The sequence below is a fragment of the Leucopleurus acutus genome, assembly GCF_964270905.1.
Source record: "Leucopleurus acutus genome assembly, chromosome: 16".
NCBI lineage: Eukaryota > Metazoa > Chordata > Mammalia > Artiodactyla > Delphinidae > Leucopleurus > Leucopleurus acutus.
In genome coordinates this window covers 59,701,420-59,772,172 of record NC_139158.1, presented here as the reverse complement: position 1 = coordinate 59,772,172, position 70,753 = coordinate 59,701,420, and the positions used below count along the sequence as shown (strand labels likewise).

Sequence of the window (70,753 nt, the reverse complement as noted above, 5' to 3'; positions counted from 1 at the left end):
CTTGTGCACAATATCTGTAATTAGCTCCATTTTACAGATGAGGAGACTGAGGCTTAGAGAAGTAAAGTGGTATTCCCACTGTCATAAATATAGTGGGTAGTGCAGTTTGGAATTCAAATCCTGGCATATTTGAGCCCAAAGCCATGGTTTCTTTTTGTTAAATTAGCCTCCCAGCAAAGGGGAAAAACTCATTCTGAGACAAAGGGATTTTAATATAGACGTAGATTTTTACAGAGTCTCCCTTTGAAAACATTTTAAAATGCTCATTTTAGCTAAATTAAGGGGTGGAGCAGCTTCTCCAGAGTAGGAGGTCTTTTGGGGAGAGAGGTTTATAATTACCCACCCTCTTTCAGCAAGTGTGAGCCGTGTTGGGCGCTGTCAAAGGCCCCAGATCTTAGTGAAGGCAAAATAATTCAGCTTGTTGGGGGAAGTGCCACTGGAAGTCAATTGGACAGGAATCAGCTGCTGAGGACGGCAGGGAAGCTGGCAGCTGGAGAAAGAAAGGGGGTCTGGGAGGAGAGGTGAAGGATGCTGATTTGGGATCAGCATGGCTCCTGGGCTAAACAGGAACAGTTGGGTGAGCTGGGCCTGTGTCTCCATACAAAGCCCCCAGGAGCCTCAAGAAGATAGGTGAGACCTGGCTTCCAACAGGAGCAGCATGCCCACAGTGGCTGGTGGGATTGGAATCAGCTGGCCCACCTTCAGTCTCATGTCCCCTGTTCCTACAGCTCACATTGTGGCCTTTGGCAAGTCATCAGTTTCTGCTTAGAAAATGTGGCAGTTGGACTAGATTGTCATGAAATGCCAGGAGCGAGAGCGAGAGAGAATGCAAGAGACAGCATGAGTTTATGTGGTTCCCTGCTTTGTATTCCCAGGAAGATAGAGCTCTCTGATCTCAGATTGGGTGGGGGCTATCTCCATGGAAAGGAGCTGTGGTCCCAGGCAGATCAGATGACATCTGAACATCCCTTTAGCCCTTTGGTCCTTGTGTTCCATGGGTCCTTCAATCTCATGTCAGCAGAGCACAGCACATACAGGGTAACTTGGCTGAGCTCTGAGGCCACCATCTTTCCTTTATCTTGGGATCCTCCTTGCAGATTCACAATAGGCAGTCCTCTATCCCTACAGCAAATCACATGCAATAATGTTTCTTTTAGCATTCATTTTAGGGAGAGCTTTATGTCTCCTAAAGAACTAGTCTGCTTCCTGCTCTCCCCTAACTATAAGAACAAGAAGACTGGGCATAATTTCTCTTTTTGCTTTGATGGCCAGGAAGCTCAGAGTGGAAACTGAACCTCGTTATTGCTGCCACGTTTGCATGTGTGGTCAGCCTGTGGTATTCCCTTCTTCTCCAGGCCTCGGTTTCAATGTATATTTTACTGTGTCATTTGTGAGCTGCCTTAAAATTGGTGAGGCTTCTGTTTTACCCTTGGCTTTCCTTCCATGACTTCTTTACTCAAAAAGCCGCCTTCTGTTCTTATTTTATCAGAGACTCCTGCCTGGATTCGAACAGGGGTGTGGGGTGGGGCTGCAGTGCAGAAGCTTTGTCACTAGAGTCAGGAGGTGAGCTCCCAGCCCAGGCTTTGTGCTGCACTTGCTGAGCAACTTTAGACATATGGCGTGCTCCCTCTGGCTTTCAGTTTCTGTCTGTAAAACGGTGGGCTGTGACAAAGTCTACCCAACATTCTTTCCATTCTAGAGCTCTGTGAGTGTGTTCTAGCTCCTGTAGGTACTTGGGGTAAATGCAGGGGAGGGGTGGACACTGACTCAAGGATCCTAAGAACTGCAGCAGAGATCTGAAGAAAAGAGAGTCCATAGGGTCATGATTTAAAGCTGGAACCTCAGGAGGAGGCGGTGGCAGGAGAGGAGCCAGGCTGCGGCTTGACAGCTGTATCAGCCGGGAAGCCCAGGGAAGCACATGCTGTGGCCAAGGTCGTTGAAGGACCTCCACCTGCCAGGAGCCACTTGCCAAGCAGCTCCCAAGCTGGGGCTAGCACCAGGGCCCCTCTGTCCCCCACACCTACCCATGGTTGTCTGCAGAGGGGCAGCCCTGGCACAGCTGTGGAGGGATGGAAACCAGTGTCGCCCCTGCTGCCCCTCCCCATGTAGGAGGCTTGCCAGGCATTGGCCTGGAGAGCCACCCCAGGGCAGTCGGCTCGGCAGAGGGTGCCGGTAATTTCAGAGTCACCACCTGGGCTTGCTCTGACTTGCACTAAAGCAAGGAATAATACTTCTGAAAAAGGAGAAAATATCCCCTATAAGAGGCAGTGGTAGCAGTAGTAATGGCAAGAAATGTTCTGTCCTCTGTTTGTCTGGAATTCCCCCATTGCTCCATTCATTGCCTTGGTTGGATAAGGCAGGGTCAGGAGGGTGGTTCCCACTGAATGCACGAGGCAGCTGAGACTCAGATCAAGGGTGCAAGGTCACCGACAGGGACCATGTGCTGTGGCTTGAGGAGCTGACGGTCTCAGTGCTGGGCTCGCACAGCACCTGGACTAGTGAGCAGGATGCAGCAGCTGTTGGAAGAGTTGAACACAGTGGTCCTCACGGTGAGGGCTTCTCCTTTGCCCACATGGCTGATTCTTTGAGGGGCATGGAGAGACTTACGCTGTTTAGGGAGAAGACACATGAAGAATTTCTTTTTGAACAATCTTCCTTGCTCTGCTAACCTCCTGTTTCTGTGAGGTCCACTTGCATTTTTTCAGGAATATTTTATTTTATTTATTGTCTTTTTATTGAAGTATAGTTGATTTACAATATTGGGTTAGTTTCAGGTGTACAGCTTAGTGATTCAGTATTTTTTTCAGATTATATTCCTTTAGGTTATTACAAGATAATGGGTATAATTCCCTGTGCTTTATAGTATATCCTTGTTGCTTATCAATTTTATATATAGTAGTTCGTAGCTGTTAATCGCATACCTCTAATTTGTCCCTCCCCCTTCCCTCTCCCCTTTGGTAACCACGTTTGTTTTCTATATCTGTGAGTCTATTTCTGTTTTGTATATAGATTCATTTATATTAGTTTTTAGATTACACATATCAGTGATATCATATATTTGTCCTTCTCTGTCTGACTTATTTCACTAAGCATAATATTCTCTAGGTCCATCCACATTGTTGCAAATGGCAATATTTCATTCTTTTTTATGGCTGAATAATATTCATTGTGTGTGTGTGTGTGTGTGTGTGTGTGTGTGTGTGTGTGTGTGTGTATGTATATATACCATTCCTTCTTAATCCAATCGTCTGTTTATGGGACTTGGGTTGTTTCCATGTCTTGGCTATTGTAAATAGTGCTTCTGTTGAATGTTGGGGTGCATGTACTTTTTCAAGTTAGTGTTTTTTCTGGATATATACCTAGGAGTGAAATTGCTAGATCATATGGTAGTTCTACACACTGTTTTCTCCACACTGTTTTCCTCAGAGGCTGCACCATTTTGCATTCCCGTCAACAGTATACAAGGGTTCCCTTTTCTCCACATGCGATGTTCTGCTTTTATGGAAGCGTGAGGAGCCCAGGATGCGGGGATGTAACCCCTGCATCTGCATCCTGGTATTTTAGAATCTCCCGGGAGAGTAGATTTTTGCTTTTTCATGCAGCATAGCGGTGTGTGTCCCAGTTCTCTTGTACTATGAGACAGTCATGATGCAGTAGAAATGCAGGCACTCATGACCTAGACGTCCAGGTGTGACCTTGAGTGATCTCGAAAGCTCCGCAGCTTCAGGTTTCCCATGTGTCCTACGCATCAGTCTCCACCTGGCCTCCCTCCACAGGGAATTTGTGAGGATCAGATGAGGTTGGGGATATGCCAGACCTTCAAAGGGTCAGTCTTAGTGGCCTGTCTCCTCCAGGCTGACCCAGAGTCAGGAGGACCAGGGCAGTACCTGCCCTGGGCCCAGCTGCCTGAAGTCAGGTAGAGGCAGGAGGGCTGCTTCTAGTTCCTGTCCTGTCACTACTTGCTGAGCCATCCTGGGCCATTCCCTTCCCCTTCCTGGACATGCCTGTCCTTTTACAATGGTTCATTTTAAATATATATTATGTAGATTATTTTTGTTTTTTATTGATATATAGCCACATACTATAAAATCCACCCTTTTAAAACGTACAATACAAAGGGTTTTAGTATATTCACAGAGTTGTGTATCTGTCACCACTATCTAACTCTAAAACACTTTCATCAATCCCATTAACAGTCATCCCCTATTCCTCCTTGGCCCAGCCCTTGGCAACCACTAATCTGCTTTCTGTCTGTGGATTTGTCTATTCTGGCCACTTCATATAAATGGAATCACGACATGTGGCCTTTTGTGTCTGGCTTCTTTCATTTAGCATAATATTGTCAAGGTTCATCCATGTTGTAGCGTGTATTGGTACTTTATTCCTTTTTACGTCTAAATGATATTCCATCGTATGTATAGGCCACATTTTGTTTGTCCATTCATCCGTTGATGGACATTTGGGTCATTTCCTCCTTTGGGCTGTTGTGAATAGTGCTGCTATGGACATCCCTGTACAAGTTTTTGTTTGAACACCTATTTTCTATTCTTTGGGGGTGTATACCCACTAGTGGAATTGCTAGATCATTTGGTAATTCAATGTTTTACTTTTTGAGGAACTGCCAGACTGTTTTCCACAGTGGCTGTACCATTTTACATTCCCATCAGCAATACACAAGGGTTTCAATTTCTCTGCATCCTCGCCTGTACTTGTTATTGTCTGTCTTTTTGATTATAGCCATCCTAGTGGATGTGAAATAGTATCTCGTTGTGGAAAATATATATTACATAGATTTTTAACCTACAAAACCCTTTTAAAAATGTAGTCTTACTTCAGACCTTCCATATGTAGAACAGGTACAAGAGGAGTCTCTCGAGGTGAAATGGGGAAGGAGGCCTGAGCCCACCCCCTCATAGTCCCAGAGGCAAGTTCTCCAGGTGGTTTGAAGACCACTGGCTCTTGGTGCCCTCCAGGCTCTGGAATCTGAGTCGAACCACCAGAGACTACCTGCATAGCAGACGCCTCAGCCCTTACGCCCATCCTGGTTGCTTTGGGAGCCCTCGCAACATTTGGCCAAGCTGTGGGTCTGCCCTGCGCTGTACTGGGGTTGCCACAGTGAGAAGGAGTCCAGTGGCCCCATCTATGGTTCCAGCTCTGAGGACAGCTTGTGTAGGAAACAGGAAGCAAACTGGAGAAATGCCACCACTGCCCCCCTTCCTGAGTCTAGGAAGAAAGGTCCTGGTTTTGCTGATAGTGCAGAGAAGCATAGTGGCTGATGAGGTCGTGAAGCCAATGGAAGGTTTACCAAACTCCTCAGCCATGAGTAGCCCTCATAGCACTAATCCTCTGAGGTCCAGAGAGGTCGGCTGGAACACTCCCAGGCCCATCTTCCATCTCCTGCTTCCCTCTGCATTAGCATTCTAGGAGCACCAGGTGTTCTGCTGTTTGAGGGTGGAATGTTCTGCATTCTAGCGTTGCCTTGGCAGAGACAAGATTCCTCCCAAGTTCTGTTCTATTGGTTGCATTGCTCTGCTTTCCACAATTGTGAGAGGCTTGAGTCATCAGACACAGATTGTTCTGTTCCTTTGGATTTTAGGATAGCTTTCTTCTCTTATTGATGGTTAATTCTTTGGGGAAAAAAAGATAATTTATAGTGCATACAGGGACTTTCACTTAGCTAGAATATTAGATTAACCTAGTGCCTGGTTTCTCCCCCATGACTTGCTGATTGAGCAAAATGCCATAGTGTCTCTTTGAAGAATGCAGCTTCCTAGTTTTACAGATGTAGAAACTGAAATCCAGGAGTCCTAGTAACTGAAAGGGAAGAAAGCATCAATTAGAACTCTATTTCATTTACAGCCCTAGAATCAGAGAATGGTGGATCCAGAGGTGTCTTTGAGACCATCTAATCCAACCCCTTGGTCTATCAAATGTGCCTGTTTAACTCATTGCGTTTCTAACGGTTGTGTGTTGATTGTGTTTATTTTTATGAAATTCCCCAGAGGGGGGTGTTCCCTGAGTTTCAACCTAAGGCATGACACGCTAAGTGGTCAAGAGAGTAAGTGACGGGTGAAGACCCAAGAGGAAAGTCCTGTAGGGCAGAGCCTTACGGAAAGTGTGACGTGTGCATGAGGGCAGGGCAGGGCAGGGCAGGGCAGGTGCTGTTGGCTGGGCAAACAGCCTTTGCAAAGATGTGGGAGCAACGAACAGGGCTTTCCTCTGGGGTCAGCAAGCAGCTGAGAGCAGGTTGGAAAGGGTATAGACAAGAGGGCCTTGAATGCCAGGATCAAGAGTTTTGCCCTAATTTTTACTTAATCAGGGGCCTCTGATGAATTTTGAGAAGGCTCCAGGCCCCTTTCTCCATTGCTCCTGCTGCCGCCCTGACCCAGGCCCTTCTAATTTCTTGATAACCTCCTAACTGGTCTCCCTGCCTCTATTCTTGTCCCTTTCCAGCTATAGTCCACAAAGGCCCCCTACGCAGGGGCTTTCTAAAACGCAAGTCTGATTGTGTCCGTCCCCTTTTTAAGGCCCTTCCATGGCTCCCTGTTGCTCACAGGACAAGATCCTGGCTTTTGTGGCTCGGTGTGGCCTGGCCCCACCTTCCTCTACAGCCTCAGGCCCACTGTGCCTCTGCCTCCACCAGGCCCCCTAGTTTCCTGAGCAGCCATGCTATTGCATTACTCACGGCTTTTGCGCACGCTTCTCCATCCCTCCCGTTCACTTTCTCTGCCTGGTGACCTCTTATTCACCCTTTAAGACTTAGTGTCAATTTCCTTTTGGAGACGCTTTCCCTGACCCTCCTGAAGCCACTATTATGCCTTGAGTCTTTCTGTTTTGAAGCTCACATTGCATTGCAATTATCTAGTGCCAAAATCCTGGGAGTTCCCATTTTCGAGTGTTTATTGTGTGGTGGGCACTGGGCTAAGCCCTGTGCATGCATGATCCTGTGTTATTCTCACAGTAACCACATGAGGTGCATTCTGTTACAGCCCCACTTACAGATGAGGAAGCTAAGGCTCAGAGAAGTGGTGTGACTCGCCCACTGCCTGCAGCTGGAGGGTGACAGAGCTGGGATTTGAGCCCAGATATCTTTGACTATTTCTGACTCCTTCCATCTCCTGTTCCCTGGATCCTGCTGTATCTCCTGAACCCCCACTGTTCGGTGTGTGAGGCACTAATCAAAGGGGTAGATGCGGCAGGGTTGCCATGGTGTGGGCAGGATGGGGAAATGGGGCTGGGCTTAACCTGGGGTGGAGGTGATAAGCAACTGTCAGCCCAGCTCCCCACGGCTAGGGGTTTCCTTTCCACCTTCCATTCCAAGCGGCTACCTGGGGACAGGCCTGCGGGACTCCAGGCCGAACAGGTGGCATGGAGACAAACGCCATGGCAATCTGCCTCCTCTCTGGGGCCCAGAGGGGAGGGAGGACCTGAGAGAGCCCAGGGTGCTCACTGACACTTCTGGGCTAGATCCTGGGGAGACAACTCCCTTTGGGCCTGGGTGTCTTCTGCCCTCCCAGAGGGACCCCAGCCTGCAAGGTCCTGTCCCAGCAGGGGAAATGCCACTTCCACCTCTGTCCCAGATGAATGGCTGGCTTTGGCCTCCCAGGAGACTGTCTGCTCCAACCAGGTACAAATGCCATCCCCTTCCCACCCCCACCCCCCTGGCCAGAGAGGAAGGAAGAGGGAGCGAGAGAGGAGGGAGGCGTGAGGTTGCCAAGCAAGGTAGCAGCAGGGACAGCGACAACAAAGCCCTCATTGTACCAAGGCCACACACAGCTCCAAGGCAAAGCAGGCATCATTCCCGCCTCCCAGGACCTGGGCCCAGAGCTCCACCCGGACTTTCTGAGCTCCTTAGCAATGCTCACCAGAGCTGGCTTGGAAGAGCGAGGCCCTGCCTCAGCTCTGAGTCCTGCCTCTGCAGAGAAGTCCTCCTGAAATCACAGCATCCTTCCAAAAGCCAGAAGTGGTGATGGGAGGATGGCCAGTGAAGCCAGCCTGGCTGGGGCTAGAAGCCAGGGTCTGTTGGACGTGCAGCTGTGTGACCTTGGACCCAAATGTGATAAAAAATCCTGCCTTGAAGGATTTTTATTTGAAGTAATGGACCAAGGCACATAAAAGCACTCAGCACGGTCACCTGGCCGCAGAAGTGTTCAATCAGTGACAGATGATCCTTGAAGCCCTCGTGCATCCACGAGCAAGGACTATCAGCCCCTCCCAAGCTGCTCCTAGTCGAGGCCCTCCTGGGCCCAGGAGGTGGTGAGCCATTGGTGGCCTTCCTGGCAAGTGTGGAGTAGCACTGTTGTCCCCTCAGCCCGTCTCACTGTTCCTCCTCCGGAAGCCGGCCCTGCAGTTCCAGGAGGCCCCGCCTGGGCAGTTGGGGCATAGTGGGTGGGATGCATCCCCAAGCTGGGGCGAGCAGCTCAGGTGACAGGTGGGGTGTTGGCGGCTCCTGTGCCTGGCACCTGACACCTCTAGGCAGACAATGCTGGCAATGTCCGAGCCCTCCAGGGAACACGCCACGTCTGTGTCACAGCCAGGAAACAGGCCACCTGAGTAGCGCCGTTGTCCACTCAGGACGCAGCCCCGCCGCTGGCCGGGATGACCGGGATCCCCAGAGGCCCTGACGTGGGAAGGGGTGGTGCCCTGGGCAGGGGCTCTGGGGTTTGAGACCCAGCCCCTCAGCATCTGGTGTTGGCCTGGTTCAGTGTTGGCCCTGCCACACTGGGGCTGGGACTTGGGCAGTCCGTTCCCTCTCGGGTTCCTCATCTGTAAAGGGACTAATCACAGCACTTCCTCATAGGGTTGTTGGGAGGAGTCGATGGCGTAATGTACGTAATGTGGTTGGCACGGGGTCTGGTGTGGAGCAGGGCTTGGTCACTGCTTCTCTCCCCGCATGGGGGAAGGTCCAGCACACTGTGTCCTTGGCTGAATCTCCTGTAACCCAGGCTACTGTCCTTAGTTCTTGCTCTGAGCGTGGAAGGAGGGGACTAGGGTCTCTGGAGCTGGCACAGCACTAGCACATTGGCTGCGAAGAGCCCAGGCCTCTCCACCTCGGACTCCAGGAGCTCTGGGCTAATGCCCTGTGCAGGCCTCCTTCCACAGCAGCCAACACCAGCCCAGGATGGGGCCTCTCCCCTCCTTAAACTTCTGTAGGGCTGGCTGCCCTTGGAGCCCAAACCTCTACCCAGGAAAGGGGCCTTGGGATTCCTGGGCAGGAGGCCAGGTCTGAGTCTCTCTACTGATTTGTCAAGAGGGCCAAGGATGGATCTCTGCAGGCATGGTCACTTCCTACTGGGTCCAGCCTACAGAGACACCCCCTGGGAGCAGGGAGGAGTCCTCATCTCCCATCTGTCTCCTTCCTCATTTGCTTTGAGCCTGTGCCCTGAGTTCCTGGTGCACCCCACAATGAGCATGAGCATTTGCACGGATGGATGCGGGCATGCCTGTGTGCAGCATGTGGGCAGTGGGGGGCGGGGCAGGCGGGGGCTGCATGTCCTGCGTTGTGGGCAGGCCCCCTGAGCACGTTCACTGAGCCACGTGTGGCATGCCTTGGAATGGAGGGGACGTGGTACCTTTTCATATTCGCGTGTATCCATATGTCTTTCTACACGTGTGTGGTGTGTTGGTCTGTCTTGTCTCCCCTGTAGACGGGAAGCCCCGAGCCACGCACCAGCAGGCACTGTGAGAAGGTGACATCGAGACTAGCGCAGCCTAATCTGGGGTTCCTGGTCCTGCTCCAGGAGGCCTCCAGTCTGCAGCCCCCGCCGAGGGAGGATTGACCAGCGTGGGGGTGGGGGTCCGAGAGTCAGGGGTCTGGGGGCCTGGCTTATAGCGTAGAGGACTCAGTGCTGGGCCGAACCAATTAGGAGGCCCTGCCCCAGTGTCAGTGACCTTGGGCGAGGCCTTTGTTCTCTCTGGGGCACATTCACTCATGTGGAGGACACGGGGCTGGACTGATGATTTCTGCCCGCCCTGAGGCTCTGATGATCGTGATTTTAAGTCGGGTGGTGGGGTGAGAGCCTGCTAAATTTGTTGGTGGAGGCAGCTGTGGCCTGAGCCTGGCCTGCCAGCCCCCAGCTCGGTCCTGGGTGTCCTGCTGAAGGGTGAGAGGAGAAGCCATGCCGGGCAGCGGCCCCAGCGAGAGGATGACGTGGCCGGGCCCGGCCACCCCCGCGGCCCCCCCAACCCACCCTCTCTCCTCAGCCCCGGGGACACCGCCCATCCCGCCCCTCACCCGGACCCACAGCCTCATGGCCATGTCCCTGCCAGGCAGTAGACGGGCCTCTGCTGGATCCCGCAGGTGAGTTTCCCCAATGCCCGGAGCCTTGGCCTCTGAAGGTGGGGGCAGGGAGGGTCTCTGTCTCCAGTCCAACACCGGCTTGTTTTTGAGCAAGTTGTTGCCCCAGTTTTCCCATCTTTAAAATGGGCTTGCTGACACTGGCCTCAGGAACTACTTATGGGCTCAAATGACACAGTGGGTATAAAAGTTCTCTGAAGACTTAAACCATTGGATCCCTGCCGTCACCAGTATTGTTGTTCGATCTTCACAGTTACTGCAGGGACGGCATGCAGCCTTCCACCCAGGCTCCCCTGGCCTCCCTGTGCGCCCCTCCTCCTGTCCCTCCTCCTGCCTGCCCCATTCCTCTCCACCTCTGTTTCAGTCCGTGCAGGGACCTTTCCCTCTGGGCTTGGGGGACCCTGGAAGTTGAGGACCCTTGGTAGGGGTAGCTGGGACCCCACCCTTGGCCCGCAGCCCTGCTCAGCCTTCTGGGGAGTCCCGAGGACCGGCCTCCTTCTGGTTTTCCACCTTGATTTGCACTGTCTGTTCTGTCACCCCTGTCTGTGCATCCCCCGCCACGCTTCTCTCCCCGGCGGTGACCCTGAAGTGGGGGCCCTCTGGGCCGCAGCGGCCTGGCGGTGTTCGTCCAGTGTCCGCAGCTGCCCACCAGCCAGAACGAGCACCTGCCTCTTCTTCCTGCCTCCAGGCGCACCTCTCCCCCCGTGAGCGTGCGGGATGCCCACGGCACCTCTTCCCTCAGCAGCAGCAGTAACTCGGGCTCCTGCAAGGGAAGTGACAGCAGCCCCACGCCCAGGTAACCAGCCACTCCCTCGCACCCGGCCTGGCCAAGCTGGCTGGAACCCTGAGTGCCCTGGGGGTCGGGGGAGGTGGACGTTCTAACCATCCCCAACTCTAGCACACTTCCCCGCTGTGTGACCTTGAGCAGGTCACTTCTCTCTGAGCCTCAGTTCCCATCTGTAAGATGGGTATGATCATACCCAGCTGCATGTAACCAAAGTCAGTAGCTGAGACAAACTGGGGGTGATGCTTTCAAAACAAGGGGCCAGAGGCGGGCAGCTCCCCGAAGTGTCAGGGACCCCATCTCCACCATCCTTGGTGTACAGCTGGCTCCTACACCTCCAGGCATCAGGTCAGCATCCAGGAAGGAAGAAGGTAGAAAGGCCAAAGCCCCTGAACCCCCAGAGACTCGTGTTTTTGAGACAGGACACATTGCCCAGGAAATTCTGTCTATACTGTGCTGGCTGGTGCCAGGTATGACCGGCTACAGGGAGAGTTAGTGGTTCCCAGTGTAGGGCCACCCAAGCAAACTGGGAGTTCTGTTGGAGAAAAGGCAAGAATGGATGTTGGGAGGCAGCTCATGGCGTCCGCCAGCCTGCTCTTCTGGGTGGTACACTGTGAGGGTGGCAGAGTGGAGTTGTTCTAGAAAGTGAAGTGTGTTACAAGTGCAGCGTGTGCTTTGGGCTCTCAGCAAAGAGGAAAGGCAGGATCGGGCTGGGGAGACAGGTAAGGAGAGCAGTGGGTCCTCAGAGACCAGGACGTGCAGGCTGTGATAGCGGCGCCCATCCTGCTTCCCAGGAGCGTGAGGGGGGAGCACGGGCTTAGGATGTGAATCAGTCTGAGTCTCCACTCCCTCATCTGTAAAGTGGAGCTTAGAACCCGGAGGCTTCAGGGAGCTGATATCTGCACCCACCACACACTGCTGCTGGCCCGTAACGCGTAACCGCTCTCATTAGGACTTTGGTTCAACTTGAGAATCGTAGGCAAGAGAAGGCCAGGAGACTCTGGCCTGCAGCTCCCATGGCCAGAGCTCCTCCTGGGAAGGCTTGTATTGAGTGAGTGTCATTTGTGTGACCAGATCACACTGAGGCGGCAGTTCTGAGTTTTCCACCATGACACGCATGATGGATGACACACATATGCTGGACCCATGCCCCAGCATCCTGTCTGTAACTGCCCCCAGAATGGGGGTGGGGGGTGGTGGTAGTGTGTGAGTGAGATTGATGATGCATTAATTTACCTTTTGAAAAGTGTATAATTGGCAACTTTAATACTTTTTTATTGGTAGCAGATTTTTGCCACACATGTCATAACTGAAACCCATGGGGGCAGTCCCAGCCCTGAAGCTGAGAGCTGCTTCCATGCAAGGGTCTCCTTGCCACCACCAGAGTTGCTGGTGAGCAGTGCCTCGGCTCTAGCCTCACTATAAGTAGCCAGGTGTTCCAAGGTGAGACTAGCTGAGGGATATGAATTGTAGTATACTTCTCTTCTCAGGTACGTATAGTATATATGTAAATATATACTATATTAAAAAATATTTTTTCCCACAAAGAGCTAGTGACTAAAAATATATCAGTGTTAAATGTTATATTGAGAAGGAAAACTAGTGAAAGCATATGGAAAAAAGTTAAAATAGTTACTTCCTTTATAATCCTCAGCTCTTACTAGTTTAAGTAATCCTGGTTCCTCTACCCCGGCACAGGGAAAAGGCCTCTTTTTCTCACCACAGCTCTGGGTCCCTCTCACCATAGCCTTTGCAGGGCACCAGGATGTCTACTGGCCTAACACATGGGGCTCAGGGCCCTTGCTGGCTTCCTCTCTTTTGGAAGGAGATTTCTTAGAGCCCATCAGAGGGGACCCCAAGGTCCCACCCGACACCGCGCCTCTTCCCCTTGCCACACAGAAAACAAGCCAGTGTGTGACCTGACTTGAGTTAAACTTAGAGGCCAGGAGCTGAGTGAGTAGAAGAGAATAGTTTCTCTTTCCCTCCACTTCTGTCCACACTTTCTCTTCAACAGTTTACAATTTACAAATACTTTTTCCTCAGTAAATGTTAGACAGCTTCCCCAAAACTTTTAAAACTGCCTCCAACTTGGCTCCTTCAGCAAATGGGCCCCACCAGGGCCTGTCTTTTCTACATCCATAAAATGTGATTGCCTCTTGCTAGACCTGGGACACCCCGTCCCCTAAAGGAACAGAGCTGGATGGCGGCAAGGCCTCTGCCAAATTGTGTGAGAACACGCCCAGGTGTTTAAGCCAAAATCCAAGGAGGTTTCTTCCCAAACAGAACAGCCGACAGGAAGCTGTGAGTTGAGGTGGCCTGGCCGTGGTCTGCTGGTGGCATGGGGTGCTCCCCTTCCCTGGGTGAAAGCCTCGGCCCTCCCTCATCCACTGGGTGGGAATTCCTCCTCCTCGGCCCTGATGGGACCGGGGCGTGCTCACCACACACACACACACACACACACACACACACACACACACACACACGCGCACGTCTGCGCCACCCTGTGCTAGGGTGTTTGTGGCTGCAGGGTACAGCTGTGAACAGGGCAATGCCCAGAGACAGCCAGTGTTCCCGTGTGTGCTCACGTGTGCGCTCACGTGTGCCCCCAGAGCGTGCACATGCAGATGGAAAGGGTCTGCCTGCGTTTGTGTGAATGTGTTCATGGGCTGGTGTCCTAGAGCAGTTGACCCTGGACCAACAAGGGGGTTGGGGTACTGATCCCTCGTGCAGTTGAAAATCCGCGTGTAACTTTTTACTCCCGCAAAACATAACTGCTAATATCCTACTGTTGGCCAGAAGCCTTCCTGATTACGTAATTAGTTGATTGACATGTATTTGGTGTGTTATATGTATTATAAACTATATAGTAAGCCCCCTACATACAAACGAGTTCTGTTCCAAGAGCACATTCATTAAGTCCAATTTGTTCATAAGTCCCACAAAATTAGCCTAGGTACCCAACTAACACAATTGGCTATATAGTACTGTACTGTAATAGGTTTATAACACTTTTCACACAAATAATACACGAAAAACAAACAAACACAAAAAATAAAGAAAACATTTTTAATCTTACAGTACAGTACCTGGAAAAGTACACCAGCCATGTGAACTAACTTATGTGATTGGACATGGGAACACACGTTCATCTTTGAAAGTTTGCAACTTGAAGGTTCATATATAGGGGACTTACTGTATTCTTACAATAAAGTAAACTAGAGAAAAGAAAATGTTAAGAAAATTATAAGGAAGAGAAAATACATTTACAGCAATATACTGTATTTATTGATACTGTAAGTTTACATTGTTTTTAAAATGAATCATCTGTCAGTACATCAGTATTGTCTTACATGATACAAAACACTGTAGCTGTTACATGTATTACTAAGACTAGACATCAAAAATGAAAAGATCATGTGAAAAAGAAATTCGTATTTATTTACAGGTATAGTGTGCATGCGTTGATAACGGAGAAGCTAGCAATGGTGCCTAGCTTATCTAATGAATGAATCATTATAAAGTTTTTATGGCATACAGTATTACAGTCATATTCAAAATATGGTATTAGAAACATTGTTACATTTTTCTAAAAACCTCTTACCTGTGATGATAGGCTGATAGGCATTTTCTCCAATTGGGAGAGAAAGGCATACTGTAGGGTAATGGGATTCTTTGAAAGCAAAGTTGTAGAACACTAAGAAAACGAACGCATTATTAATATTATATCAACTATCACCCACCTTATGCCAGTGTAAGGACAGGCTGCCACCTTAGTACCAGTCTTGCACACAGTGTTCTACACGCTGGATGCTGAGGCGGTAGTGATGATGACAACACAGAGACGGCTCAAACGGTGGCTGCCATAGTTACTAGATTTTCACACGAAATCACTCATACACATACACAGCAGATAAATCCTGGCCCACCATGCAGGCCCCAGGATAATATACACATACACAGCAGATAGATAAATCCTGGCCCACCACACAGGCCCCAGGATAATATACACATACACAGCAGATAGATAAATCCTGGCCCACCATGCAGGCCCCAGGATAATATACACATACACAGCAGATAGATAAATCCTGGCCTACCATGCAGGCCCCAGGATAATATACACATACACAGCAGATAGATCCTGGCCCACCGTGCAGGCCCCAGGATAATATACACATACACAGCAGATAGATCCTGGCCCACCGTGCAGGCCCCAGGATAATATACACATACACAGCAGATAGATCCTGGCCCACCATGCAGGCCCCAGGATAATATACACATACACAGCAGATAAATCCTGGCCCACCATGCAGGCCCCAGGATAATTACACGGAGGGGGAGACCTCTCCCACCCTCAGCCTTGGTCTCTGGGTTGGGAGAGTGGACACCTGAGCTCTGGGCTGCAGCGCCGGGACTGGGCTGGCGGAGGGGGCGCCACCCCGGGCGGCGCCAGGCTGGTTGACGCGCTCTGTGACGTGTCTTCCCAGCCCAAGCTAGGGGAGCCCTGAGCTCCCCACCCTGACGCTGTGCTCGAAAGAGCCTTAATGAAACCCACCTCCCAAAGGGGCTGCGTGTTCTCGTGCCCACAGGGGCCCCGTGGGGGAGGCCTGGCCTGCAGCGCTCCAGTGGCCAGGGGACCAGAATGGGTAGGCGGGGCCCCTAGCTCCTGGAGGCACAGCGCCTCGCCAGGCCCCTTCCTCCCTCCCTGCTGACAAGCGTCCCCGGCAGGCGCGCCATGAAGTACACGCTGTGCAGTGACAACCATGGCATCAAGCCTCCCACCCCGGAGCAGTACCTGACCCCCCTGCAGCAGAAGGAGGTGTGCATCCGGCATCTGAAGGCCCGGCTGAAGGACACACAGGACCGGCTCCAGGACCGGTAAGCGGGTGGCCAGGGCCCTGCAGTATCTCTGGGAGGAAGGCGTGGCTGGGGGCTCCTCAGCTGCTCCTTGAAGCATCAGGTAGCTGCTTGGGGCCAGGCCGGGAGCAGTTTCCCCTGCGAGGGTCTATCGGGCCTCCCACCCACGGCAGTGCTCTCCCAGTTGTAGCCTGGCAACCCCATTTGGCCACTTCTCGTGCCCTGGCTCCTTTCTACCTGGAGAGGAGCGGCACAGGGCACTCTTCCTGGCTGACCTGTCTCTGTTGGGGAGAAACAACGCCTTAGCCCTCCTTTGCTTCCTCCCAGGGGGTCACCAGGGGCTCGTGACCCACCAGTTCAGGCCCCAGAAGCCTTCCTCCTCATCCACGTATAGATGATGTAAGATCGTGAGAAACCTTCCTCTGAGCTCCCACCCAGCCCAGGGGTCTCCCAGGAGCCCCCGTGGGCCCATCTGAGCTCATTCTCCAGACCTGATCCTCCCGGCCTCCCCGTTTCCAGGCTGGCGGCTTCATCTTTATAATCGAAGCTTCAGGGCTGCCCTCTGATCTCTTCATCACCTACCCGTCTTCTCCAGACTGTGTCAATTCGGATACGCAGCCGACTGTGAGCTGGACAGGGTGCCGTGCAGGGCGCTGGAGGGCAGGCGGGGAGGCCACCACTATCACGCCTTCCTTCATCTTTTCTTTCTTTCTTTCTTTGTAATATAACTGCTTTATTGAGATGTAATTCACATACCATCCAGTTCACCTATCTAAGGTAAACAATTCAGTGATTTTCAGTATATTCACAGAACGGTGCAACCATCAACAGTATCTAATTCTAGAACAGTTCCATCACTCCAGAAAGAAACCCTGTTCCCAGTAACAATCACGCTCCATCTCTCCCCAGCCACGCCGTCCCTGGCAACCACTAATCTTTCTGCCTCTGTGGATTTGTCTATTATATTCCATGTAAATTGGAGCACACAGTGAGCGTGACCGTGTCTCTCTTGACCAGAGCTCTGCCAGGTAGCTGATCCAGTTTGTATCTGTTGTGCTTTTGAACTTGGGGAGGGTGGAGGTGGCATTCTGTGGACCTCCTTGTCTGTAGAGCTAGGATTTCTGTTTATATTTCCCACTGTCTTCTCACTGATGCCCTGCGTCTGCTTGGCCATTTACACTGATGTCCTCAGGAAGCAGACAGCCCATCTCCCTGCTTCCTTTCTAGGGCTGCCCTGTGGCTCAGAGCAGACAGTCTGCCCTGTGTGGTTTGGGCAGGACGCCCTGTAGTGGACACGCCTGCACCTCAGCTCCCCGGCCTCTGCACCTGATACTCTTGTAGTACCTGTGGCCATTCTGTACTTGCTGTATCGTCAGCCTCCTCACAGGCTCTGAGCATTCAGTCTGATCCTCTCATTCCCGCTGTAGCCTACTTCCTCCTCAGAGAAGGAGCTCTGCTTCTACACGCTGCGCTTTCATATATTGTGTCCCCACTTCTAAGATACCCTTTCTTTCATCTTGCTCCCTTGGAAAACTCATCCTATAAGACCCAGTTCAAAGGTAACATCCTGCAGCCCCCTGAGACCTAGACAGGGCTGGGAAGCCATAGCTCTGGGGTCCTGCTGGCTCCCAGGAGGAGTGGGGCCCAGCTGAGCTGAGCATGCCCAGTCCCTCCTTTCAAACTCACTCTTTCTGCCAGGGCTCAGAGTCAGTGAGGAGGGTTATCCTAGAGTGAGCCCCCCACCTGAGGCAGGAGGAATGAACGTTATCCCCACACCTGTGGGGATGTCTGTTATCGTAGCTCTTGAGCAGCTCCAGGTCCCTGCTGCCATCCCACGTCCATCGCCAAGCTGTATCCTGTTGGGCAGCCCTTCCCCTCCTTCCCCTTCCAGTTGATGCCATTGCTGACCTTGTGGCCACTGCAGCCCCGCAGGCCCAGTCCCTTCAGTGTTCTGTGGAGTGAGATTCCTGGGCCCATTTCCTGAATTTCTAATTTGACTTTGAAAAGTGCATGGTGCTTGAGCTGGGTTGGTCACTCTGTTGGACTTATAAAATCCAAAGTGATGGTCGTGCCTTTTGGATTTTATTTGTGTGAATGTAGGGTTTGGGCCGAGTGGCTGCGTGTGGGCCGGATCACTAAGACGTTTGCCGAAGGAGGAGCACCCAGGGTGGGAGTTCAGTCCCATGAAGGAGTCTCCTCCTTTCTCACTGCTTTTGGTCCATCCTGTCCAGTCTCACCCTGGCTTTACCTCTGGACTTGATGGCATCATTTTCTACTTCACCTCCTTCCCCTGCACCCCCTGGATTCATCTATGCCTCAGGGATTTTAAAAGCCTGCGAGTTTCTGGACAAGAGTCCTCTGACCGTCTCGTTTGCCTGCTCTTGCCTCTTCTTTCGGGAATAGCTCTGTGCCTTTTCCGGCAATCTTCTGGGTCTTCCCTCTCTACAGTAGATACAGAGAGGAAACATCTAGCATGGATAAAAGACAGCCACTCTGTTCTCATCATTCTCCTCTGATTCATCCACCACTTCTCATCCCTCCACTTGAGGGAAGATGTAAAATTATCAGCTACATTCAAGGCAGTAATTTCTCTCATAAAAACAAAGTGGATCATCACTCTCTCCCCGGGGTCTCTGGCCAAATCGCCTCCATTGAAAATTTCCACCACCGGCTTTTGCAGGAGGCCACATCCATTTCTGCAGAGTAGAGATTTTAGGTTTAGTTTTTGTTGTTTTATGTTAAGATTTTTAAATGGATGTATTAAGTTTTTATAGCGGTAGCATCTTTAAACTGAGAATCTTTATCGTCTGCTGTCTTCTCTGGGTAGTGGATATAAATGTGGACAGTTGTCTGCATTTTGGCTCTAGGGGGTGGGAAGGAGATGGTGGCTCATTCTCGTCCCTGAAGAGGAGGTCTCTCGTGTCCTGAGCCCTGGCCCCTCTCCCGTCCCCACTGCTTCCCCAATGGAATAAAGAGGGTGAGGAAGGAACTCTGAGTCGTTCCTTTGTTTTCAGCTCTGAGGGGCAGCAGCACAGGCCCTGTGTCCTTGGGGACAGCCCCCTCCTTGTCTGTCCTTGGTGATGGTGACAGGCCAGGCGGTGAGCATGTGTGTCTCATCTGCTCACAGGGACACGGAGATCGATGACCTGAAGATGCAGCTGTCGCGCATGCAGGAGGACTGGATCGAGGAGGAGTGCCACCGCGTGGAGGCCCAGCTGGCCCTGAAGGAGGCCCGCAAGGAGATCAAGCAGCTCAAGCAGGTCATCGACACCGTCAAGAACAACCTGATTGACAAGGACAAGGGGCTGCAGAAGTACTTCGTGGACATCAACATCCAGAACAAGAAGCTGGAGACGCTGCTGCACAGCATGGAGGTGGCCCAGAACGGCTTCGCCAAGGAGGACGGCGCCGCCGAGTCGGCCGGCGGGTCCCCCGCCCGCTCCCTTACCCGTAGCTCCACCTACACAAAGCTGAGCGACCCCGCTGTCTGCGGCGACCGCCTGCCGGGTGACCACCCAGGCGCCTCTGTGGAGGACGGGGCTGACAGTGGCTTCGCGGCGACCGACGACACTCTGAGCCGGACGGATGCACTGGAGGCCAGCAGCCTGCTATCTTCGGGGGTGGACTGCGGCCCCGAGGAGGGCTCCTCGCTGCACGGCTCCTTCAGCCTGGGCCCCCGCTTCCCCGCCAGCAACACCTACGAGAAGCTGCTGTGCGGCACGGAGGCCGGCGTGCAGGCCAGCTGCATGCAGGAGCGCGCCATCCAGACGGACTTCGTGCAGTACCAGCCGGACCTGGACACCATCCTGGAGAAAGTGACCAAGGCCCAGGTCTCCGGGACAGTCCCCAAGTCAGGGGACAGGTGCCCGGAGTTGGATCCCCACCCCCTGGGGCCCAGAGACCCCAACTCTGCAGTGGTGGTGACGGTGGGTGACGAGCTCGAGGCCCCGGAGCCCATCACGCGGGGGCCCACCCCACACCACCCTGGTGCCAACCCCAACCCCAGCCCGTCGGTGGGCGTGGTGTGCCCCGTGGAAGAGGAGGAGGAGGCGGCCGCAGCCGAGAAGGAGCCCAGGAGCTACTGGAGCCGCCACTATATCGTGGATCTGCTGGCGGTGGTGGTGCCAGCCGTGCCCACGGTGGCCTGGCTCTGCCGCTCCCAGCGGCGCCAGGGCCAGCCCATTTACAACATCAGCTCCCTGCTGCGGGGCTGCTGCACCGTGGCCTTGCACTCCATCCGCAGGATCAGCTGCCGCTCGCTGAGCCAGCAGGGCCCAAGCGCCAGCACTGCTGCAGGCGGCAGCTCGCAGCTCTGAGGCCCCATCCCGGCCCGGGCTCCGGAGGCCTGACTACCGATTGTAGGGGTGCCGTCCTCCCTCTCGCACCTTCCCGTGGGGCATCATCTTATTTATTTAGTTTTGGGTTTGGAGGTGGTGTTTTCAGAATGGTAACAGTGTCAGGGGCTGGGAGCGGGGGGTGGGGGAAGGTGTCCCAAAACTGCAACAGGAGAGAAGGGAAGAGAGAGAGACCAAGGGCAGGGAGGCACAGGGACGGGACACACTGCAGAGAAAGAAGGTGGTGAGGCCCCCAACCTGGCCCCCCTGCCCACCTGGCCTCTCACACAGGGCAGCCCCTGCTCAGGAAGTCTCTGGTGTGCTGATCTGGGGAGGCCGGGCTTAACTTGTGTGCCAAGCTTCCCCGTCCCCCACCCCCATGTCCTGTCCAGTTCCCTGCCCACCCCAAGCCTTCTCTCCCAAGCCACCCCTTGCCCTCAGCCCAGGCTTCTGGGCCGGTATTACCTCCTCAGACGGAGGCAGCTGCGACCCAAAGTACAGGCAACTGGCCGGGACTCCGAGCGGGTCTGGAACCACTTGGCCTGGGCTGAGCTCCATCCCCTTCCGGCTGCTCCCCGCTTTGGGAGTACGGTCAAGGCCAAGGGCTGGAGGAAAGATGGTGATGGGCAGAGGGCGGTGTGGGTTCTGTGTCTGTCTGTTCGTCCCAGAGCTTCCCCACATCTGTTTTCCTCCTGGCGCTTCTGAGTGTGTCAGATAATTTTGTGAGAGCCAGACAGGCGAGTGCCGGGGTGTGAACGCTAGCCTGAGCCCAGCTCCTGTCTGGAGACGCTGCCAGCAGGAAAGGAGGAGGCGGGGGCTGGCAGCTTAAGGGGGCACCTCCAGCCTTCTGAGACAGGGCCCTGCAGCCTGGGAGGCAGGGCTGGACTCGGCAAGCGCCAGCTGACTGCTCCAGGTCTGACTGCCCTGGAGCGCGCCCTAGTTTATCCGGGGACCTTAGGACCAACTTCTGCTTTGCACTGTGTTCACTTTGGGGCTTGCTTCTCACGCATCCCAGGGTCTCCTGTGAGGTGGCTGCTTGCTTTCTAGGATGAGGATTCCTAAATCTTACACCTTTCTGCCTCTGAGGGGAATTCCAGCGGGATGAATGGCAAGATGAGGTTCTGAAGCCATGATGTCCGTCCAGGCCTAAGCAGGGTGTCCTGGGATGTTTCCCAGGTAGGGGGTGGAGTGGGGCTCCCAGCCCAAGCCCAGTCAGCCTGGGAAGGCCCCCCTCCTTCCCCGGGACCACATCTAGGTCCCTCTGCAAAGCTGCTGACATGTTATTTGCATTATTATTTTACAGAGTAAACCCATTCCTCTTCCTCTGCAGGGCTTATACCTATCTCGTCATCCCACCCACTCTTCAGAGTTAGGCCCTACATTGCGGCGGGGGGAGGGTGTTGCTGGGACCCTGTATCTCACTCACCCCTCCGGCCTAGGGGCCACTCTGGTTCTGCCAAGGTTGCTTGCCCACCCCCGCTGCTCCGACAGCTGTTGCCTGACGCATGGGCTCTGCCCTTCCTCTCTGTGCCGCCTACTTGAGGGGGGATGCCTGCATGCACTGGGGGTGGGCAGCCGGCCCAGCCATCGTGGGGAGAGCCCCTCTGCCACGCGCTTTGTGCCTCCAAAGCTCCCCTTCCTCGCTCTGGGCCTCAGACCTGCCATCCTTTGTGGAGCACCCCTCCACCCCAGTCGAACCAAACCCAAACTCTGGGGGCCGGGCTGGGCTGCCCCACGGGACCTGGGGGTCGTGACGTGGAGCGGCAGTGGACAAACCCAAAGCCAAGCCAGGACTGGCCGCGGACCCCGCCTCCCGTGCCGTGTCCTCACGGAGCTGCGTGGTGTCTCCTTAGAAATAGTCAACAGCTTTGCCGAGAAAATAAATGTATGACTATTATATTTGACAACATAAAATCTATATATTTTTCACCACTGGAATCTAGTCGAGCTGCGTAGCCGCTCTGCTCCGGTCTGCGTCTTGCTGTCTGTGGCCTTCCTACTGTGTCTTGTGTTTTGATGGACGTGGTCAGGGCCGGGGCTGTGGTCCGTTCTGTCCCTGATGCTGGAGGAGCCGCTCGTGAAGCGTGTGGACCGAGGACTGCGGACAAGGTGAGCGGAGCCGGCCCCGCCCTCTGCTCCTGCTGTGGCTCAAGACCTGCCTGTCTGGTCAGAGGGCCTCCAGCCCACAGTGTTGGGGGTGCCTCTCTTTTGGGGGGTCTGGTGGGACCTTGACGGGCTTTGCCTCTTGTCGATGGAGGAGGCAGCTCTCTGGCCCAGGCCTGGGACAGACGCTGGGACCGTGTCGGCCAGGCCCCGGCTTGTGCGTGTGTGCGTGTGTGTGCTCAGTATCCTGCATCTATGCAAAAGGGGCAGCGCTGCCTGGGCAGCTCCCAGGGGCGGAGGCGGAGGCGCAGCGGCCCACGGGCTCAGGCTCCAAGCCCTGACTGCGGGACACAGGATGTGGGACCAGGAAGCGAGGCCAGGGCCCGGGGGCCTCCCGCTAAGTGCTCATCCTCCAAGGCTCCCCTTTTCCTTCCTGCTTAATACCACCTCCTGCTGGGCTGTGACCTTTCCCTCCCGTCCTCCGCTTCTGCAGCAGAGATCTTTGGGGTCTCCCCTGTCCCCAGCCCCTGGCCAGAGCTGATTAGATCCTAAGGGACCATGTTCTCAGGAACCACCTTCTGGAACTGCTGGTCCCTTGGGGTCCCACCTCCAGAAGTGGCTTCTCCTAAGCTATAGGGTCCAGGCCAGAGCTGCTTTGCTGCTCCTCTCGTCCAGGCTCAAAGCAGAAATCAGTCTGGGGCCGGGACTCTGCTCAGAGAGCTGGCCTCAAATGGAGTTTAGCCCAAATATCTCCCAAGGGGATAACTTAGCTTTTCACTGAACACCCTTCCCAGTCGCCACTAGCACAGGGGTATCTGGCAGCACCTTGGGGGGTGGGGTGGGGGCAGATGACAAGGTTCTGGGGTAAAGGCCTACAGAGGGGCCTCTGCCCAGGGAAATCATTACCCCACTGACCTAGGAATCAGTGCACACAAGTCACAGTGCGCTGCTACATTCAGCCATGCCCTTGACAGAGAGTTCAGGGGATACAGGAAGGGGGGAGGTGGGGAGGGGGCTTCACTTTTGTCTTCTTTGTCCTTTTGGTCAGACAGAGTTGTACCTACAGCAGACAGCTCTGAATTAAAGCATGAAAACACAACAAGATCCTTGGCCTGTTTTCTTTATATTGTGTCTTTTGGGGGTGGGGGCGAGGGGGATGAAGGGGGCTCACACTTGTCCCCACCTGCGTGGGAGTCATAACACGCATCCTGGGAAAAGCTGAGCAGACAGATCTTTCCTGAGGTTGAGGGAGCCAGAGAGCTGCGTGCTTCTGACTCCCCTCCAGGGGGTCACTTGGCGCACCCCACGCCCCCCGTCAGACCCGTGGGGCCCTGTAAGTGCACGTGTTCCATCCTCTCCAGCACCTTTGAAGTGGTCCTCACGCCCGTTCTGCAGATGCGGAAGCCAGCTACAGTCGCTGAGCAGGGGGTGCGCAAAAGCCAGGGCCCCCTTCCAGGGCCCCACACTGTCCCCCTCTAGTCATCCATGCCCCGGACCGGCGGCATGTGACGGTGGCAAAGCCCAGTCACTGCTCTCAGAGGCAATATGTAGCAAAGGCCTTGGTCTCACCACTGCTTAAAAGAAAACCAGCTCTGGCATGGCACGAGACAGAAGATTCTGGAATTTCAGTTACTTTTGAGGAAGGGATTTTATGTAAAATCAAATCTTCATTCAAAGACAGTGACGGGTTATAACTAAATACAGTTTGTGACAAAGAACAACTAAAGGAAAAAGAAACAATTCGCCCAAAAAGATGTATTTGTTCTCAAACCGTGGAAACGCCTTACTGGTAGAGGCAAAGCTTGAAAGGGACCCAGCTGCAACTTTAGGGAGTGTTTAGTCGGCCTGCCTACGTGCCCAGCATTTAAATCGGCTCCGAGAATCACTGCCTGTGGGCCCTGCCCCTGCCTTAGCCCAGTTAAGAGGCTGAGGCTGCAAGGAGGCCAGTGTGTATAAAGGACAGGCCCATGTGATCCAATGTTGCCCCACCCAGAACACGCCCGCTGGAGACAGCCCCGCCCCCAGGCAGAGGCCTCCACCGTCTGTCCCCTGAGGACTCTCCCTTTCCTGCTGGAGGGTGAGAGGGCTGAGCTGCTCTCCCGTGGCTTCAGATGTCAGGGATGGAGTGGTCCATGGTGTGGTGGAGCAGGGCTGGGGACAACCTAGATACAGCAACAAGGACAGTCGCCAACACTGGCAGCACCTTCCCCCATCCCCGCAAAGCCTGTGCGTGCCTTGTGGACCCTCACTACCTAGTCTAAGACCTTCAAATCACCAGAAGCCACTGGCTAGCGTGAAGGGAGGCAAGGGCAGGAGAGCAGAGGGCAGGCTGGTCTGGGCTCTGCAGGAGCCTTGAGGAAGCCTGGGTGGACGGGAGGTGGGGAGCTGAGGGGGGAGGGGCAGGAGGGGACCAGCCTTACTTTCTGACCATGTGCGCATAGATCACAGTGGGCATGATGGCCAGGTTGATGACGTTCCCGGCTGTGGCCAGAATCTCCGTGACTTCTTTGTCCTGGAGAAGGGGTGAGTGAGCGGTCACCCCGGGGGCCAGGGGAAACTCTGAAGGCACCTCTGTGGAGAGGTCAGCACGGCCCCCGCTGAAGGATGCCACTGACATTCTGACATCAGGGACAGGGCTGCCCCTCAGGTGAACGAGAACGTGGGCCTCCCACCTGAGGCCCTGTCAGTAGAATGAGCGTGCCCCTCCCACCCTCAGTTCGAGGGCCTGTGTGGGCCTGGCACCTAACAGGGCCTCACAAACGTGACTTTCCCCAAAGAGCCCTGGGAATCTCACCAAGCACACATGTATGCCGTTGCCCAGGACCCCGTCACACTCGGGTTCTGGACCCAAAGCACAAAGAGAATAACCGTGCAGTGGGGGCACAGCAGGGGCTCCCCCACCCTCTCCCCTGGGCTCCTGTCAGCCGGAGCCAAGCCCGTGTGGTACTTCTTCCTCTTACATCTTGTCAACTAGTGAAAAGAGAGGCCCGCAGAAGCCATTCAGATCATGGGGAGAACAAGAAACAAAAGGCATCTACACAAAGTGTGCCAAACAGTCCAAAGACAAACGCTATGGCCATTAGAAGAGCCTCTCGCCCTTACTCAGACACCATGACCTTTACTTTACACAGGTGTCTAACCCAGGTATGTGTTTTCTTAGCTGTTCCAGGATAAATGGGAGAAGATGTGCTAGGTGGGACTAGTGATGGCCACAGAGTAGAAATAGACAGACCTCTGAGAAGATAAATGATCTCAAGACGCATAGCTATCTGGGGCCATTCAGCAAAGGGACAGGCCCAGTCCTTAGAGCCTCACGCCATTGTTTGGTAGGATAACTGATAAGTTCATAGGGAAGCCTTGAACCATCAGTGAGGACGAGAGAATCTGCAGCACATTTTAGAAGGACTGCTCTCCAGAACAGATAAGAACAAAGAGCTGTCATGCTTTGAAAGGAGTGGGTTCACTAACACCCAGCAGAGCCAGCCCCTCAGAGCTGGTATTACTGTACTCAGCTTTTTAACTACAATGGATTCCCTTTGGATTGTCATGCCTGATCCCCAAGGAAGGGGAGAGAGGCAGCAGGAGGGATGTCAGACAGACATTAGGAAGGACTTGCTGAGCACTACGCTCATGAGCCAGCAGGACAAGCCTCCAGGGAAGGTGCGGAGACTGTCAAGCACAGGGAGGAAGATGTGCCACAGGAATGGTGATGGTGATGGCCCTTGTGAAGGGGAGGAGAACTGGCTTAAAAGACTCTGCCACCTGTGGAGTGAGATGCCACCGCCCAAGCCACCTCTACCCGGGGAGCCCTACCTGTGAGCCCCAAAGCCCTGGCTGCAGCAGGGCAGGGACCCTCACTCTAAACCACAGCTGGGATTAAGAAGCACTCTCGGTCCTGGTGGTATCAAGTCGGGATAGACCACTCTCACTTATCCAGGGGCCAGAAGCGGCGTGACTCATCCTCCTCCAGGGTCCATTCCCCAAAGGCACCCACCCCCGAGTCCAGGTCACAGCACTGGGCCTAGACCACTTGCTCCTTCTGTATTTAAAGATAGAACTTGCCATGCAAACCCCCTTGGGAGGGCAAAAAAAAGAGGTCAGAAATGGACTTCTGAAGAGCAATTTTCTAAAATATTCCTATTACTGAACAAGATCCAGGATACAAACAGAAGTGCCGCACAGAGTAGGGAGGTGTCCATGCAGCCAGGAGCCACCTGGGCACCTACGTCCTTACACAGGTCATCAACCACCCCACCCCCACCCCCCGGCTCCCTGTCTCACCTCTGGCCTCCACGTGTAAGTAACAATAGCTTATATTTACTGAGCAATTACTTTGTGCATGCACTGTGCTCGAAGCTCTGTGTACCTTGTCACATTGAATCCCTGTAGCAGCCTTAGGATGAGGAACTGAGGCTGGGGTGGGGGCAGCAGCCCACCCGCAGACACGAACCTGCCCACCACCTGGCGTGTCCCAGCCCCTGACGTCCCGGGACAGAGCCGCTGCTCTGCCTAGCTTACCTTCAGCCCAATGACGTTCTGCCCGTTCACCTCGCACACGTAGTGGTTGATGAGGAGCCCGTTGCGGGCCGCAGAACTCCCTTTGACCAAAGAGATGATCTTCCCCTTCTTGATGACGAAGCCGATGTGGCCTGTGCTGTCCTTGTGCATGGTGACGGTCCGCTGGAATGGCCTGGCAGGGACGGACAGTGAGCTGGGCCTGGGGCGTGGCTGGGGGTGGACAGAGAGGCTCCTGGGACCCAGCTACTCACCTGTCCCGGACAACCATGACAATCTTCTCAGCCGACGCCTTCTTCACCACCCGGTGGGCTTTGTCTGTGCTCCACCCAACACAGTTGCGCCCATCAATCTGCAGGATCTGGTCCCCAAAGCGCAGCCCCACCAGGGACGCGGGGGTGTTGGCCTGGACCAGCTGCACAAAGAGCCCCTGGGGGAGGCGGTCCCCACAGTCAGCTCTCCCGGCCCACCATGAGCCTAGCTCCCTCCTCCAAGCTGCTGTTTGCCTCCCGATCCTCCCAAGGCCTGCAGGGCACTGGGACTGCAGCTCTGCGCAGCAGACAAGGGCAACCCCATTTTCCTGGCGAGGAAACACTCCGGGCCACACAGCTAGGAAGCAACAGAGTCAGGAATTCAACCCCAACTGGAGGCTGCACCCCCAACCACTGGGCTACAAGGCCTCTCACACTGGCATCCAGGGCCCCGGCTTCCACTGTCTGCAGACAGCCGCCCAGAAGCCAGATCCCTTTGACTGGGGGGCAAGGAGGCAAGGAGCCCACGGAGGGGCAGGTAGAGGATCCCTGGCGCAGCCCAGAGCCAGCCCTCGGGCCTTGTAGGAGGGGCTTGAGAGGAAGAGCCTGGCCTAGGGGTCAGGTGGGCCTCGGCTCCCAGCCCGCGCAGCCCCTTCCTTACTGTGGATGGGGCTCCCCGCTCTGCCTCCTCTCCCGCTGGTGGACGAGGCGGCCAGAATCCCGGAGGCGCGCGGAGGGCGGTTACCTCGGGCGGCGGGCAGGCGCTGTCCAGCACGCGGGCTCGCCCTCCGCCCTCCGCGGGGCCCTTCCTCTCCCGCCCGATCCCCAGTCCCACCTTGTCGATGGCCCGCAGCCGCAGCCCCGTCTTGCCGCGCTCGTCCTTGCACAGGTGGATCTCGCGCACCCCGGGCTTGACCTCCCCAGGCAGCACGCCCAAGCTGTTCCCGGACACCGGCGCCACCACCTGGTCCGGTGAGGGGCCCGAGACCGCTGCCTGCAGACATCAGAAGAGCAGGCGGTCAGCCAGCCCCTGGGGCCTCGTGCCAAAAGAGTCCCCGGGGTGGGAGCAGGGATGGGGTAAGGAGAATGGAGTGGACCCTGGGTCGTAGTCCACCCCAGCTCACACACTTTCCCGCGTGCGGGCGAGAGGGAACATGGCTCAATGACGCCACTAGGGGGCGTCAAAGTCCACACCCCTGAAAAACAGCCGGGAAAGTAGGAAGAGAAGAGAGGACAGGTAAATAGGAAAGGGGTCCTCGTTTTCCAAGGCAAACTGGGGTCAGGAGAAGAGCCCTTTAAAATCCACTTAAAAATAAAAGTTCCACAGAAAATAGTGAACGATGGGGGGAAATGGGCTCAAGTTGATCTCTGCCTTGAAAAAGATTAAGGTAAAAGTACCAAAATGAGTGAGTGCTTTCCCCCTAAGATCTGGAACAAGGTCAGGATGTCCACTCTCACCACTACTATTAAATACAGTAATGGAAAAACTAGCCAGAGCAATAAGGCAAGAAAAGGGGAAAAAAAGGCATATAGATTGGAAAAGAAGACATAAAATGGTCTCTATTTGCAGGCGAGATGATACTTCACTAGAAAATTCCAAGGAATCTACACGTAAACTCCTAGAACTCATAAGTGAGTTCAACAAGGTCACAGGATACAAGACCAACATATACAAAAAAATCAATTGTACTTCTAAATACTAACAATTAACATGTGGAAGCTAAAATTAAAAATACAATACCACTTACAATCACTCAAAAAAAAAAGAAATACTTAGGTGTAAATCTAATAAAACATATGCAGGAATTGTATGCTGGAAATGAAAAAAACACTGATAAAAGATATCAAAGAAGATCTAAATAAATAGAGAGATATTCTGTATTCATGGATTGGGAAAACATAGTAAAGCTGTCAACTGTCCCCAGATTGATGTACAGATTTAATGCAATTCTTATCACAATCTCTACAAGATGTTTTGTAGATACATGCAAGGTTAGTCTAAACTTTATATGAAAAGACAAAGGAACTAGAATAGCTAAAACTATTCTGATAAAAAGAATAAAACAGGATTAATCACTCTACCAAATTTCCAGATTTATTATATCGCTACAGTAATTAAGACAGTGTTGTATTGGGGAGAGACAGACACATTCATGGAGCAGAAGAGAGAATCCAGAAATAGCCTCACACAAGGAGGGGCAACTGCTTCTTAACAGAGGTGCAAGAGCAATTCACTGGAGAAAGAAGAGTCTTTTCAACAAATGGTGAGGGAGCAACTGAACATCCGTGGGCAAAATGTGAGCACGGACCCCACAGGTTATACAAAAATTAACTCAAATTGAACCATAAATTTAAACATAAAACTATAGCAGTTTTAGAAGTAAAAGGGAAAATCTTTAGGACCTAGGGCTCAGTGAAATTTCTTAGGACACTAAAGCATAATCCACAAAAGAAAAAAATCAATAAATTGGACCTCATCATAATTAAAGACTTTTTGCTCTGCAAGAAACCCTTTTAATACGATGAAAGGAGAAGCTACACAGTGGGAGAAAATATTTACAAATCAAATATCTGACAAAGGACTCTAGAATAAAGTCTCAAAAGTTGACTTAAAAAACACAATCCATTTAGAAAATGAGCAAAAGATATGAAGAAACATTTTACTGAAAAGAATATACAGCTGGTAACTGAGCACATGAAAAGATGTTCAGCATCACTAGCGTTAGGGAAATGCAAATTAAGACAATGATAAGTCAATGCTACACACCTACCATAATGATTAAAATTTAAAACAATGATAATACCAAATGCTGGCAAGGATGTGAAGAAACTGAAAACACTCATGCATTGCTGGCAGGAAAATAAAATAGCACAGCCATTCTGGAAATAGTTTGGCACTTTCTTTTTTAAAGAATTAACCATACAGTTATAACACTACCTAGGAATTGCACTCCTGGGCGTTTATCCCAGAGAAACAAAAACTTATATCCGTACAAAAATCTGTACACATCCATAATAGCTTAGTTTATAATAGACAAAAACTGGAAACAACTAAAATGTCCCTCAAGAGGTTAAACAAACTGGGGGTACAGACACACCATGGAACACAACCCAGCGATAAAAAGGAATGAACTGTTGATACAGGCAACAGCCTCGAAGGATCTCCAGGGCATGATGCTGAGTGGAAAGAGTCCATCTGAAAAAGTCACACACCACGTGATTCCACTTACATAACCTTCTGAAATGGCAAAATTATAGGGACAAAAACACGCTAGTGGTTGCCAAGGGGCTGCGGATGGTGAGAGGGAGGCTGGGAATGATTATGAAGGGGCAACCCTAGAGATACCTTTGTGGTGATAACATAGTTCTCTATCTTGATCGCGCTGGTGGTTACAGGTGATAAAATGACATTGAACAACAGACACACATTGTACCAATGTGAAATGCCTGGTTTTGACGTTATAGTGTAGTTACATAAAACGGAACCACTGGGAAAACTGAGTGAAGAGCACAAAGGACTTCTCTATCTTCTCAACTTCCTATATGAATTTATGATTACTTAAAAATAAAAAGTTAAAATGAAATAAAATAACGAAAAATTTTTAATTATAAAAATGCATTATCTGTCTTTTTTTTTTTTGCGGTACGCGGGCCTCTCACTGCTGTGGCCTCTCCTGTTGCGGAGCACAGGCTCCGGACGCGCAGGCCCAGCGGCCATGGCTCACGGGCCCAGCCGCTCCACGGCATGTGGGATCTTCCCGGACCGGGGCACGAACCCGTGTCCCCTGCATCGGCAGGCGGACTCTCAACCACTGCGCCACCAGGGAAGCCCTATCTGTCATTTTTTATCAAAATTTAGGTTGTCCTAATTATTGGGCCAAAGAGGGATTAAATCGATGGATTAAAATTGGACTATCTGCAACATGACCTACTTTGCTTCACGTGTGTACTTCCCTACATGACTGTCAAGAGGGTCATTTTGGAGAAACACCCCAGGGTGTCACCAGTTTTTCTCAGGGTCCCACATGTCCTCATCCTTTCTGATTTTTCCTATGAAATCCTCATTTGTCAGTGTGGCAGTTCTCATCCTCATTTCCATCAATTTCATGAAATCCTGCGGCCTTAGTAAGATTTGCATTTGCACTGTGCAATCGATTTGCACCGGACCAGGGAGGGGCTGGCAGACAAGGACAGCTGACAGATGGTTCGCAGGGAGGCTGGAGCTGATTGGGAGAGGGTTTGGGACTGATTCTATAGGTGAATACATTTTCAGGAGTGAATATTTCAATGTTATGATTTCCTTTGCTCCCTGAAGCCATGCGGAGCAGGAATCAAGCATTATTGTTTAATTTGGGGAGTGGGGCTGGATGACAAGCCCCTTCCCACCGGGCTCTGCCTAACCATGCAGCTGCTGTCAAGTCACAGGCAGCCCTTCAGTAGAAGCACCCAGGCTCAGGCCAGGTTTAATGTCCTCCCTTCTCCTCCAGCAGGCTCAGGCCAGCAGGTCAGAGGTCAAAGGGCAGGCAGTGGCCCTTCAGCCCCAAGGCCCGCAGGAAACCACGAAACCCCACAGCACTTTTAATGAAGGCTGAAAATACGAACTGCCATCAAAAAACAGAGGCGCAGGGGCTTCCCTGGTGGCGCAGTGGTTGAGAGTCCGCCTGACGATGCAGGGGACGCGGGTTCGTGCCCCAGTCCTCGAGGATCCCACATGCCGCAGAGTGGCTGGGCCCGTGAGCCATGGCCGCTGAGCCTGCACGTCCTGAGCCTGTGCTCCGCAACGGGAGAGGCCACAGCAGTGAGAGGCCCGCGTACCGCAAAAAAAACACAAAACAAACAAACAAAAAAAAAACAGAGGCGCAGCAACGCTGGGGAAAGAGGAGATTCAAGTCTGTTTAAATGGTAAGACCAAGAAGGAAGGCCCACATCAGGCAAGAGACAAATACCTACCCTGGCACCTTCTGGAATCTGAGGCAGGTTTTGCTGGACTTCGTGGCTGGAGAACGAAAGACCAATATAACTTTCCAATTCCGCCAGGTTTGGGTACAAAACTGATGGGAAGGGAAGGAAGGAAGAAGAAAGGTGTTACTCCGGGCCTGAGATTAGCCACACCTGCCTGGCTCCCAGGTGGTCACTCATTTTTATTAAGAAACAGGGCCTGTTTACTCCCAAGAATGCAGTATACCCCTGAGTTGGCTCTGCACTCCCAGGAATGCTCGCTGGCACTGTGGGTCCTCCCCTCAGACGGTCTGCTTTCTCCAGGAGCAGCCTGGGACGCTGAGTACCTCATGTATCACTTTGGTGTTCAATTTAACTGATTTTATTTGGCACCGGCCAGACCCGAGGGCAGCTCTGGGGAACTGCATGGTGAGGAGGGGAAGAGCTGGGCCTGAGTTCAAGTTTGCTACCACGGGGCCTGAATCAAGACGGCCACGAGCAGCTCCAGGGCCACCACACACGTCCTGGTCTCCACGTGCAGCCTTTCTTGGTGGCCCCAAGTCAGGGCAGTCAGTGCCCTCACAAAGCTGCAGGTTTCTCACTGTCCCCCTCAAAGGGTTCTAGGGAGGGTCCACCTGCATAGTGCCCACGGCTCAGCAGCAGGAAGGACGCAGGCTCTCGGAAATGTCCAGCAGAGGTCACTCTGAGGCAGGAGAACCCCAGCCCACTCACTCACCTGAAGGCTGGGAGTCTGTTCCCTGCCCCGGCAGGGCGGGCATCCTGGGTACGGCTCTGGCCTCGGCCTGGGGATGGATGGGGAGTGCCAGTCAGCTGTGGCCATGAGCCCCAGAGCCCTTGAGGCCTGGGGCTCCCTGAGGCTGGGGGTCAGGGCATTAGGTATGCTGGCGGCCTGAGGGGGGGTGTCCATGACCCTTGGAGTAAATATGGCGTCTGCAGATGTCCACACTTCTGGAAGGAGGTTCTCCCAGGGGCCCGCGACCCACCAAATGTCACAACTCGTTTACTACCTGAGGCAGCCAAGGCAGATTTTCAGTCGAAAAGCCCCCAGTTCTCAAAACGCACTAGGACCTCATGTGGGACGGAAGGAGAAAAGGGCTTCTGGGGGCTGAGTAGGCCAAGCGCCACGACCACGGGGTTTACTCTGGAAGCTTTCCTAGAGCATGGGTGCTACACGAACCCGGATGCAGGAAGCACTGGGATAGAGCAGGCACCAGACGGCCGGTCTGCAGCTGCTTGGTCTTCTCCACCTGCTGTAATTCCATTGCCTTGGCCTCTGGACACCTGCTCTGCCCAGCAGGCCCTGCAGTGGGGACCTGCATGCCCTGGGGCCAGTCAGGAACTCCCAGGGGTCCCCAGCACTTGACCCGAGACAAGCCTCCCTTAGCTACCCTGGCGCAATCCAGAAGGCCCCGTCAGGGGACCCCAGGCTGGTAGCCTGGCACTTTACCTGCATGGCTTGGTCCACCTTCAGGTCCTCCAGAGATGGGTACAGGGTGGACATGGCTGCTCTTTGGAACACCCTGCAGGGCACAGAGGGTGAGGAGGGCTGAGGGCTGAGAGGAGGCACGGACGTGTGCCACTCAGCACTCTCAGGACGAGAAAGATGTCACAAAGGTATTATTATCCCCATTTTAGAGATGGGGGAGCTGGGATTTGACCCAAAGTCTGTTTGGTTCCCAAGCCTGTGCTCTCAACCCCGCAAAAATCCCATCCCACCATGTTCAGCTGACTCTGGGCTTTAGAACCTGAGACCCGGGGTCACCTAGCACATGCTGACCAGGCAAAGCAGGATTGGGGGCCACGTCCTTCCCTGTCCTGTTTCAAAGGTCAGACAGGCTTATGAGGTCTGATCACTCAAGACCTAGATCCAGTCCAGCTGGTGGGTAGTGAGTACCTGCTGTATACCCGGCCACCGTCAGGGGTTTGCACAGCATCATCCCACAGCTACACAGGGTTCAGTCCAGTGTCAAGTGGGCGGGGACTTAATATTACAACAGAAAGGCAGCAGGCGCTTTGGAAGTCCTCCCCAGCCCCCACACGCCTCTCCATCTCTGGGCATTTGAGCTCCTGCTGCATACCAGCCACTTCCGGTCTCACTGGTGACTCTTGATCTTGACCACAGTGAGGTAAGACCAAAGGCAACTCTTAAAAACATGCACACAGACTGTAGCAGAATTTATACACTCAGTAGAGTATTGCTCCAGAGGGAGAAGGAAATGGGGGGAAGCACGATAAACATTTACTGAACGCCTTCTACCTGTCCAGAGGAGAACCAGGGACCTCGGAGCAAGGTACCAAAAGAAATTCAGAGAAATTACCTCACAGAAATGCTTTATTTCCTTCCTAGTTGAAATGTGAGGAAGGAGCAGTTTGTCTTTCTGGATTCTTTTCCGTTTACCCACTAACACATTGTCTCTGTCACATCTCCGGGCCTTTGTTGGGCCAGTCGTCACTAGCTAGATGTCTCTGCCCCGCCCTCCCACCCTGGCTTCTCAGACAATGAGGTCACTGCTGCTCCCAAGGGCCCTGCCCTCAGAAGAGACTCTGGGCCAGCCTCCGGCCCTGGACTCTTCAATCGTCCTCAGTCTGTCTTCCCACCTGAACTGCAGTTCCTTGGGGTCAAGGGGTGTCCTATTCACCCCACTGGGCCCACATTCTCTGGACCAGGTCCAGATCCTCTGGGCATCTCCCCTGAGTGACCCACAGGGGCTAAGGTCATCTTCATCCATCACTGTTCCTCGTCCTTCCTCTGTACCTGCTGCCTTGACCCTTGTATCAACCTTAACACTCCCCAACAACCTCCCCCATCCCTCCTAATCTGCCGTCAAATCCCATCTCTCCCACATCCCATCCCTAATCCCCATGCTGTCTGCAGACCTCCACCATCTCCCCGCCCTTCTGCAGGTACCACAACATCTCCAATGAGTCCTAGCTCCTCTATTGTTGTTCTCCAGCCGCCAGGCCCTTTCTGCATGAGCCTGGAATGTCACGCGCTGCTGAAAACCCCCAGTGGCTCCACACTCTCAGAATCAAGCCCACATTCCCTTTACGATTCCTCCAAAGATTGGAACTGGTGGCTCAAAGGCCAGATGCAAACATTGTAAAGCAATTATACTCCAATAAAGATGTTTAAAAAAAAATCTGTTGCCAAGTGCTTTATACATTCAAACTAGCCCCCTAAATGCATAACTCAAGACGCTGCTTTTTTTAAAAATTAATTAATTTTATTTTTGGCTGTGTTGGGTCTTCATTGCTGCATGCGGGCTTTCTCTAGTTGCGGTGAGTGGGGCCTACTTTTCATTGTGGTGCGCGGGCTTCTCATTGCGGTGGCTTCTCTTGTTGCAGAGCACGGGCTCTAGGCACGCGGGCTCCGTAGTTGTGGCTCAGGGGCTCTAGAGCGCAGGCTCAGTAGTTGTGGTACACGGGCTTAGTTGCTCTGAGGCCTGTGGGATCTTCCTGGACCAGGGCTCGAACCCATGTCCCCTGCATTGGCAGGCAGATTCTCAACCACTGTGCCACCCAGGAAGTCCAAGACGTTGCTTTTAATAATCTAACTTCACATTGCTCCTGAAAAACACGACATTCTGGCTACAGCTGAGTCGCAGCTGACTCCCGGGCGTCCCAGACCCCACCAGCCTCTGCTGTCTCTTACATCAAGACCGCTTTACTCACTGGCACTGAGACCCTATAGACATTTGCTTGCACCCCCCTGCCTAATTCTCCTGCTTTCTTTTTTGGTTTTTTTTTAAAGAAGATGTTGGGGGTCGGAGTTTAATTTATTAATTTTTGCTGTGTTGGGTCTTCGTTTCTGTGCGAGGGCTTTCTCTAGTTGTGGGAAGCGGGGGCCACTCTTCTTCGCGGTGCGCGGGCCTCTCACTATCGCGGCCTCTTGTTGCGGAGCACAGGCTCCAGACGCGCAGGCTCAGTAGTTGTGGCTCACGGGCCTAGTTGCTCCGCGGCATGTGGGATCCTCCCAGACCAGGGCTCAGAACCCGTGTCCCCTGCATTAGCAGGCAGATTCTCAACCACTGAGCCACCCGGGAAGCCCTCTCCTGCTTTCTTTCTTTCCACACGTCCTTCTCCCAACCCCCACCCTCAGCTTCAGCCATAATGAGCTGCTTTCAGATCCTCGAATTAATCGAATTTTCTCATGTCCCCAGGCCTTTGCATGTATTATTATTCCCTCTATTTGGAATACGTTTCTACCCCCTCCACTCCCTACCTAGCTACCTCCCAGTTATTTTCAAGTCCCAGACCAGAGGCTCTTCGCTTCGGAAGCTTGCCTTGATTGTGCTCCCCCCGCCCCCAAAGCCCCCTCCTCACCCAACTCATGTTCCTACTCTGTTGATCACTCACTACTCCTGTAGTTGCCTCTTTGTCTACCTATTGGGAGTTCCAGAAGGGCAGGAACTGGACCTTCTAATTTGCTATGGAACTCCTAGCCCCTAGCACGGACACCAACGCAATAATATTTCCAGAAGCAATGCATTCTGCCTGGGCTTCCACTTTTCTCCTTGTGAAGTAAAGCTCTGATGTCCTATGGACATGCACCTTCCTAGGATGGAAACAAGGATGAGAGGTCCCAAACAGGTTTTGTTCGCCTCTCGCAGACTTGTTTTTTTGTTTTCATTTGAATTAGTGCCAACATTTTAAAATCTGGAGATATAAAATTCTTCACTTCTAACTTGTACAGAAAAGAAAAATCACACTATTTGGCAATGCAAGAGCAGGAATCATACACGGCAACAGTCAGCCAGGCCCAAGTCGCAGCCTGCCATAACATGGGGCTGCACGCACCTCCTTGCTTCCCGAAGTGCCCATCCAGCTGACTTACGCTGCCTGCTTGGCTCCTGCAGGCAGGCAGCTGCAGATCTTTGCCTTAGCCTTTGGGGCAGGAATGATCATCTCAAGAGGACAGGGATTGTCCTAGGGGGTGAGAGAGACTGGCCCTGACCTCCTTTAAATCAGCTGGGGGAAGAGACCACTTCGTCTGTGGTCTTCTCCACTGTGCACACACTCTGGGAAACTTTTATCTCGGGACAGTCCTCAGGAGGTACCATCTGCCAAAAACATGCCCTGCTACCAGGATCACACATGAATGACAGGTGTGAAAATGAGGCACCCCTGCCCTGCTTTTTCAAACACTAAAGCAGCAGAGCCGGTTATATTTTTAGCAGCTGCCCTCTGGGAGAGCAGAATCAGAGATCTACTTCTTGGAAATCACTCCCAGGCTAAGACCACACAACCCTTCCTCTGTGTCTGGGACCCTTTCACCATTGCCACCTACTCTGGGTCTCAACTAAGGTTTGGGCTCTGGGTGGAATCAAGAGGCAGGTTTAGCGGTTCATGATGTAGTGGGGAATGGCTCCCTGCCAGCAAATATGCGTGTCTCATTCAGTCATCCATCTACTCATTCACAACACTGGAGTGTCCACTGCGTGCTAGCAACACTGGATCTGTTTCAGTCATGCTGATCCCTCTGCTTGGCACACCACCCTTCTCTGCATGGTGCTCTTGCAAGGCTCAGCTCAAATGTTTCTTCTCTGGTTGGCTTTTTCAGACCATGGGACCCCCTGCTAGTTGGCCGGGTCTTCATGTGTTCCCAAACTGACTTGTACCGCCCCTACTGTCAAGTTATTTATCATACTGTATGATTACTATCTGGGTATTTCCTCATACCGGGCCCCAACTCGGAAGGGTGGGGACTGTGTCCTGTTCACCACCCTATGCCTCCCCACCAAAACGGCACCCAGCACATGGACGCCGGCAAAAATTGCTACTCGACTGAATAAATCAGTGGTTTTCCAAGGAACAGATTGGAAATTTGTGGGGGCATTTTTGGGTGTCACATGACTGAGGAGACACTACTAGCATTTAGGAAGCAGGGAGTAGAGACCCAGACCTCCTGTAATGCGCAGAACAGCTCACCCCAACAAATCTGTCCTGCACAACTTTCCAATACCCTGCCAAACCTTCATGGAGGCAAAAAACCTGTTTATAACCTGTTTTATATACAAATACAATGAAACTTTCCCTGGTTTTAATATACAATATATTATCCAGAAATGTATACACCAGCTTAACCGAGGAAGTTATTGTTTTGTTCACCATTGTGGAAAATCACTGTCAATCCTTTTGAGCACAGGTGAGTCACCAGAACGCACCCATGTGTGTCTGCGTTTGTAGCTGTCACAGTGATGGCACGCCTGTATACAAATACATTTAACCTTCGACTCAATATGCCACATAGAGAGACTTCCCTGGTGGTCCAGTGGTAAAGAATCCGCCTTCCAACCCAGGGAAAGAAGGTTCCATCCCTGGTCGGGGAACTAATACCCCACAGCCAAACAAACAAAAGATGATGAATGTAAACTTTGGCAAAATTTAGTTGAATACTATCTATTAAATCCAAACTTTCTCACTTTAAGTTAGGTACAGACGTGACCAGGTGTCATCCAGTCTGAGCTCTTACATAGTGAAGGGCATATTCGTTTATTATAAATTACTTTCATTGCTCTCATTTCTCCTTTATAGTACAGAGAGGGCATCACGTTTATTTTTTTTTAACCCGGGGTGGGGGGACACTGAACCACCACTCAAGACGAACCCGCCCCCTCCCTCAGCCTCAATTTCCCGCTTTTTGAATGCAGCCAGGCACAAAACTCCGAGCACTCGGGCACTGGAGAAAGCCCCAACGGTTCCTAGGGCCTGTTCTTCACCCCAGGCCTCAGTTTCCCAATCTGGCCAACGATCTTGGATCAAAGCTCTTCAAACGACTCCCCACCCGGACGCTCCGGTAGCTCCAAACTCCGGCTGAGGCGACCTCCCCTGGTTGCTATGGGTTACAGCGCCTGCGCAGAAACCCCGCCAAGCCACTGGAACGCGCTGGAATCGCTAGGGCGCGTGCGTGTCACCCACACGGGGCTGCGCGTGGCTACGGGCGCTTCCCAGGGTATCCTGCGATTGCGGGGTGGCAAATGGCGGTCTCCTTGCCCCGTGGGTTGCTGGCCGGCTAAACTCACCCGGCTTCTTGCTTTTTCCAGGCGCTCGTGGCTGGCGCCCACACGCACACACACACACACACAAAAACAGGTAAAGCAGCAGAGTAAGAGATGGGAAGTCTCGGTCAGGGTCTGCGTCCGCTCTTTACGCGCCTGGAGTCTACGCGGATCAAATCGCGCTTTAAAGGAGCGAGTGTCCCTTCGCCTCCCCACGCCCCCGACCCCTGGTCCATTAACGGCTTCCCGAAGGGGCGAGGGTGCGGTTGAGGCGCCCCCTGCTGGCTGATAAGATTCCGTTCTAAGGCAGCTGTGGGAGGGAGGAGGGCAAAGTTGACACGCCTGCGCTCCGGGCTGCCTGTTGCTCAGAATGAAGAGGAAGCTCCCTCGCTCCCTAGGATTTCGGAAGCTCCTCGGATCCCCGAGTATGCCCTACCGTTGTGACTTCACCGTCCTTCCCACCATCCCAGGTTTCTTGCCCGGCCCTGACTTCCAGTCCTAGTGCTGAGCTGCACGTGCCCCGCCCCACTCACTCCACGAAGATTTACTCTGGGATCCCACCCAAGAATGACTGAGTGCCTGCCCCCCAGGGTAGAGGTCTTGGGCTCGGCCAGGCAGATCACTTTCCACAGCAACCATGGACCCACGGCACATTTTTAGAGATTGAGGCAGTTGGGTTTGCGGGGTGCAGGATAAAAGTCTAGGGCAACGGGGAAGGCCTGGAGGAAGGTAGGAGACGCCTTTTCAGACGCTCCTCTGAAAAGAAAGGAACCCATCTAACCTATCTCACCCAAAGAAATTTTCCTCTCCCACTGCATTTTCCAGGATTTCCATCCCTGAGCTGCTGTATTCTGAGCAATAACAACTCCCACAACAAAGCAGCAATCAGGTCCTCAGAGACCAGCAGGGCTGAAAAGGGGCCGCCAGCCCCCATCTTTGGACTTAGGAATGAGAACACTCCTTTGGAACACTTTGTTCCAAAGAGCTGAAACTATGGGACGCCCACTTGTTCCCGTGGACAACTCATCCATCCTTCAGAAGACAGCGTGCGGGAGGGAAGCGTGGGTTAGAGTGTCAGAGGAACAGCTCCTGGAAGGCCAAATTAGCCCAGGGATGTGGTGAGTTGGAAGGGAAGAGGCTGTTGCTAAGCCACCAGCATATACTCCCCTCCTTCTCTCAGGCTGCACTACCTGCTGGAGAAAAGCTGTGGACTTCTTCAAGGAGCGCGGACACTCCTGAACCCAGGCGCAGGAGAGGCAGGGTGAAGCCAAGGACCTGGAGGCAGGCAGGATGGGTTCAGACTGCTGCCTCTGACTTGGGAGAGCAAGCATGGACAAGTCCCTTCGGCATGTCATTCATTCCTTTGTAATATGGGTAACAATACTTGCATCACAGAGTTATTGTGGAGATTAATTAAAAGATTCTTAAATAAAAGAGATACGTACAGAAAGCACTAGTACATAAAGGGCATGCAGTAATCGTTAGCTGTTGTTCATTCAGTACATTTACTGGGCACCTAAGTCCCAGTACTGTTCTAAGTACCAGTAATAAGGCAGGGAACAAAAGAAAAATCTGTCCTTGAGTGTCACTTTCTAGCTGGATTAAATAAGTGCTTATGCCACGTTAGGTGGTGGGAAGTGATGGGAAGAAAGAGAAAGCAGAGTGGAGGGTAGAGCCTGGAGGTGCGGAAGAGCCTCACTGCCAGTGGGTGGGTGGGTGGGGTGACAGGTGGCTTTTGAGTAAAAGCCTAAGTGGGGAGGGAGAAGCATTGAGGCTGAGGGCAAGGCACTGCCCTCCGTTTAGGGAACATCTGACCAGTGAGACTGAAGTCAGTTCATAAGGGAAGTAGTAGGAGAGGAGACTGGAGAGGTAGCGAGAGGGACTAGGTCCTGTCTAGTGGGTCATGCCGAGGGCTTGGCATTTACTCTGATGAGATGGGAGCCCCTGGAGAATTCTGAGCAGCAGCGTGACATGGTCTGACTTTCATTTGGAGGATAGTTTAGGGGGCACGGGTGGACAGCGAGCCCAGGCGAGAAGTGATGGTGGTGCAGTTGTTAGTAGTTGGGGCCACCGTATGTACAGCAGCCAGTGCAGTGCTGGCCCAGCACACGGCAGCCCCATCTTAAGCACCATTTTCTGAGGCTTGCTGTGTGGCGGGCATGTTCCAGCCCTTTATATCCATTGCCTCATTCAGTTCCCCTGATTGCATGGGAGTTCCCGCAGGAGGAAACCAGTGTTCAGATCAGGCCACTGGCCCAGTTTCCCCAGCAGGTTCTCCTTGCCGTGGTAGGGAGCTTGTTAATGGAAACAGCTTCAGGCAGAGAAGTAAGTGACAGAAACTGAGGCCCCCACTCAGTTCCCTGTGGGAGTTGCTCTTTGGCTTTCCAGGGGCCCATTTCAAGGAGCAAAGTGTGGGTCCCATCTCCGTGAGAACTGACCCAGGCAGTGAGGAGGAGCCTGGAGCCCTAGTGATGTCTGGATAAGTATCACCCAGCCCTTGAACCTGGCCCAGGGCTGGGCTCAGAAGAGGAAGCCCCAGTTCACATTTCACTGCCAGAGAAAAGCACTTTGAGAGAAAAAGTCCTGGAAGTCCCAGAAGGGTCAGGACAGGGAGGGAAGAAGACAGGTGAGAGCAGGTCTCCCTTATCCCTGTGCCCACCTCTAGGGGCCCCTTGCCCCGCTCTTACCTGCAGGCCAGGTGCTGCTGCTCGTCCTTGTCTAGCCACTGCTGATGGAGTCTGGTCCCCTCCCTGGAAGGTGGCGGCCCTTGTCCCAGCTGGGTTCCTGCTCCCTGGTCAGCTGACTCACCCAGGACTGGGATGGGCCCAGGTAAGGACCTGTGGCTGACTCAGCCTGCCCCTAGGTCACCAGGCTCAGAGGAGGGCTTTGGCCGTAGTCTGGATGTGGAGGTGGGGTTAGGGGCTCACAGCTCCTGTTGAGAGGGTGATGAACCAAGACTTCTTGGCCTTGAGGAAATCGGATTCGGATTGGACAACCAGTCCTGCTGAACTCACTGAGGGCAGGTTGATGGGTCTTAAAAAATGGCCGTACCTGGGCTTCCCTGGTGGCGCAGTGGTTGAGAGTCCGCCTGCCGAGGCAGGGGACACGGGTTCGTGTCCTGGTCCGGGAAGATCCCACATGCCGCGGAGCGGCTGGGCCCGTGAGCCATGGCCGCTGAGCCTGCGCGTCCGGAGCCTGTGCTCCGCAACGGGAGAGGCCACAGCAGTGAGAGGCCCGCGTACCGCAAAAAAAAAAAAAAGAAAAGGCCGTGACCCAGCATTTCCTCTTGTAGGAATTTGTTACAAGAAAATAAACAAGTAGGCAGTGAGGTCTCAGGGCCCACCGTGTTTCTTATAATAGAGAAATCTAGAAATCCCCAAATGCCCATCGCTAGGGCCAGTTAAATGAGGCAGCATCTGTGGAAGAGCACAAAGCTGGCAACGTCATTAAGGAAGAAGCCATGAGGAAGTGTTCCGGCAAGACATTGAAAAATCAATATCGTGATAACCATCTTGTGTTTTGTCTTCATTTTTTGAAAAGTGAATATGCACTGAAAACAGTCTGGGAGGGCATATCCTAAAACGCTGGAAATCCTGATGGTGGGATTGTGGGTGGGGCTTTGGTTTGTACTTTTGTGTCTGTTTCAAGGTGGTGGGGTTTTTTTTGTTTTCTTTTGAAGTTAGTTTTTGCTTTGAATGTTTATGATTTTTGTAATGGGGGGGATCAAATTAAGGTTAATTTTTTTAAAAAGGAATTTAGATGGGTGGTCTCCAGGAAGGAGAACTAGGGGGCTGTGTGCTGAGGTGGGAGGGGATTTTTGAATAGCGCACTTTTTGGTGCCTTTTAAATTTTGAAAAAATTTAACTTTTGACTATCCCTCCAAATAATCATATAAAATTAAACAGAAAAGGGGGAGGAATTTAGCTGAGGTCCTGGTGGGTTTGGATGTATAGAGGTGCCTGTCACACCTGGTGCCTGGGGAGGGCCGCACCCCCCCCCCCCCCCCCCCGTGCTGGGTGGTCCTGGGAGGAATGATGCAGGGCAGCCGCCCAGGGTGGGGTGAGCATCGGGGCTGCTCGGCAGGCCAGGCGGGCCCACGTCACAGTCCCCATGACGATCCTGGGTGGAGGGGCACTAGCCTTGGGCGTCAGATGCTGACCGGGGCCCAGCTGGTGTTCAGCCCATGCAGGAGACACGGCCAGCCTCAGGGGCTTACAGCCAAGAGGCCCACGCTGGAGACAACAGCAAGAAACAGGAACCATGGCAAGAAAGGCAGTGGCCAATAATGGAGCCCTCATGGCCTGCAGAGTACGAGATCCGGCCCCAGGTGCTTCAGTCATTATCTCAGTGGCTCCTGCCATCCCTGTGAAGCAAGTGAGAGGCAAAGTCCCTCTCTCAAGTAACACAGCTGCAGAGTGCCTCCAAGCATCTGTTTTCTCTTCTGTGAGACAAATGCACTTGAAGCTGAGGTGTGGACACACCCAAGGGCTGAGCCATATGGTCCTGAAGCATGTGATGAACCATGAGTGATGGACTCACCTTAGGTCAGGTCTTCAAGACCAAAGAAAAGTAGAAAATAGAGACCCTAAGTGAACCAAGTGACACCCCTGCCCCCATATGCACCTCAGTTCACTCAGCCAAGGTCTAAAAGGGGCCTTTTCCAGAAGGGTATGGAACTTGCCTGCGGTCACACAGCACATTGGCACAGATCTGGGACTAGAACCCACATCCCCTCACCTCCACCTACGTGCAGGGGCACTCACTCCATGCCCTGGTGTTACAGCCATCTCCACCTCTGACTTCTCTCCTGTTCCAGCCAACAATAAGTACTTTTTAATTTTAATTTTATTTTTTTTACATCTTTATTGGAGTATAATTGCTTTACAATGGTGTGTTAGCTTCTGCTTTATAACAAAATGAATCAGTTATACATATACATATGTTCCCATATCTTTTCCCTCTTGCATCTCCCTCCCTCCCACCCTCCCACCCTCCCTATCCCACCCCTCCAGGTGGTCACGATCTCCCTGTGCCATGCGGCTGCTTCCCACTGGCTCTCTACCTTACGTTTGGTAGTGTATATATGTCCATGCCTCTCTCTCGCTTTGTCACAGCTTACCCTTCCCCCTCCCCATATCCTCAAGTCCATTCTGTAGTAGGTCTGTGTCTTTATTCCTGTCTTACCCCTAGGTTCTTCATGACATTTTTTTTTCTTAAATTCCATATATATGTGTTAGCATACGGTATTTGTCTTTCTCTTTCTGACTTACTTCACTCTGTAGGACAGACTCTAGGTCCATCCACCTCACTACAAATAGCTCAATTTCGTTTCTGTTTATGGCTGGGTAATATTCCATTGTATATATGTGCCACATCTTCTTTATCCATTCATCCGATGATAGACACGTAGGTTGTTTCCATCTCTGGGCTATTGTAAATAGAGTTGCAATGAACATTTTGGTACTTTTTGTTGGCATCCTTGCCCAAAGTCCTCAGTGGCTCCCTACTGGAGGGGGAAGCAGGGAGTGTGAGGATCAGAACTGAATTCCCGGGCCTGACATTGACACTCACGGTCCAGCCCCATCATTACCATTTCAGCCTTGTTCCCCCAGTGCTTCTACCCCAGCCAAGCCACAATCCTCTCCACTCCCACCTCACACTTCCATACCTTTGCCTGTGCTGCTGCTTCTCCCAGAATGCCTTCCCCCTGCCCCCATTCCACCTAGCCAAACCCACTGAGCTCATCTTCCAGGAAGTCTCCCTGTCACCCCCATCCACGTGGTCTGTCCCGCCTCTGAGGTCTGGATCAGACTGTGCTGTCCCGTTCTGTTCTTTCACAGTAATCATCTTGTATTGTTCATCTGTCTTAGGCTACAAATTAGACCCTAAGTTCCTTGAGGGTACGGCCTAGTTATTAGATCTACAGTGGCTATTTTCAAAATGAAAACTGGAACCTGTGCTCTGACCAGGGTATGTTTCTGCCTTGTTATACATTTGTATGAACAATCTTCAAAAGTCTAAACCATGGGTATCCAACATGGACCATATACTTGGAAACTCTCTAACAGCACCCTTCACAGATCTGAGTAATCAGCCACTTTACCCCTTCCTGCTGAGCCCAGAGGTGGCTCAGAATTCTCTCACAGTAATGTTGCAGGTAGCTGGTGCCACCTGGATTTGGCCTGTGAGATGAAACCTCTGTGCCATCTGGAATGGGCACTCCCTGAGGGCAGGGACTTGTCTGTGGGGTTCTTATCCATAGGGCCTAGCATCATGCCTGGCACATAGTAGGCTCTCAGTAAGTATCTACTGAGTGAATGAATGCCCCTCCTAGAAAAGTCAATCTCAGTTATAAATGTAATGGCTAACTCATTTAAAATATGGGCTGGGCTGGGGCATCGGATCTGTGTCCCAGATCTGTGACATTGCACAAGTTACTAAACCCCTGTGAGCTTCGGTTTCCACATCTACAAATGGAGTGTTGGTACCTGCTTTACAGGCTTGTCCTGAGGATTAAATGAATCATGCACAGTGCCTAGGACATGGCTGGCACCCAATAAATGTAAGTTTCCAACTTCCTCTTGGAATGAGTCCAGCTACAAGTTACAGAAACAAAAGTCATCGGTTCAAGTGAAAATCGGGGTGCTTTTTGGGGAAGAAGGGGGAATGGCTGCTGGGCAGAGAGAAGCACCAGCTGTGCACGTCTACCCTCTGCATGGAATCGGGATGGCGTAGAAAACCCAGGTTACATCACCACAGCTGCATCAGTACCACTGAATGATAACAGGAAGTGCTCTGTCTGCATGCTGGGCACTCTGCTGGGCATGGGGTAGAACCCGGTCTCACATTGTTCCCAGCAGCCCCCAGATTCAGAGAGTGGAGCACCTTGCCCAAGGTCACACAGCCTGAGTGTGTGAACAGGTCTTGGCTGTGAACTGAATGGGGCCACTGGGGCTCCGGGAGCCTTTCCCATCCCCACGCAGCTGAGTCATGGATTTCCCAGGTGGTGGCCAAGGGCCCCGGTGAGTCAGAGGCCTGGTAGGGGGCTGACCCCATCACACTTCACCCCACTTAGTCCTGCCCAGGACCCCAGCCCCTTGCTTGGAAGCACAGGCACCTGCCAGAGACTACAACCTATAATGCCCTTACAGTACCCCAAAGTGATATCCTAAAGGGGCCACGGCGTATTGTATGGCTGTGGAATCCCAGCCTGCCTGGGCTTAAATCCCTACGCTTAGGCCACGTGACCTTGGGCAGGTCACTTTACCTCTCTGGGCCTCAGTTTCCTCACCTGTGAGATGGGGAGAATGATTTCACTTTGTATTTATTAGCACAGACAAAGTACCGCGGGGCTCATGGGAAGAGCCAGCTAAATTTGAACTATTATAATATGCACATTATTGGATTTTTGCATTATCCAAGTGAGAAAAATGTATCCATTACTGTTCTAAATGTGATCAAAGATCAAACAAACAGAAATTACTTGTATCCTTTCTGGAACATAAATCCAGGTTGGCTCCTCCCTCAGACGGTCACTGTAGAAGCTTCCAGCAAGAGGGAAGCTAAGGTCCTCAGAGGCCCCACTGCTGTGGTGGCCCAGCTATCTGCGCCTCCCCTCCTCTGTTCTTGGACTTGGATCCTGTATTTCTCCAAGTGCACTGACCCCAGCCACCTGCAACAAAGACCTCTGGGCAGGGAACACTTGCTAAAACTACAGATCCCAGGGGCACAGCCAGGCTTGCTGCATCCGGCTCTGCATTTGACTTACCTTTCCAGGTGATTGAGATGTGAACTATAACGTGAGAACGGATGTCCTGCTCCCTCCTGACCCAGCTTCTTCTCAGATCCAATGCCTACAGTGAGCTAAGCACGAGGCAAGGGGCTTTCCATCCCTCACCTCCTTTAAACCCCTAAAACATACAACAAATGACCATTGGGGAGTTGTGACAGATAAAGAAACTGAGGCTCAGAGAGGTATGCTGTGGGCCCATGATCACATGTGGTAAGCCGTGGACCTGGGATTTGAACCCAGAATCTGTCTTCTTTCCCCTTGCAAATGCTGCTCTCCCGTAAATGTGGCTGTGCCTGAGTACCCTCATTAGTCTGGGCCGGGGTCTAACTTTGTAACTTGCTGGTGAAAGCTGGTTGCTACAGCCAAGCTTCTTGGCCAACGGCACAGGAGGAGCATCTAAACATACCGGGCACCTTGGGGTAGGGAAGGTGTCAGCACTTGGGCCTGAGGAGGGGAGCTGGGGTTTGTGATCACCCATCAACAGAAACCGGCTGCGGGTTACTTAAGCAGGAAGGGAACTTACTAAAGGTTACTGGGGAGCCCCATAACCTCTGAGAGACTCAGAGAGCCCAGCCTGGAGGTCTCATGGCCAGATCACCCCTCAGCCCCCCACCATGAGGCACTGACACGGCAGCCTGTCCCGCTGACACCCAGATCTTGGCCAGTCCCTGCAGAACCTCTGTCCCTGGTGACTCCAGACACTGGATGTAGGCACCGCCAAAGTGGGTCTGTGTGCCCCTGACTCTTCGGCCATGGATTCCCTCAAAGCTCTGTGCTGGGGGGTGTGACTGGGGGAGTCTGGGTCCTGTGCTCAGCCCTTATACAAAGCGTGCTGGTAAACTGAGGCTGCTCTGTCGGAAGTGTCATTAGGTGGGGAATTCACCAGACATGGGAAGGTGGCTTGAAAACAGGGCATCCAGTAAGAATGCAGATGTCCAGCTGAGACCAGGAACGGGCGGTCAAAGACCCACCAGTTGCTGAGGGCTGCCATGCACCAGGCACTGTGCCGAGTGGGTCACATCTGTCAGCTTCAATCTTTAGCTACAGAAATAATGCCCAGTTCACAGATGAGAAAGCTCAGGCCCAGGATCATAAGATGCGTGAGTGACAGGTCACGCTATCGAGCCTGGGTCCATCAGACACCTGAGCCAGGGCTGGGGACCACCAGGACATACGTCATTGCTTTCTGCTTCCTGTGACTGGGACCAGCCCCCCACCCCTCCAGACTGCACACCTGCCTTTCACCCGCCTCCTGCGCGCCTCCTAGCTCAGCAGGCTGACCCCTCAGCATCCCTGGGAGGGAGGCAGGGTGAGTACTATTATCCCATTTTATAGATGGGGAACCTAAGTTGGGGGAAGGGATTTGTCTAGATCAGGAAGCAGTCATTGTAGGTCTGGGGTCTCCCCACACCGGCCTTCTCTCACTTACTCTCTGCCCCATTTTCTGGGGAGGCCCGGCTGCTCTTCTGAAGGCGGCTTGGAGAGCCAGCTGGGAACACCCACCCACTACCTTAGCCTGGCAGAGAGCCAGCTTCTGCGGGAGGCTGTGGGGTGGGAGTGCAGGGGCCCTGGTGCAACTTGGGCAGGAGAACGAAGGTGAAGAGAGCCCTAGAATATATGATCAAAGCTCTGCTTCTCCAGCTGTTTGAGTTGCTCTGCCCTCCTCCAGGGCTGGAGAAATGTCCCCAGTGCCTTCAGCCCACCCAGAGATATCTCTTCCAGCCCCTTCCGTGACTTACTTGATACAGTAGGGCTTGGCTAGCTGGGTATAAAAGCCACATGGGAATTGTGGCCCATCTTCCTGGACAGTCAATTTTTATAGGAGATTTTAGATATTGAAACTTCTTCCCAGTCTTCACAATTTTCACACTCACTGTCAACCACCTGTACCACCCAAGACAGCTGCTGGGGCTGCAGCCTCGACAGCTATGTTTCTAGTAGCAGGAAGGAGGAGGCAGAAGGACCTCCAGCTGAGTCAGCTCCTGTAGGAAGCCCACCAAGAAGTCCAAGTGGACTTCAACTTACTTAGGCGGCAAGAATCTAATCACGTGGCCATGCAGTGGCATGCGAGGCTGGGCATGTTGCCAGATAATACTGGGGCTCTGTTACAAAGGACAACGGAAGCGTGGGTACTGCATAGGCAACAAACAATCTCAATCACTCATGTCAAGATGTGCTAAGGTCCAACAAAGGGCCACCTCAGCATCACCTGGTCCCTGCTGGGCCGAGACACCACAGGTATCCAGCCTGGGCTTTTGGCATCACACATGCTGAGCCAGACCTCCATCAGGCTGTGCACCCCGGGAGGCCATACTCCTCTGCCTTAAACACCCCAGGGCCAGGGGCCCAGCAGCTAAAGACCCCTACAGCCCAGAGCCCACTATAATTATTCAGACCAGTCTAGCCCAAACTGTTCACCCTGCCCTGTCTTGTCTTTCTCATGGAAACCCCAATAAAGGCTGTGGCCTAAGCATTCTCCCCTGCCCCTCCTGAGCACCCTGGGTTTTTCCACATGTGGCACACATGCCTCCTGTCTCTCAGACCTGTGCATAGAAGAACCTTCGTTTTCCTGAGCCTCTCCTCTGTCTCCTCCGTGGCTGCAGCTGATGGGCCATCCCATAAAAGAATACGAAACAGGTCTCCAGAGACAGAACGTCCTCCACGCCATTTCTCAGCTCCATCTTGGTTTTCCTTTCCAGAGATCCGTACTAGTCAAGGTAGGCGAGGTCGTACTGCAATAATAGCAAATAACCCAAGTCTTAGCGGCTCCCAACATGAAGTTACTTCCCAGGCACCTGCACATCTACGGAGGGCTGGCGGGGCTCCCCCCAGGGCCCAGGCCATGGGGCAGCCACCACCTCAAAGGCTGTGCGAAGCCACAGCGGAGGAAGAGGGTCTCCACCTGGCAACTGAATGCTCCAGCCTGATGTGACACAAGTCACTTCTCACACCTCATCGGCCAGGGCTGGACATATGACCCCACTCGGTCACAAGGGGACAGGAAGCGCCTACTCACATGCCTGGAGGGCAGAGTCTGGGAAATAATATGGAGCATGACCCTAAGGACCACCTCAGGCCTCTGTCTGGGGTGTCTGCCAGGCAGCTGCGGTCACCTGTGCAGGGGCAGAGGGAGCAGCTCTGTCTTGGGGGTGAGGTGGTGCTGCACTGAGCCCAGCGGGGACCCACCTGGCGTGAGGGGGCTGAAGAGAAGAAAGACATCTGACACCCCAGAGCCTGGGGTTGTCATGCCAGACAGGCCTTCCAATCCAGCCAGGAGCCAGGTTCCTCTCCTGCAAAACTCGAATAGTATTTCCCATCTGGCAGATTTTAGTGAGGATTAATTAAAATACACGAGTAACATGGGGAAATGCGCCTTTCTGCTCCCAGCAGCCCTCCACGGAAGGAAATAACTTTTCAGTGGAAGGCCCTCTGCCCTCTGAGCCCTTTGATGAACTCGTGTGGGAATATCTGACAGCAGGAGCTTGCAAAATGCAGCTTGGGGGAGGCAGGTTGGAAGGGACTTATTTTTAAAATTGTGCTTAAAAAGCACAAAATATTCTTAAGATTTCTTTGGGGGCGACCTTGTTTATATGGGATGGTTTGGGGGAGTTGATGGAGATTATGGGGGCATCCAAGCCCCCACAACTGCCTCTATCGAAACTGGGAACAGATCAATTTTTCTGTATAACAGGAAGAGAAGATTTGGGGGTTCCTGCGGCAGTCCACAAGATGGGGGAGCAAAAAGAGGGGAGCAGGAGAGGGAAGGCAGCGTGATGACAGAGGGTGGCGTGTACATAACTGCCAGGGAAGTCCTCTGGGTGCATGAAGGCAGCAGGAGGCTACTCTCAGAATAGGGTGAGGCTTTGAAGGTGAGATGTGATGTAAGCCCCAGTTCCTTCCCACTCCTCAGGTTTTGAGCAAACTCCCTCTGATGACAGGAGGCTCACTCCTGCACAGCGGTCAGTCAACATGCTGCTCTGTGCTGTCCATGTCACATCAAAGCCAACCGGTGGACATGGAGGCCTGCTCTGCTTCCTGGGCAGAGGATGGTGAGAAAGCATATCAAAAACCGGATCCTAGGCTTCCCTGGTGGCGCAGTGGGTGAGAGTCCGCCTGCCAGTGCAGGGGACACGGGTTCGTGCCCCGGTCCGGGAAGATCCCACATGCTGCAGAGTGGCTGGGCCCGTGAGCCATGGCCGCTGAGCCTGCGCGTCCGGAGCCTGTGCTCTGCAATGGGAGAGGCCACAACAGTGAGAGGTCCGCGTATTGCAAAAAACAAACAAACAAACAAAAAAAACCCGGATCCTGGTCCTGCCCAGCACAGAGACACGCCAATAAGGCTTGTATGTACACTTCCAGAAGCCTCAAATGGCCAGCCCCAGTGTGGTGGCGCGGCTCCTCCTCTGAGCGGAGAAATGGGGGACAGGGTGGCAGAAAGACAAGAAAGAAACTTCCCGAGATCTGGAGTTATCCCGTTCATCTAGGTGTGCAGGCCACGTGGCAGATAGGACAAACTGAGTCCTGGAGGGCTCAGCTTTCCCACAGTAACCCAGCCAGCCAGTGGTACAGCCAGGGTTCTACAGCCATTGGAGGATAGAAACTGGAGCACAGAGAGGCGAAGGTCTTGCCCAAGGTCACACAGCAATTCCATAGCAGAGCCAGGATGCAGGGACTCCAGGTCCTATCTCTTCTGGCTGCCAGCCTGGGAAAGCTGCCCAGCTCTTTCACCCACTTTTGGCCTGTGCTGGGCGAGAGGTGGAGCGGGTGGGATGAGGAGAGGCAGCGTGATCTAAGAACTCCACTCAGGCCCAGACACTAGGACTGAACCGGTCCCCCTTGCGCCCTGGCGAGCCCACCCCAGAGAGACAGTACCTGCGAGTACAGCCGTGCCCAGGGTGGGAAGCCAGGCGTGGGGCTCGGCCTTCTGCACATGTGATCTCATTGAACCCTCAGGCAACCCTGTGAGTTGAGCACCTCCGCTGTTTTCGATTTTTCCAGAGAGGAAACTGGGGTGAGTAGGACCAAGGCCTCGGGACTCGCAGTCCAGTGCTCCAACCCACGGCGCTCAAGGCGGGAGGGGCCTGGCGGAGCGCCACACGGGGCGGGGCGCGGGGGCGGGCCCCTCATCCCGGATGCGCCTCCAGCCGGCTGGAGCTGCCCCGCGGGGTTCCCAGAGCAGGGCTGAGCAGGAAGACGGGAACAATGGGCCGCGGCTGCAGCGGGGCTGCTGGTTTCCGGAGCAGGGGTGGGGCGGGCTGGGGCCTGGCGGCCACAAAGACTGTGGGAACGAGGTCCCTGCGCAGGAGACTAATGAGATTAACGACTAACATCTTTTGAGCACTCACTGTATGCCAGGACCTGCTTTCAACGCTTTAGAGGAATCCGCACCTTATCCCTATTTAGCCCCATTTCACAGATGAAGAAATTGAGGCACAGAGAGTTTAAATAAAATGCCCAAGGTAAGTAAGAGGTGAAAGCGAGATTTGAACCTAGTCAGTGTGGCTCCAGATCCTATGCTCTTAACCAGCATAAACTCTATACACCCTACCCCACCCCCACATTTTCTCGTAAATTTCCTTTTTTCACTTAAAGCATTAACAGCTTTCTATGTCATAAATATAGTCCTCAGCCTTGTTTAAAGTCCTAACATTCTGAGGAGATGTTGTCCATGCACCCAGCCCCCACCCCCTACGTCTCTCCCACCATTTGAGGCGCCTGCGTTTCCACCACTGGTGCCCTATCATTGAGTTAGGTTTGGTTCCTCTAACTTAAATTGGTGGCACCCAGGGGTGGGCTCGTGGGTGCTTAAGAACCTCCTAATCTCCATCAGAAGCACCTCCACCACCTAAAAAGACGCACCGTCTAGATAAAATGACGTGTTTATTATGCAAATGAAACTTTAAGACCGGCCTCCTTCCCACCCCAATTAGACTGCTGCACCCAGGCTCCTCCCACAGAGAATTTCCGGAGACAGCAGGCTGGTGGGTTCGTGCTTGCCCGGTTCCCAGCGTTGAACACAAGGTGAGGAAACACTGCAGGTTTCTTAGGATCCGGTTGGGTGAAGACTGGCCCTTCCCAGCGCCGCGGGAGACACGGGAAGACCCAGCCTGGCCAGCGGTGGTGGCTCCAGAATCTGCAGAAGGCCTGGGTAGCTGGAGCAGGTGGAGGCGCCGGGCTGGGGCTTGCATTTTATACGAGATTAAGGCGTCAAAGTGGCACCGCCAACGACTGGGAAGGCACGTGAGAATCTAGGGCACCTCTTACTCCCAACTGAGACAGACTGGGATCCCCAGGTGCAGCAGGGATGAGGCGGGGGACTGTTAAAGCCACTCCACTACATCTGCTGGGAGAAAGCCCTTTTCCCAAAGAGGCTGATGGGGCTTCTCCTCCAAAAATGATGAACCAGCTGGAGACCCCCCTCCCGAAGCCTTCTTGCCCTCACAAGGTCAGCTGGGAGCACTGGATGGGGAACCAGGATACCTGAGATCTGTGCTCTGGTTTTATCCCCGTCGGGGGCTGCTGTATGGCTTTGGACCAATCATTCTCCCTCTCTGGGCCTCTAGCTTCCCATCCCTACCACACCAGGGACCTCCAAGGACTCTTCCCACTCTGACAGGTGGTCTGACAACAGCACTTTCCCTTTCTGGGGCCACCTGAGCTGCCCAGGTGTATGATCTGGTACAAGTCACCTCTCTGAACCTTCCTTTCATCACCAATTATTATCTTCCAAAGATGGCTGTAATTTGGGGGTCACCCAGCATCCACTTTCCCTTCTTATGGTATCAACCCCCAATTTTCTTCAGGGGAAGCCTTCCTCCTCCCACCTCAGCCTCGTGCAGTGGGTGGAGTTGAGTCTATCCCTGACTACAAGGCGATGAGAGTGACCAGGCCAGGCTGACACCCGAGTTCCATTCCCCGAGGCTCCGGTGAACTGTCCAGGGGGTAGTCATGCAGCCCTGTTCCCGTCACCAGCAGTCAGGCTTAGGACTTGTCCCAAATGTTGAGAAGAATGGAAGCATCAAACCTGGGAGGGCTGGCGGCTGGAGTTGCCTCTGCTGGGAATGGAGCCTTTGCAGAGCAGGCAGAGCTGGGGACTGGGGCGTCAGGGCTTGGCGCCGTAGCCTGAGCCCTCCAGTCCAGCTGTGCCTGAAGCCTACTGCCTACCCTTAGGTTTTCCTTGTCCAAGGGCCAATAAAATACCTTTTTCACTTAAACCAGTTTGAAGTGGATTTTCTGGTGCTCACAACCTAAAGAATCATGACCATTTTGGGGTTTACTTGATTCTATGACACCATCAATTGTAAGATTTTTTTTAAGAAAAATATATCTACAGTATTTAATAACTTCTCGGTGAAAAAAAGAAGCATATTAGGTGTGCCCTTTAAAAATGGAGAGTAGTATGTTTTTAGTTCTAAAATTGCACATCACAGTCACTTTGGTGACTTGATCAAAGTTCTTCACATTCTTTGGATGAATTCCGCAATCTTTATTTTGCCTGCCTGATGATAGCCTTTTGAACACTCAGTAACCTTTTATTTCCATGTGGCATCACTTTAGAAGTCACTTTAAGTGATAATTAAGGATCCAATCTGGTAAAATTCCATCAGGTTGGATCTCAGCCACCCGAGCAACTGGAAGCAGACAGTGAGGACACCAAACTCCCCCTCTGCCTGCTGGCTGGCATGTTCCTTGGACATCAGTTGTGGGACACATCCTCATTCCAGAACCAGTGAAATGTGTGTGTGGGACCCATGTGTCAGAACTACTGTAGTTACTATCATAACTATGAGACGTTTGCTGTGGGACAGGCACTGAGCTAAGCAGAACGAGGTGGGAACTTGGACAAGTAACATCACTCTCTTCCACAACTGCCACATCTGTAAATGAGAATAATAGTTTCACAGGGTCATTGGGAAGATTTAATGATAAAAATCAATGTAAAACTCTTAGAGAAGTTTTGGCATGTCAGAATTGCCCAATAAATATCAGGTATTATTATTTTGTTTCATTCTCACAACTGCTCTTTGAGATCAATATGATCTACTCTAAGGTTTAGGACACTAAGAACAGGGACAAGAAGTGTCAAGTCCAAGGTCACTCATCTGAGAAGGAGGTGGTGGATCTGGGACTCAAAGCCAGACCTGTCCAGGACCCAGCCTTATGTCTGTAACTAATGCCATCTGGACTTCCAGCCAGTAGCGGGGCTCCTAACCCCAGAGGTTTGGGGTGGGGTGGGCCAGGGAGGGCTTGTGGGTCCAGTTCTTAGCCGGGGCAGGGAAAGATCATACTTTCTCACCAGCCAAGCTCACTGCCCGGACCACTGTCTCAGCCTGATTCGTGAATCCTGGGCCTTTGTAAACTCCAGAGAGGAAACACCAAGGCCCAGGGACTTGTCCAAGGCCATATGGCCAGGGAGTGACCTGGGTTCAGGCTGGAACCCCTGTTCTCTGACTCCTCACATGGTCCTCATGCTTCACTGCTCCCCATAGACCCTCCTGGCACCACATCCTCCAAGAAGCCCTGCCTGACCACCCCAGTCCATGTCCCTGTTCATTTCTCTGGCAGGGTCTCAATACTTGCTGGCATTTCAGACATGGCCTCTGGAGTCAGGCCAAGCTTGGATTTGAATCCTCTTCCTGCCACTTATTACCTGTGTAATCCTGGGTTCTTTCCCCCTCTCTCTGAACCTCAGTTTCCTCACCTGTAAAATGGGCTACAAAAGCCCATCTCATGGGGTTGATGGGAAATTTCAGGTGAGGTCAGGGCTGAGCACAGCCTGACTAGGAATTAGCCTTCATGATCAGCTGTTTTCTCACTACCCCCTCCTGTATGCAACACAGTTATTGTCATTAATAATCACAAAATAAAATAAATAATAAGAATAATGTACAGAAAAGAAATTCAGTGTGAAAATGTTTTTATTAGACTTCACATTTATATAATTGTGGCAGTGAAAAATAATGAACTAAATCAACAAATACAGTATTATAGTACAAAAAAAAGGAAAACAGTAATGAATTAATACTTTTAAGTCATATTAATGTTTTATTGTTTTTTGTTTTTTTTTTACAAAAAACAACACATTAAGAAATGCTTCCAAAAAAAGTGAATCCGAGAAGTTTGGAGTGTGATCTGTAGGTGGAGCGATGGCGTGAGGTCATTCGGGCTCCGTTTCTGCCCCTCACGGTCACAGCGCTGTCAACTGCTTATTCACTTGCTGTTCAGGTGCGGGGGTGTGCAGAACACCGGAGGGAGCACCAGCTGTGTCTGGAGTTGAGTTTAACCGTTACAAAATGTTACCAAACTTGAAACAGATGCCTGTAGTTGAATCTGGGTGTGTTGGGAGCCAAGTGTATGATGCAGTTCTCTGCATTAGCTTCCATGCAGAACACAATGTTTATTACAGGAAAAGTAGTTTTAAAATGTATTAATAGCTTATTATTAAAACTTAACAGTAACTACAGTGACTATTTAGAACTTAGACTAACAAAAAATTTTTACCAGGAGGAGAAATTTAAGCACTGACTTCGGTTAGAATTGCCAGTGCAGGGTGATAATAAAAAGCAGGCGACTTTCAGTGGTTTCATTATTGCTTCTAAACTCCACAGATAACACCCCGCTCATTGCCTGCACTGCACAGCCTCCCCTTGCCCACCCTTGGCCCTCCACTGTGCTCATTCCCTGGTAAGTGTCATTTTGATGATCAACACAAGCTTTAACCATTAGGCACCCCCAGAGAGGGGTGAATGAGGGAAGGAGGGAGGGAGACCAGAACAGGGAGCCATCGCCTCTTGAGTCCCAGGCCTAACTCCTTATAACAAGCTGTGTGTCTTTAAGAAGTCACACCCTCTCTGTGCTTCCAACGGGATGGGTTATCCCTTCCCTGCTTTACTCAGCCTGGGTGATGGAGAGGTCGGGCCTAGGGGCAGAAGCAAGTGACAAATGCATGCCTGCTCCAGCCCTGGACACCCCTCTAGGAGTCGAACCCACGCTGGCGCAGCCTCGCTCGCTGTTACCCGTGCTGCTTCAGCTGCCTAGCTATCCGTAGGCCTTCAATGCGCTGTAATGCCCCCCTCACGTGAAGCTGCTGATCTCCAGTGCCCTGGATGCCCCCAACTGCCAGTGACCCCTGCCACTGGAGTTGCCTCATGGTTGCCACTGTGGCCACCTCTTTCCCAGACTGTACAGAAATGTCCTCCCAGTGTCCAGCTGTTGCAGAGGCCCCACAGCCCCGGACTGGGGCCCCAAATGACCTCCTCTTTCAATCCTGTCACTCGGCCATCTCCTTTCTTGTAGGCTGTGCTGCAGGGGAAGTTGGTTAAGAGGCAGCCTCATTCCCTGCTCCGAACCTCTGCTCCCTTTCCACTTTTAATCTGATGGCCGTGGGGACACCAGGCTGCTTGGAAGAGAATACACACTCAAATGCACACCCTAATATCAAAAGGATTTAGCCAAGGGTACAGATCTCATGGAAGCAAGGTGGCCACAGGGGCAAGAGCAGATGCAGCAGGTGGTGGCTGGGCTTCTCCCTTTCCCTGCAGGACCTGGCAGTTGCTGCTGCTTTCTCTGAGTGGTTACGATCCTTCCAGAGCAGAGAACAAGGCTGAGTGCTTGCTATGCCACAAGGTCTTTCACATTCACATTCCCTCGAATTCCAGGAGAACCAATATAGTAATATAGGTAGTTCCTCAAAAGGAATGGATACCAAGGTTTGTTACTAAAGTTTGTTTATCCTTTCACCAACGGAAGGACATTTTGGTTGCTTCCAGTTTTAGGAGATTATGAATAAAGCTGCTATAAACATGCATGTGCAGTTTTTTGTGTAGACATGTTTTCAATTCAGTTGGGTAACACCTAGGAGCACAATTGCTGGATCGTATGGTAAGAATATGTTAGTTTTGTAAGAAACTGCTAATCGTCTTCCAAAGTGGCTGTACTGTTTTGCATTTGCATCAGCAATGAATAAGCGATCTTTTTGGTCTGTATCCTTGTCAGCATTTAGTATTGTCAGTTTTGTGGATTTTAGCCATTCCAAAAGGTATGGAGTGATATCTCATTTTAATTTGCAATCCCCTAATGACATATGATGTTGAGCATTTTTTCACATGCTTATTTTGCACCTGTACATTTTCTTTGGTGAGGTGTCTGTTCAGAAGTTCTGCCCATTTTTGAATTGGGTTGTTTGTTTTCTTACTGTTGAGTTTAAAATGTTCTTTGCATATTTTGGATACCAGTCCTTTATCAGATATGTGTTTTGCAAATATCTTCTCCCAATCTGTGACGTACCTCTTCAATCTCTTAACATTCTAACACAGAGCAGAAGTTTTTACTTTTAATAAAGTCCAGTGTGATCAATTTTTCTTCTATGGATTGTGCTTTTGGTGCTGAACTTAAAATTCATCATCAAACCCAAGTTCACTTGGATTTGCTCTAATTTATCTTCTATAAGTTTTATAGTGTTGCATTTTACATTTAGGTCTAAGATCCATTTTGAATTTACTTCTGTAGTAAATTTAAAGGCTATGTCTAGCTTCACTTTTTTTGCCTATGGATGTCAAATTATTCTAGCACCATTTGTTAAAAAGACTTCTAGCACCATTTGTTAAAAAGACTATCCTTTCCCTTATTGAATTGCCTTTGCTCCTTTGTCAACGATCAGTTGCCTGTATTTGCGTGGGTCTATTTCTGGGCTATTTATTCTGTTCCATTGATCAATCTGTCTATTCCTTCACCAATCCACACTGTCTTGATTACTGTGGCTTTATAATAAGGCTTCAGAGTCAGGTGGTGTCAATCCTGTGACTTTTCTTTAGTATTGTGCTGCCCGTTCTGGATCTTCTGCCTTTTCATATATACTTAGAATCAGTTTGTCAATGTCAACAAAAAAATTTACTAGGGTTTTTATTCAGATTGTGTTGAATCTATAGATTGAACTGGGGAGAACTTACACCTTAAAAATACTGAATCTTTTTATCCATGTACAGGGAATATCTCTCCATTTATTTCTTTCTTTCATCAGAGTTTTATAACTTTCCTCATGTAGACCCCGTACATATTTTGTTAGATTTATGCCTAAGTATTTAATCACTTTTGGTGCTAATGTAAATGGTATTGTGTTTCTAATTTCAAATTCCAACTGTTCATTGCTGGCATATAGGAAAGCAATCCATTTTTACATATTAATTTTATATCCTGTGACCGTGCTATAATCATTTATTAGTTCTAGTTTTTTTTGGTCAAGTCTTTATGATTTTATAAATAGATAATCATGTCATCTGTGCACAGTTTTATTTCTTTCTTGCCAATCTGTATACCTTTCTTTTACTTATTGCATTAGCTAGGATGTCCAGTATGATGCTGAATAGGAGTGGTGAGAGAGGACATCTTTGCATTTCCTAATCTTAGGAGGAAAGCATCCAATTTCTCACCACTAAGTATGATGCTAACTGTAGGATTATTGTAAATACCCTTTATCAATGTTTGAGAACGTTCCCTATTATTCCTAGGTCGCTGAGTTTTTATCATTAATGGGTGTTAAATTTTGTCAAGTGCTTTTTCTGCATCTATTGATATGATCATATGATTTTTCTCCTTCAGCCTATCGATGTGAGGGATTATAATAACTGATTTTTGAATGGTGAACCAGATTTCCATACCTAGAATAAATCTCACTTGGTCATGCTGTATAATTTCCTATACATTGTTGGATTCAATTTGATGATTTTTTTGAGGATCTTTGCATCTGTGTTTATGAGAGATATAGGTCTGTAATATTCCTTTCTTATAAATGTCTTAATCTGCTTTTAGTATTGGGGTAACACTGGCCTCACAGAATGAGTTAGGAAGTATTCCCTCTGCTTCTATAAGTATTTTCTGGAAGAGATTATAGAGAACTGATATCATTTATTCCTTAAATGTCTGGTAGAATTAGCCAGTGAAACCATCTGTGCCTTGTGCTTTTTGTTTTGTGAGGTTATTAATTATTGATTCAATTTCTTTAATAGATATAGGTCTATTCAGATTATCTATTTCTCTTTTTATAAGTTTTGGTAGTTTTTGTTTTTTAAGGAATTGGTCCATTTCACCTGTTATCAAATTTGTAGGCATAAAGCTATTCATAATATTCCTCTCCTATCCTTTCAATGTCCACATGATCAATAAACGTGACCCCTCCTTCATTTCTGATATTTGTAATTTGTGTTTTCTTTCTTTTTTCTTGATTTTTTTTCAAAAAACCAGTTTTGGTTTCATTGATCTCTGTTGATTTCCTGTTTTATTTCATTGATTTCTAGTCTAATTTTGTGTTATCTCTTTTCTTCTGCCTATATTACTCTTCTTTCATTTATTGAGGTGGAAGCTCAGATAATTGCTTAATCAATAATTAAGCAAAAAGATTAATCAATAGTCTTTTCTAAAGTATGTATTTAATGTTATAAATTTCCCCCTAAGCACTGCTTTTACTGCATCCCCCAAATTTGATAATTGTATTTTCACTTTCGTTTAGCTCAAAATATTTTAAAATTTCTCAAGACTTCTTTGAGCCATGTGCGATTTAGAAGTGTATTGTTTAATCTCTAAATAGTTTGAGATTTTCTAGTTGTCTTTCTGTTATTGATTTCTAACTAATTCCATTGTGGTCTATAAGCAAACTTTGTATGATTTTTATTCTTTCAAAATTTTAAGGTGTGTTTATGGCCCAGAATGTAGTCTGTCTTGGTGAATGTTCCATGTGAACTTCACAAGGATGTGAATTCCGCTGCTGTTAAGTATTTTGTAAACATCAGTAAGATCTAGTTGATCATTGGTGCCATTCAGTTCAACTATATCCTTACTGATTTTCTGCCTGCTGGATCTGTCAATTACTGATTGAGAGGTGTTGATATCTCCAACTCTAACAGTGGACTCATCTGTTTCTCTTTACAGTCCTATCAGTTTTTGCCTTGCATATTCTTTCTTGCTCTGTTGTTAAGTGCATACAAATTAAGGATTTTTATTGCTTCTTATAGAATGACTCCATCATTATGTAATGCCCCTCTCTATCCCTGATAATTTTCCTTGCTCTGGTCTGCTTTGTCTGAAATTAATATAGCTACTCCAGATTTCCTTTGATTGATGTTGGCATGGTATATCCTTCTCCATCCCTTTACTTTTTAATCCATGTGTGTCTTTATAAAGTGGGTTTCCTGTAGAAAACATAGTTGGGTCTTGTTTTTTCATCCACGCTGACAATGGATTTGAATTGATCTTTTAGTGTATTTAAACCATTCACATTTAAAGTAATTATTGCTATTACTGTTTTGTAACTGTTTTGTATTCATTCGGCTTTTTCTTTGTTTTCTTTTTTCTTTTAAAAATGTCCCCTCTTTTCCTGACTTTCTCTGGGTTTTAATTTTATGATTCCATTTTCTCCTCTCAATTACGTCTTTAAAAAAGTTGTTAACGGTTTCCGTAGAGTGTGCAATATATGTTTGCAACTAATCTAAGTCCACTTTCTTTTATGTTTTTAATTAGTGAGGTACAACTGACATATAACATTATATTACCTGAAAGGTGTATAACATAATGATTTGATATTTTTTTATAAGTCCACTTTCAAATAACACTATACCACTTCATGGGTATACAGTACAGGTGCTTTATAACAGTGTATTCCTAATTCCTCCCTCTCATCCCTTGTAACATTGCTGCCATTCATTTCACTTTCCATATGCTATAATCACCCAGTTCATTCTTGCTATTATTACTTTGGACAAATGATTATCTCTAAGATTAGGTAGGTATACAAGCAACAAAGATTTTATTTTACCTTCATTTCTTCCTTCTCTGATACTCTTCCTTCCTTAGGTAGATCTGAGTTTCCAACCTGTATCATTTTCCTTCTCTCTGAAGAACTTCTTTTAACATTTCTTGCAAGGCAGGTCTACTTAGCACAAATTCCTTCACTTTTTTGTTTGAGAAAGAATTTGTTTTTCCATTTTTGAATGATAATTTTGCTGGATACAACATTCTAGGTTGGTGGTTATTTTCTTTCAGCACTTGGATATCTCACTCCACTCTATTCTTGTTTGCATGGTTTCTGATGAGAAAGTCCAGTGTAATTTTCATCCTTGTTCCTCTGCAAGTAAGATGTCCCCCCGACCCTATGGCTTCTTTCAAGGTTTTCTCTTGTCTTTGGTTTCCTGTAGTTTGAATATGACATGCTTAGTTGTAGATTTTTTGGTATTTATCATGCTTGGTATTTTTTGAGCTTCCTGGCTTTGTAGACTGGTGTCTATCATTAATTTTGGAAAATGGTAAGTCATTACTACTTCAGATATGTCTTCTGCTTCTTTCTTTCTTCTTCTCGTTTTCTCATTATGTGTATGTTATACCTTTTGTAAATGTCCCACAATTCATAGATATTCTGTTCTAGATTTTTTCCACTTTGCATTTTTTCCAGCTTTATTGAGATATAGTTGATGTATAACATTGTGTAAGTTTAAGGTATACAATGTGATGATTTGATACACTTATGTATTGCAAAATGATTACCACAGTAGCATTAGTTAACAACTCCATCACTTCACATAACTACCATTTCTTTTTTTTGTGGTGAAAACATTCTTAGTAACTTTCAAGTACATAATACAGTATTGTTAACTATAGTCACCATGCAGTACTTTAGATCTCAAAATTTATTCATCTTACAACTGGAAGTTTGTACCCTTTGACCAGTATCTCCCAGTTTCCTCCATCTCCAGCCCCTGGAATCCACCATTCTACTGTCTGTCTCTATGAATTTGGCTTTTAGTGCATACTATTTTTGGACTGTTATGTCTTCTCAGTTTGGGGTTCACTCAGCTTCTTAAATCTGAAGGTTATTATGTTCTTTTGCCAAATTTGGGGATTTTACAGTTATTATTTGTTTGTATGTTTTCTGCACTGCACTCTTTCTCTTCTCCTCTGGGACCCCAATGACGTAAGTATTGGCGGATTGGGTATTGTTCCACAGGCTCCTAAAGTTCTGTTTGTTTTTCTCATCTATTATTTCTTTGTTCAGGTTATATAATTTGTATTGGTACATCTTCAGGTTCACTGCTTCTTTCCTCTGTCATCTCCATTCTGCCACTGTGTCCATCCAACGAGTTTTTTATTTTTGTATTTTTTAGTTCTAAAATTTCCATTTGGTTTTCCTTTATATCTTGTATTTCTGTGTTTCAAGGGGTTAATAGTTGCTTGTTGATCCTTATCCTTTTCCTTTTCCTTTCTCCCCCTCCCCTCTTCCTTTTTTCTTATGATGGTTGCTTTAAAATCCTTGTCAGATGACCCCAACATCTGTGTCATCTTGATATTGGCATCTGTTGATTGCCTTTTCTCATTCCAGTTCAGACTGGTAATATTTGATTTTATCCTGGACTTTTTGGGTATTATGTTACAAGACTCTGTTCCCTTTTAAAACCTTCCATTTTAGCATGCATTCAACCTGTTTCAGTTCAGAATGCATATCATGGCTCACTTTTGTGGTCTGTGTGTTTGAAGGTCAATTTAGTTACAAATTCAGGGCTATTTTGGTCTGCCTCGCTTGTGTGCTACCCAGAGGCCAATCTGAAACCATGCAGTATTCCACTTCACAGTTCAGTTCTCAATGATTTCAGTATGTTAATTCTGGTGGGTTTCACGCATAAGACACTTTAGTGTGTGCCCAGGACTTCATACACCAACTGAAAGAATCTCTTTCTGCAGCTCCCCCTTCTCTGTAACCCTCCCCACACACTCTGGCTGTGAGGGGGTGGGTGCTGCCCCTTTGTCACCTTTGCTTAGTGCAGAGCATGGAGAATGAGAGGGCTCCACCCTGCACTGTCCATAGCACAATGTGGAGTGTGTGTGTGGGGGAGGGGTGTCCCCCTGCCCCCCTCCCCCCCACCCTGATCACATTAGTGCAGGGTGGAGCTGAGACCACCATGCTGTGAAGAGGCCTGGGCATGTCTACTGGAGGACAAGAGGCCACATGAGAAGATATCTAAAAGTGATAGGTCGAGACACAGCAATGTAATGTAAAATTCTTAAGAGTAGCTTAATGTTATTTTCTACTAAATTGCCTTTTTCTTTAGAATTATTTATATATTTAGGGTATGAGGTTTTTGTTATATTTTGCAAAAATTTTCTCTCCATTATGGCTCTCTTGCTTATGGTATTCTTTATGATGCAGAAGTTTTGTTCTTTATTTCATTTTTAGGTGGTCACATCTGTCAATAATTTCCCTTGTGTCTCTGAGATTCTGTTTCTTGATTAAGCAGGCTCTTTCCAAAGATTTACTTTAATCTTATATTCTTCAACAACAACAACAGTATAAGCAATTGGTGCAACATGGTGGTAACTGTAGAAGAGAGAGTGAAGAGTTTGAACTACTTGTCTCTATGGACTGGCTGGAGTAAGGGCCAGGCAGGAAAGGAGGACTCCTTCTCTCACAGTCCAGCCTGAAGATCACACTGATAAAGTGTGTCCTGAACCTGACCGCTTCCTTACTACCGTCGCTCCTACCAGTTGGGTCAAGGCCTCCTTCATCTCTGGCTGAAGCAACCCCAACAGCCAGCTCCTTGGTGTGTGCTTCCCTCCTTACCCCCGTTTCAATTATCCATGGCTGTGAAATAAACCACTTTGAAACCCGGGTCTTAAGTCTCACAGTTCTGTGGTTTCCCTGAGCTGAGGTGGTTGTTCGTTTATGTGCTGTTCCATTATCCTAGAACAGTTTTCCTCCCAGCCTTCAGCTGGCTACTTCGCCACTCTCCTCACTGCCATCACACTCTGGATACCTGACATTATTTATTTGTGCATGTTTTGGAACTCCATTAGAACGGAAGGTCCTTGCGGGTGGCACCTTTCTCTTTCCTATCCTGTACTCACTTCTAACACCTAGAACAGCACTGATCACAGGGATGGCATACCATAATATATATACTCTGTGGTTAACTGAATTTATTTCCCTAAATCTTGGGAATCTATTGCTTTGAGAAATATACAAATTAATTCTAAACTAGGAAAAACTACAGTGGCATTTGGCAGACAGATCCAACAATATATCAGACCTACACACTCACTAGCAAATATTTCCACCTTCCTGATAAAAGCTGACAGCTGTTTTCCTGTGTACTCTAAAGGGCAGCTGCTGCAAAGCCTGGCTTCTGATGGTTTGTAATCAATCTGCCCGATGCATGTAGGGAACTCGGGGAACTCAGAAGACCCACTCTGGGCAGAAGCCAGGGGAGTGCTGCCCTTGGCATTTTAATTTTAATGCATTTTTGCTGTCAGCTGTCTCTTATTAATTCACTGAATTTAATTAGAGAGCTGAACAAGAATCCCTCAACTCTGCTTTCTCGGTGGTTCCTAAGAACACGGTTCAGTCCAAGGCTGTCAACCAAAGTGAACCCACATTTATCCAGGAAGCAGGTGCATGCTGAGGGCAGAATTCTTACAGACACACATCCCACATGTGTCAAAGACAAATCTAAGTTCAAGATAAAGTTAATAAAGCCTGTTTATTCAGAAACTTGCAGCATGGGAACTCTTTTGCTGTCACCTTTGCTTCAGCAGCAGTTCAAAGGTGTCAGGGAGTAGATTTTATTGAATAAAAAGGAAATACCGACGCGGTATCTCATTGGAAAACGTTCCCGTAAGGCAGGATTTGTGGAACGAGGGACAGACTAACCAGTCAAGTACATTTGGCCATCCTCGGTTAGCTGCAAGGGGCCAGGCAGTTTCGGGACATTTCAAAAGAGGAAGGGGCAGAGGGTGTGTGGCCAGCCCTTTCCTGGAACAAACAGGGGTCAGTAGAACGCTTTTTTGTAGTCAAAACTGTCATCCTGGTTATTGGGGGGCAGGGGAGGTGTGTGGCCACATGATAATTACAGTTTTAGAGTTGGAAGTTATCTTAAAGTTCACCTGGTCACTCTGACCTACCATGCATGCCCCAGCCCCCACCCCGAATCCATTCAACAAATGGAAACACTCAGAAACAGGGTAGTTCAGTGCCTAAGCTGTAGCAAAGGTCAGAAGCAGAATTAGAGTTCTCCTGAATCTTAGGACTGTGAATATAACTGTCATGCTTCTCAAAAATAAAACAAAAATGAAGAAAAGGAAAATAAAGTCAGTAGATCCTGGATACCGTTCTGGGGCTCAGAGGCGCTGGGCTTCAGGGGAGCCAGCACTGGGGAAGGGGTGATGTATCTCTGGTCCAGATCAGTCAATTCTCCACAGATTTAATTCTGACCAAGGACCATGAGGGAAAAGTGGGTGGGTGGATGGGTGGGTGTCTCGAAAAAGAAAGTGCTTGTTTTTTAAGGAGACCATGGAAGAGACAACCCATTTTCTGCCATGCGACGTAGGTGGGGTTTGTTTTCGGTGTGTGGGAAAAGGCTTATACAACTTGGCAACACGAACTGAAAGTCATAAAAATCTTTTGACCCTACAGTCCTCCTTCTAGTGTTTTATCCTATAGAATCAAGATATTTAGGAAAGAAAAAAACTACATGTTTAAAGATGTATACTGACTTTTTAATAAAAGCAAAAGATTGGAAATAACCTAAGTAACCAGCAATAGGGTGTCAGGAAACGTGAAAGACTTTGAAAGAGCTTCCCTCCCTCCCCAGTCACTGGGTGTTCCATTTACCCATCCACCCTCCACCCTTCTGGGTTGTCTCCACCTTTCACTCTCTTTAAGCTACCTTACAATGATGTACATTGAGGGAAACTGATAATGCAGATGATTCTTGTGCAGAGAAATGCAGATTTCATCCAGTGGAATTTAACTGATTGTCTGTGGATACTGGCCAATTTTGCCAGTTTTGTATATATTAAGCAAATTCATTTCAGTATTCCTACTGGACTTATTATTAAAACGTCTTACTGGTTCTCTCATTAATTAATGAGTTAACTAAAGTCTTTAACATGTTCATTTTGTATTTGAGTCATGATTTTACTTCCTAAAAACATTTGTCCTTTAACAAGGCGGTTAAGGGAAATTCCCTGGCGGTCCAGTGGTTAGGACTTGGCGCTTTCACTGCCGGGGCCCAGGTTCAAACCCTGGTCGGGGAACTAAGATCCTGCAAGCCATGGACAAAAAAAAAGGCAGTTAAATTTAGTGTATTCATTTGATTTTATTTACAGCCCTCTTAAGATAGTTATAAAGACCTTACAGCAACAAGAACAAATATTCTTAATCAAAAACATTCAGTGGAGAAAAAACCAGAATGCAAAATTTATACTAGACTGTGTGACTAAAACTAAAAATGGCAGGTGCCTAGGGCAAGAACTAGAGGGGAAGAAGCAGAAAAAAACTGAAGTCTGATTTGTTAGAGCTGTAGAATCCTGGAGATTTAAAAAAAATCCTGATTTGTTATTTTTCTGTTCTGTTATACATTAAAAGAAACAAAGACTCTGTACCAGTTTCCTCTTGCTCAAATTGCCACTGTAACAAATCGCCACAAACTTAGTGGCTTAAAATAACACAGATTTATCATCTTACAGTTCTGGAGGTCAGAAGTCCAACACGGCTCTCACAGGGCTAAAATCCAAGTGTTGGCAGGGGTGGTTCTTTCAGGCCCTAGGGGAGGATTCTTCTCCTCACCTTGTCCAGCTCCTAGAGACTGCCAGCATTCCTTGGCTTGTGGCCCCTTCCTCCATCTTCAAAGGCAGCAGCATGGCATCTTCAGATGTCTTTCCGTCCTCACATCTCTGACTCATTTAAGGACCCTTGTGACACTAGACCCACCAATGTAATCCACGACAGTCTCCCCACATCAAGGTCCTTAATGTAATGACATCTGCAAAATCTCTTTTGCCATGTAAGGTACTCACAGGCTCTGGGAATCAGGATGTGTGCATCTTTGGGGCCCATGGTTCTGCCTGTCAGATACCTGACCCTGATCCAGACGATTTCTTTGAACTTTTAAGTTCAGTGAGAACTAAAAGCTTCCCTATGTGTCTGAGTGAAGGAAGACATAGCATTTAAGATTATACTGAAATTAAATTCTGTAACAGGCAACACTATGGTAGAAAAAGCAAAACAACTGTTGCCTCTGGGGGTGGGCTGGGGACTGACTGGGAAAGGGCATAAGGGAACTTTCTGAGATGATTTTCTGTATTTTGATAGGGTTTTAGGGTACAAAAGTGTAAACAAATATTAAATTCTAATGGTATCTATTTAGGGGAAATTATAGCGATGTCTGCTGTTTATTCTGAAATGTAACATAAAGGGACTGACAGAGGGATGAATAAATATGTGATAAATAGGTGTACAGTAACATGTTTATGGCAGAATCTAGGTGGTGGGTATATGGATATTCATGAGAAAAATCTTTTATTTGTTGCTTGGCAATTTTTATAAAAGAATTTTGGGGAAAATAAGACATAACCCTGAAATGATACTCTGGTGACTTAAATTAATAAAAGGATGGATTTGGAAAATCATTAAGCAAGTCTTTAAACCATCTCTCTATTTAAAATCAAAGGCTCTCAACCAGGGAAATTGTGGAAGGTGTCTAGAAAGGTGTGGGACACCACAATTTTTGGTGTCCATGACCAGAGGAGGGGAATATGACTAGCATATACAGGGTAGGGCCAGGGAAGCTACTGCAACCAAACTGTCCACGTGACAAAAAGCCTCCACACCAAGTGTCACCAAGGAACACGTATTTAAAACCCAAATCTTCCCCTTCGTAACATTTCATCAATTTGCTGGTAACACATCCCCAAATGGGTGGTGGCTCGGTTCTGCTGCTGGTTGCATCCCCGACTTCTTGGCAACCACAGAGAACCCAGCATAGAACTCTACCCAGACCACACATTTAATGAACATCTGATGATGGGCAAGGGGGTGGGGCTCCCTGACGACCCCAGCCTGACCTCCACAAAGTTCCCTCCATGGGTGAAGATGCAGATCTACTGCCCCCCATCCCATCTCCCAAGAGGGCAACGGGGAAGGACGTTCCTGCTGCAGTTCTTCTGCTAAGACACAGCCTCCAGCACTGCACCCCCACTGCCACGCCCCAACCCCATCCCCTTGCACCAAAGGCCAGGGGGAGGCACCTGAAAGTAACCACCATCACACAGAGCTGAGAAAAGCCAGCATAAAGCACTTTTATTGCAATAATAAAACTTGAAACTCACATGTAGTGCAGGGGAGGGGGTGGGGTGGGGGTGGGCGAGAAGGCAGCAATTTCTCTCACCACATCACTACACAGGACAGCAGAGGGTGAGAGGGAGGAAGGAGAAGCCAGGAAACTCTGAGATCAGCAGGGGGAGCTGAGCATCAAAAAACAGGAGATGCTGAAGCTGTGATGACCAGCATCATTTTCTTAAGACAACACTCAGGGATTTGTCATGATGGCTGGGCTTTCATGGGTGTTAAGTGTCTACAAACAGCACCTTCAATTTAACTTTCGATTAAAGTTCTTAAAATTTAGGAAGTGGGGCCTGGATAGCTATGAGATTACAAAAGTCCTAAATATCCATTAGAAAAACCACAGGATGGAAAAAAAAAAAAAAAAAAAAAAAGCCAGGCCATGAAGAAGGCTTCAGAGGTCCCTGCTGGCCCGGTGACACACACCTGTAGTGTCCAACATCTCAGTGAAAATGATCTGCTTTCAAAAGGCAGAGGGTTAAGGGGAGGGTGGGGGTGGGGCAGTGGAGGCAAAGGCTCTCCCCTTCCCACTTTAGTTTTGGGTAGGGCTTTTAATTCAACCCGAGGACATCTCTCAACTTGGAGAATAATTCGGCCCTCAAAAGCGCCTCAAATCTGCTATGGCTTTGCAGCGCAGCAGCAAGAATGTTTAATATATAATAGATAAAACTTTCATCCAAAAAAAAATAAAATAAAATAAAGATTCTTGCACTCCCCCCAACACCAATTCCTATTCTAAAGTTAACCCATTATTTGTGCTGTTAATACTTGACTAGTACTTAACTGGAAACCTAGATCCAAAGGACTGAAACTCAATCTTCACCCCAAAACGAAAACAAACTAAAATGGGTAACTTGAGGTTTATGGCATATAGTTCAGGTCAACACACATACGAGGAGAAAGGGGAAGAGCAAAGCCGGTGACAGAACACATTCAGTCAGGGAAGATGTTTATACAAAGAGTGTAGTGGAACATCAGGAAAAGCTCCGTACGGACTCGCTGTGCGCATCTGGAGGCGCCAGATCCTTCCATGGCACATCTGTTGGGGACAGAAAGTTGGTGAGTTCCAGCAACTCAGTGCTTTTTGGATGCAGTAGGGACAGCCACAGGCTGCTGCCACACCAAGTCCCCTCCCTAACAGCTGTGAGGTCTGACTTGGCCCTCGCCCCTTCTGCTCCAGCTGGGGAGGGCCCACTGGGCTCGGGCTGGATTCCCAGGTGAGCAGCCCCTTTCTGCTCACCTTGGTTGTGTTTTTTTAAACCTAAGGTCACATTTCTGTTGCTGAGGATAGCAGGAGAGGCAAAGTCCACCAATGCAGCTGACAATACAGTTTCCCATTATCAATGAGTCTCCAACCTGGCTGCATATAGGAATCACCTGGGGGCTTTAAAAAACCTGAACACTTGGACCCCACTCCCAGTGGTGGCAGTTAACTGGTCTGGGGGGTAGCCTGGGCATCCAGAGAGTCTTTAAAGCTTCCCAGGGCCTTTAATGTGCACAGCCCGAAGCTGGTTTTCCTCATGTTGAACAGACCGAGAAAATGTCTGCAGTCTTCATTCACTCACTCGAACCTGTAACTTTCTGGGTTTGCCCTTGGGCTTTCCCTCAAGACCCTTTCGAGAAGCTCTGAGCTGTGCTTTGGCAGTGTGTGGGGAGGCTTAGGCCAGGGTGACTCATAGCCATTCAGCCCTCTCTCCCCTCTTT

At 50.3% G+C, this 70,753-nt stretch overlaps 3 protein-coding genes across 6 annotated transcripts in view; 1 reads left to right on the top strand and 2 right to left on the bottom strand.

The window, feature by feature from the left end:
* Positions 1-10,118: 10,118 nt before the first annotated feature.
* SNPH (syntaphilin) lies at positions 10,119-20,257 on the top strand (the record flags this gene model as incomplete). Of its 3 annotated transcripts, none has more annotated exons than XM_082857635.1 (4): positions 10,119-10,300; positions 10,986-11,093; positions 15,813-15,962; positions 19,069-20,257. In XM_082857635.1, the coding sequence occupies 4 exons, from the start codon at positions 10,119-10,121 to the stop codon at positions 20,255-20,257; spliced, it is 1,629 nt and encodes a 542-aa protein (XP_082713761.1). The 3 variants fall into 3 exon arrangements, with proteins under 3 accessions (XP_082713761.1, XP_082713760.1, XP_082713762.1); XM_082857634.1 differs by having other exon boundaries at positions 10,887-11,093; XM_082857636.1 differs by lacking the exon at positions 10,986-11,093 and having other exon boundaries at positions 10,251-10,300.
* A 4,228-nt stretch (positions 20,258-24,485) lies between these two features.
* Positions 24,486-37,186, bottom strand: SDCBP2 (syndecan binding protein 2; the record flags this gene model as incomplete). Of its 2 annotated transcripts, XM_082857288.1 has the most annotated exons (9): positions 24,486-24,540; positions 24,799-24,890; positions 26,897-27,068; positions 27,148-27,323; positions 27,980-28,138; positions 32,095-32,195; positions 32,819-32,885; positions 33,551-33,623; positions 37,137-37,186. In XM_082857288.1, the coding sequence occupies 8 exons, from the start codon at positions 33,602-33,604 to the stop codon at positions 24,486-24,488; spliced, it is 876 nt and encodes a 291-aa protein (XP_082713414.1). The 2 variants fall into 2 exon arrangements, with proteins under 2 accessions (XP_082713414.1, XP_082713413.1); XM_082857287.1 differs by lacking the exon at positions 37,137-37,186 and having other exon boundaries at positions 33,551-33,604.
* A 31,865-nt stretch (positions 37,187-69,051) lies between these two features.
* The window catches only part of FKBP1A (FKBP prolyl isomerase 1A), a 24,028-nt gene continuing 22,326 nt past the window's right edge, over positions 69,052-70,753 (bottom strand). Inside the window, exon 5 of the mRNA XM_082856583.1 lies at positions 69,052-70,088. The gene's annotated coding sequence lies outside the window, so the exon portion shown is untranslated. The remainder of the gene's footprint in view (positions 70,089-70,753) is intronic.